General features: G+C 36.0%; 5 protein-coding genes across 5 annotated transcripts; 3 read left to right on the top strand and 2 right to left on the bottom strand.

The window, feature by feature from the left end:
• Positions 1 to 29,766: 29,766 nt before the first annotated feature.
• On the top strand, positions 29,767 to 37,808 carry LOC109827453 (glutathione synthetase, chloroplastic). Its single transcript, XM_020394461.1, has 13 exons — positions 29,767 to 29,955; positions 30,957 to 31,126; positions 32,906 to 32,981; positions 33,131 to 33,261; positions 33,499 to 33,621; positions 33,719 to 33,799; positions 35,520 to 35,600; positions 35,707 to 35,776; positions 35,870 to 35,991; positions 36,434 to 36,573; positions 36,660 to 36,852; positions 37,307 to 37,449; positions 37,541 to 37,808. Exons 1-12 carry the CDS (start codon positions 29,836 to 29,838, stop codon positions 37,428 to 37,430), a joined length of 1,431 nt encoding a protein of 476 aa, XP_020250050.1. The 5' UTR covers positions 29,767 to 29,835; the 3' UTR covers positions 37,431 to 37,449; positions 37,541 to 37,808.
• Positions 37,809 to 38,732: 924 nt separating this feature from the next.
• LOC109827452 (exosome complex component RRP4 homolog) lies at positions 38,733 to 44,568 on the top strand. The gene is made up of 7 exons (XM_020394460.1): positions 38,733 to 38,950; positions 39,593 to 39,694; positions 39,856 to 39,901; positions 40,138 to 40,227; positions 40,733 to 40,798; positions 42,955 to 43,023; positions 43,959 to 44,568. The coding sequence occupies exons 1-7, from the start codon at positions 38,796 to 38,798 to the stop codon at positions 44,358 to 44,360; spliced, it is 930 nt and encodes a 309-aa protein (XP_020250049.1). The 5' UTR covers positions 38,733 to 38,795; the 3' UTR covers positions 44,361 to 44,568.
• Positions 44,569 to 47,422: 2,854 nt separating this feature from the next.
• On the bottom strand, positions 47,423 to 48,062 carry LOC109827455 (glutathione S-transferase T3-like). Its single transcript, XM_020394463.1, has 2 exons — positions 47,835 to 48,062; positions 47,423 to 47,755 (listed from the first exon to the last, which is right to left on the bottom strand). Exons 1-2 carry the CDS (start codon positions 48,060 to 48,062, stop codon positions 47,423 to 47,425), a joined length of 561 nt encoding a protein of 186 aa, XP_020250052.1.
• A 936-nt stretch (positions 48,063 to 48,998) lies between these two features.
• LOC109827454 lies at positions 48,999 to 50,376 on the top strand. The gene is made up of 3 exons (XM_020394462.1): positions 48,999 to 49,430; positions 49,635 to 49,965; positions 50,066 to 50,376. Exons 1-3 carry the CDS (start codon positions 48,999 to 49,001, stop codon positions 50,374 to 50,376), a joined length of 1,074 nt encoding a protein of 357 aa, XP_020250051.1.
• Positions 50,377 to 55,044: 4,668 nt separating this feature from the next.
• Positions 55,045 to 59,842, bottom strand: LOC109827456 (auxin-binding protein 4). Its single transcript, XM_020394464.1, has 5 exons — positions 59,700 to 59,842; positions 58,729 to 58,835; positions 57,920 to 58,120; positions 56,700 to 56,767; positions 55,045 to 55,295 (listed from the first exon to the last, which is right to left on the bottom strand). Exons 1-5 carry the CDS (start codon positions 59,794 to 59,796, stop codon positions 55,193 to 55,195), a joined length of 576 nt encoding a protein of 191 aa, XP_020250053.1. The 5' UTR covers positions 59,797 to 59,842; the 3' UTR covers positions 55,045 to 55,192.
• Between the last annotated feature and the right edge of the window lie 12,247 nt (positions 59,843 to 72,089).

Here is a 72,089-nt window from a genome sequence, read left to right as displayed (position 1 = left end):
ACTAGAAAGGGAAAGAAATCAGCGAAGAATATGCGGCGATATGTGGAAGAGCTACTGCAATCTCTTGTTGAATCAAGGAAGAAGAAGGATATTGGAGATTTTGTGTTACTGCAGATACTTTATCAATGTTCATTGATGTGGTGCCCTAGCAGTGTCCAAGGCATCCCAAGGCTCTTGTTCAAATATGTTGATTCAATTGAAAGAGTGAGGAATGTGGCCTGGGGGAAATACATCTATGATCAGACGAAGAAAGGAATTAAGATAGCCAGGGAAGGTCTGCACAGGTCAGGAATAAGCTATGTACCTGGATGCATGCCTTTGATCCCTGTAAGTTGGATTAATCTGTGCATGTGAACGCTTGCTTGTTTTCTGTCAACTTACGTCAAGAAACCATTAAGGCTTACTGGTTCATGTTAACTATTCTAAGGATCTTGTTAACTATATTTCGGTTCATGTTAACTTTAGTGTTTCCAGTATTAAAGTTGGTGTTGTCAGTGTTAACTATATTGCAAGATGAGTTGTGTTAACTATATTCATGTTTAAAAGATTAGTATTGCATACTAACATGTATTAATTGCTTGCAGCTATGGTATTATGAAATGACGGGGATTAAAAGATATGCCTTGAGCAATAGATCCAAACCACCCCTCACTAACTGGGTGAAGATTGGTGAGAAGTATGGATCTTTTAGAAATAGAACAATAGTTGCCAAGGCTGCAAAAGCTAGCATCCAGGTTGTACAAAAACCAATAGCTGAAATTGGCCCATCCGATGAGAAATATCCAATCAGAAGGCCATTGATGAGGCTTAGAAGGGAAGGGATTGTACCACAATTTCCAGTCGTACATAGGGAGGCCAAGAAAGCAGCAGTAAGGAAGAGGAAGATTGAAGAAGAAAAGAAGGTTGAAAAGAAGGAAGAAGAGAAGGAACATGAGAAGAGATGGTCAATAGGTTTGGTAAGTTCTAAGGTGCTAAATATTATCACAAGAATACATAACATGTTAGCAACAATAGATAACATGTTTTCTACAACAGTTAACATGTTACCAACAATAGATAACATGTTTTCTACAAGTGTTAACATGTATGCACAAGAGTTAACATGTTAGCAACAAGAGTTAACATGTTTTCTACAAGAGTTAACATGTTCTCAACAAGAGTTAACATATTATCACAAGAGTTAACATGTTAGCTACAAGAGTTAACATGTTACCAGAGAGAGTTAACATGTTAGCAGCAAGAGTTAACATGTTACCTATAGATGATTGAAGAACCTTTAATTATCTGTGTCAATTGTGGACCACTTACTGTTAACCTTTATAAACTTGATTTTAACTTTTTGTTATTTCTAAATTATAGATAATGTCAAAAGCCATTGATGAGGCTTTCGAAAGGGAAGATGAGATTGAAACGTTACCAGTTGAGGAGCAACTGCAATTTTGGAGAAATGCTGCTAAAGTAAACCAGAGACTTTGCCGTACACTGAGGGTCTCGAAGAAATTGTATTGTCAAACTTTCATGGACGAGATTCGTAGACTTAACGAAAAGGTTAAGGGGTTGGACGAATCTTGTGACATAGTAGATCCCTTGATTTTAAAGAACAATGTGAAGAAGCTTATTGCACAGCAGCTGAAAGGAAACCCTACAGTGGAAGAAGAAGAAGAGGACAAGCATGAAATCGATGGAGAGGACAACTATGGAGAGAGAGACGACGTCACCATGAATGAAGGTGTCGAGGAAATGGGCAAGAACGAAGAGAGAGACGAAGTGATCAAGGATGAGGAGGACAAGCAGATGGTTGAGGATGAAGAGGGCTCGAATGGAGAGAGAGACGATGTTACCAAGAATGAAGTTGTCGAGGAAATGGGCAAGAGCGAAGAGAGAGACGAGGTGATCAAGGATGGGGAGGACAAGCAGATGGTGCAGGAGGAGGAAGGTGTGGTTGAGAAAGTTCCACTCAGCGAAGGATTGAAGAGGCCGAGGAAGCCGGTGAGCAAAAAATATGTGGGTTATAGGAGTAGAGCTCCAAGCAAAAGAGCAACCAAGAAAGGTAAACTGATTAGGACACCATTTACTGAGGATAAGAAACGGAGGGCTAAGGGATTAAAGTTGACAGAAGGTGAGCACAAAGATGAACCCATTGTTGTTGGTGACACTCCAAAGAAAATAACAGTTTACCATGATGATAGTGTTGGCAAGTGGGATGTGCTAAAAAGCACGTATTTAACAGATGTGGACCGTGCTGCCTTAAAAGAGGTGAATGAGGGTATCCCTGATGTAGTCACGTTTAGCTTACGAGTGTTAGATAGCGTTGAGGCTTTTGTACATAACTACAGAATGCCAAAAAATGTTGCAGAGAAACTCTCAGCTGAGGAGAACAAATGGCTCGAGCAGTACTGCAAGGAGAAAATGTTGCAGAGAAACTCTCAGCTGAGGAGAACAAATGGCTCGAGCAGTACTGCAAGGAGAAATGTAGCCCATAAGTGCTGATTTTAAAATGTAAAGTTTTCACGTTTAAATTTAAGCAACAAGGGTTAACATGTTAACCACGAGTGTTAACATGTTAACAACAAGAGGTAACATGTTAGCAACAATAGTTAACATGTTATCCACAAGACTTAACAGGTTAGCGACAAGAGTTAACATGTTATACACAAGAGTTAACAGGTTAGCCGCGAGAGTTAACATGTTATCCACAAGAGTTAACACGTTAGCAACAAGTGTTTACATGTTATCCACGATAGTTAACATGTTATCTACGACAGTTAACATGTTAAGTAATTTAATGCTAACTCTTTAATATTAACTGTGAAACTCTGTTTTTTTGCTTGTTATGTTTGTGTGTTTAGATGTTAGCTTTCATGTTTTAAATTTTAACCCTCCGTAACTTATTGCTTGTCAAGGTACGTATATATCATAACTACTGATAACAGCGCAATTACATAACCCGAACTACTGTATATGATCCACGGGGGAAGACTCGATGACAAAGTAACAAAGGCATTCTTAGATAGATTACGGCTATGGCTGCAGTTGCCAGAGAACGCTGAATTAAACAAGCAGTACGGGCTGCAGTTGCCAGAGAACGCTGAATTAAACAAGCAGTACGGGATTGTATCTACATATTTCTGCGTAAGGCCAATCCTCATATAATTAGTTAGGATTGTATCTACATATTTCTGCGTAAGGCCAATCCTCATATAATTAGTTAACAGATAAGCTCTTATATTGAACATGTTAACCAGAATAGTTAACATGTTATCCACAAAAGTTAATATTTTTCCACAAAAGTTAACATGTTATCTATAAGAGTTAACATATAGCCACAAGAGTTCACATGTTAACTACAAGGGTTAACATATTAGCAACAAGAGTTAACATGTTCTCAACAAAAGTTAACATGTTTCCACAAAAGTTAACATGTTCTCCACAAGAGTTAACATGTTTTCAGCAAGAGTTAACATGTTCTCCACAAGAGTTAACATGTTTTTCACAAAAATTAACATGTTCTCCACAAGAGTTAACATGTTTTCCACAAAATTTAACATGTTCTCCACAAGAGTTAACATGTTCTCCACAAGAGTTAACATGTTTTCAAAAAAAGTTAACTATATAAACTTGAACCATGTTCACATATTAAAGACCGCTCTTTCTTAATGTGTTAATTTTGTGTAACAACATTCACTCTATGGAGACCAGGCTCATCTGCGGCTATATGAACTATATGAACTTTATATACAACAACATATTGCCACTGGCCGATCAATACTCATATTGCCAATTATTCGTCATGACCATTGGCATTGTGTCGAAGTTAGATTGAATGAAAATTTAGCGTTGCACTATAGTTCGGTAACTCCCTTTGCTTACCTTGAGCCCGTTAACAAAATTATAAACTTCATGGACCATATGAAGGTCGTATTCGATCTTGAAAAGGTGTGTAGGGCATTTAAATATAAGGAAATCCCATGCGAGTCTCAAAAGGGAAGGTACATTAACATATGAACCTTATTTTATTAAAGAATTTTCGTCTCCAAAACTGACCTGTAATATGTATTTATGTTTTTTTATTTGTAGCTATGATTGTGGGATATACGTATACCTTTATGTACGGGCTATCCTACAACAAGGTGATGTTCTGCATGTTACGCCCGCCGATGATTCGTCTACGGTAGTGCGTGCAAGGTTTGCTGCGGAACTAATAAAAGAAGGCTGGGAATTCAGAAATAGGAATTCATAATTTTCAGCTTGTATGGTGTATTAACAGCTAATGAACTAGTGCCCGGAGAAAGTTAACATGTTAGATGCGTAAGTTAACAATTACATCATGTCATCTTTGTAGGCTGTCTAAAAATCACAATGGATAGTTAATTCTCCATCGAACACTGATGATGGAAGTTACAATCTGACGACTTCCAGAAGGCTACAATTCGAAGATTTTCACATGTCAAAGAGTTAAAGCAAAGATTACAAAACGACAGTCTTTAGCAATACTCTGACAGAAAGGATTACAAATCGACGATCTCTTCAAACCAAGACGTGGAAGTCCTCCCCGCGTACCATCATCAAGACACTACACCGATTCAATCACCTACGCCGCTTCAACAGCTATAAACACGAATGCAGCTTCTTATGTGAGATGATTGATCTTGATGGCTGCGACAACAACATGACTAATATTATATTAGCAACCATTAGAGGTGCTGATGAGCAGTGTAATGATATTCGACACACTCAGTGGAGATCATGACCTGCAGTTGATAGAGCGTTATTGAGATGCCTCAATTGTCACAAATGGCTTGAATAAGACCTTCTTTACTGGTCTTTGGTGTCATCCATATATAAAGACAGAGAAATCTAAATACTACAACAATCAACAGCTAGAACGCAGCTCCAATCGCTGCCAAGCACAGCTCGAACGCAGCTCCAATCGCTGCCAAGCACAGCTCGAACGCAGCTCCAATCGCTGCCAAGCACAGCTCGAACGCAGCTCCATCGCTGCCCAACGCAGCTCCATCGCTGCCCAACGCAGCTCACAGCTCGGACGCAGCTCCATCGTTGCTCAACGCAGCTTATCAATCGCTGCCCAACGCAGCTCCAATCGCTGCCAAGCACAGCTCCAACGCAGCTCTACAACCGCTGCCGACGCAACTCATCCATCACTGCCCAACGCAGCCCGTCAGTCGCTGCCAAACGCAGCTCAATCACCGCCAGAACGCAGGTCAAGGTTCTGACTCATTCAAACGTGATCGTAACAACTTCGAAGCTGTTCTTCACCCACGATTTGAGGAGTGGCTTTAGTGGGTTGTTACACCCGACTAATGGGGTAACTAAACCCCCATTTAGGCGCGGATTATGGGGGCAGTTACACCCCTAATCCCCCTATAAATAGCAACAAACTCAACAGAGTAAGGGATCTCCTTTTTGGATTGGGGGAGATCGTATTTTTGATAATCAGATCAAGAGAGATTTCTTTTCATTAATCGGAGGGGGATCTTTCGATCAAATCTTCCAGAATCAGAAAAAGGAGGATTGACTCCTTACACAGTCTGGGAAATCAACAAACGGAGGATCTCTAAACCATCGATATTTGGCTTATCAACCGAATTATTTTCGGTTCCAACAACTCTATCATTAGAGTTTGTTACTTGTTCTGAATCACAAAACTCGACAAGAGTTATCAACCGGCCAAGACAGTTGTTCCAGTGAGTATAGATATTCGGATCGTCAACGAGAAGCAAACTCGACGCAAGCATTCGAGGGAGGCATCTCATCGCTACCGTGAAGAACCCAGAATTAAACAAAGGGGAGAATCCAGATCATTCTCTTCTCTTTTGTAACTAGGAATCCAAATTGTAATCGAGAGTTGAGAGAGTTGTAATCATTCTTTTTCTAAGCAGTTAGAGAGAATAAAATCAAACGCAATTCTTTCCTTATATTCTTTTTATTACAAAATTTCCCACAAACAAAAGATGGCGACTCCGCTGGGGACTAGCTTCTCTGACGAAGAGGTGGTGGCGCAATCCGACGTTCACCTCACTGGAACAACCGTGGAAACCTTGGTCGTGGAATTTGACCAAGCCAAATACGAGGAGGCTCTCTCTTCCGGATCGCTCAGCCCTAAGGCTAGGCGAGATGCTTGTAAGAGCTCTAAAGAAGTCTTAACTGCTGTTGAGACGCCAAAGAAAGTCCTCTCCTTTGGCCAAAGCCTCAAGCTCGCTCTGCAAACCGAAGATCACACGCCTATGTCGACACAGCGTGTACTTGGTTGTAAAAGGCCTATGACAGAGATAGGCACAATCAACGCCGGTGTTGCTGATACTAAGGCTTTGAAACAAGCCAAGAAAAACGCTGCTCGACGACGAAGAAGGTCCATCCGACGAGCACACCTCCGAGAAAATCAATCCCGAGTCCAACGCAAGGATTGCGTCCCCGAAGATCTGCCTAAGCATTGCGAACGCACACTTCGAGGTAATGAATCCAATTACAAACCTCGGGTGATTCAACTTAAACGCGACCCTCAGTGGTGCGTTGTCCAATCAAAGCACAGCCCTGCTAAGGGAAAACAAGCACCTCAAGAGTGCGTCCAAACAAAACAAGACCCTAAAGGGTCTGTTCCTTCAACTAAACGCAGGCCAAGGCCTAGTGTTTATAAATCAAAACGCGACCCTCACGCTTCGACGCCCGAATGCAATAGGGTCCGTCAGGTTCAACAAGAACCAATTTCACCCACTCAAGAACAGGGAGTTTCATCCCCGATGAAGAACTGTCCTCGGGTCTCAGATTTGCGAGAGTTGCTTTCCAGAGAAAAGCCAACGCAACGAGCAGCCCATCCATGTCATTGCGAACGGCTTATTTCAACAGTCCTTTCCGAATGTCACTGTTGTATTCCTGAACCTCGCAGATCTGTATTCGACAGATTGACTGACGTCGCAAGACCTACCAAACGACGACGTCAAAAGAAGAAAGTTTCTGAAGCTGAATACCCTCAGGTTACCATCAACATGACCAGTAGAGGAAAAGCCCCGTGTCCCAGTTCCGATGAATCAGAAAGAAGCCATTCCCCGACCGTTCGAGAAATTTGCGACGAGTTCGAAGGGGTATATCGACATACCCGGTCACGGACTGGCCCCCAATCCAAAAAGGAGATCCCTTACTCTGTTGAGTTTGTTGCTATTTATAGGGGGATTAGGGGTGTAACTGCCCCCATAATCCGCGCCTAAATGGGGGTTTAGTTACCCCATTAGTCGGGTGTAACAACCCACTAAAGCCACTCCTCAAATCGTGGGTGAAGAACAGCTTCGAAGTTGTTACGATCACGTTTGAATGAGTCAGAACCTTGACCTGCGTTCTGGCGGTGATTGAGCTGCGTTTGGCAGCGACTGACGGGCTGCGTTGGGCAGTGATGGATGAGTTGCGTCGGCAGCGGTTGATAAGCTGCGTTGGGCAGCGGTTGATAAGCTGCGTTGGGCAGCGGTTGATAAGCTGCGTTGGGCAGCGGTTGATAAGCTGCGTTGGGCAGCGGTTGATAAGCTGCGTTGGGCAGCGGTTGATAAGCTGCGTTGGGCAGCGGTTGATAAGCTGCGTTGGGCAGCGGTTGATAAGCTGCGTTGGGCAGCGGTTGATAAGCTGCGTTCGGGCTGTGCTTGGTAACGATTGGAGTTGCGTTCGAGCTGTTGATTAGATTTCTCTGTCTTTATATATGGATGACACCAAAGACCAGTAAAGAAGGTCTTATTCAGGCCATTTGTGACAATTGAGGCATCTCAATAACGCTCTATCAACTGCAGGTCATGATCTCCACTGAGTGTGTCGAATATCATTACACTGCTCATCAGCACCTCTAATGGTTGCTAACATGATATCAGTCATGTTGTTGTCGCAGCCATCAAGATCAATCATCTCACATAAGAAGCTGCATTCGTGTTTATAACTGTTGAAGCGGCGTAGGTGATTGAATCGGTGTAGTGTCTTGATGATGATACGCGGGGAGGACTTCCACGTCTTGGTTTGAAGAGATCGTCGATTTGTAATCCTTTCTGTCAGAGTATTGCTAGAGACTGTCATTTTGTAATCTTTGCTTTAACTCTTTGACATGTGAAAATCTTCGAATTGTAGCCTTCTGGAAGTCGTCAAATTGTAACTTCCATCATCAGTGTTCGATGGAGACTCAACTATCCATTGTGATTTTTTAGACAGCCTACAAAACTCAACGCGAGTTTCGAGGGAGACATCTCATCGACACCAAGAAGAACCCAGTTTTAAACAAAGGGGAGGATCTCCATCAATCCTCTTCTATTTTGTAAATCAGGATTCCGATTGAGAATATTTATAATTTCTTTTTCTAAGCCTGTTAGAGAGAGATTACTTTGAGAGAATTGTAAACCATTCTTTATCTAAATCAGTTAGAGAGAATAAAATTAAATACATTTCTCGCAATTATTCTTCCAATTTTCCCACAAACACATATACAAAATATTAAGGCATTTTTCAGAGATTAAAAATATTCCTAAAGTCATTGCTACACATCACTACACAATCAAGGCTTATAGGAATTGTATTGTTGATTCAAGAAAAGTTCTCTCTGGTGTGAGAGTTGTGATCTCTTGGTGAAGAGATTGCATGCAATTTGCATGGTCTTGCTAATTGGTCAGGTTTTATTTTGTAATAGTTTTCAAAATCATAGTGAAACTCTCAAGCGGGATTTGATTGGGGACTGGATGTACACCAAGGAGGTGAAACTAGTATAAAAGCTTGTGTTTATGATTGTAAATTTCTGTGATTATTGATATCTTTCTTACAATTTATAATCTACTTTGCATAAATTTTAAAAAATACTATTCACCCCCCCTCCTAGTGTTTTAGTGTGTATTAGATCAAATTCTACAAAACTGTAAGCTTGTGATCTGGACAATGCGTCTTGCAAAATCGTATAGTCATTTGCCGCACCTTCCCACCTAACATATGCGAAAATTTTATTTAGAGTGCAAGCGGCTAAAGCATTTCGCATTACACCTTTATGCCCTCTAAAGCGTGCAACTAGGTTGGAGGGTAACTTTACGTCAATGTGTGTTCCATCTATTATACCAATGCAATCCTATGAAAATAGTACATTGTGATAAATATTAGTTTCTTATATTTATTAAATCGACCAATTCACTAACGATAACAATTTGTTTCTCTCTTACCTTTAAGTAAGGAAAATAGTTTGGATTGTTGGCAATCTCCGGTAGAATCTCATTAGGTGTTTGCTTCATGTATCGACTGCGAAGACCATTCATAGCATATAGACCTTTATTGAAGTACCTACTAACCGTTTCACCCAATCTTATGAATTCGGTCTTTATAACTCTATTTTTTTATTTTATGACCCACTATGTCCAGGAACATAGCTAGTTATTCTTCAACATGAAGGTGCCTTATGTCCTTTAAAGAACCATTATTTTGCAAAATATCCGCAAGTTTGAAAAATGCATCAGGCCCCATTCTAATGTAAGACCTACAACTATCACTATATCCTTCATAGACACGCTTGAAGTGGGCGTTTCTACAAAAAAATTCCTCATCTTATCCTCTATTGGAGCATTACAACTTGATTTGTGCCTAGCACGCAATCTCAATAAATAACCTATTATTATAACCATGGAAGATATAGACGTATTAGCAGACATCTTCTTTATTTGTTCTTTATCTACACCATCCATCTACATTAATTACAAAGAAAATATAGTTAAAAACATTTATGCAATAATAGAACATAGTCATGCAAATGGTTGAACTCATGATGATGATGTTTGCATATAGAATTTTGTAGCTATTACCAAAGAATATTATTTATAACACTATAATAACATAAAAAACAACTATCCAAGGATATATGCTAGAATTATCAAGCATATGAAAGATATTTTGCCAATATTTTCTCATCTAACAATTAATAGACTCATTTTCAGTCCTATTCATGCCACAATAGTAGTAAAATAAATATCTAAACAAGAATAAAATTCGACCGTAATAGATCGAAAAATCCAAACCCACAAAACCACCATAATTTTCTTTATAGTCAATTGCTCAAATGATTGATGATTTCAACATGCTAATTAAGCTACAACAGTGACAAAATCGAGAGCTAAGCAAGATCTGATAATCAACTAAAAAATCAAATGAAATAATTGAAAAATAAACCGAATAATCTCGGATAATAAAGGGGGTTTAGGGGTTTATTTTTATACCTCAATAGCTCAGAAGACCAACGACGGAATCTCGAATGAGCCGCAAGAACGCCGACGAACTAGAGCAAAGCCCTAGATCTTCGAGCTCGCTAGCGATTGGCAGGAATAATCGAGGACGCGAGCCCTAGATCTTGCGGGAACGAAGCTTAGAATGCCGATGAACTCGAGCGGAAGAATGAGTTAGGGGGCGGGAACGAAGGAGGAAGCCCTAGAAAATTTTCAAGATCTAGTGTAATGATCGTAAATTTTAATACTGGTTTAAATAATTTTTCTGGTATTTAAATATTAAATATTATTTTTAATAAAAAGAGTATTTGTATTTTCCCTAATTTTCTAGAATATTCTATAATTTCAAAATCCAATTTTATATTTATTTTAATGGTTTTGATAATTATAAATTTAGTTATTACGGTGAAAACTTTTTAAATTAATATTTTGTTATTTATTTGTGTTATTATTATTATTTGTATTATTAATTATCTTGTATTAATATTTTTATCTTGCACCCCTTATCCCCTACCGCTATTTGTAGTTGTCCGGTGATCAGCACGGCAGTAAATTTATTATCTGGCTTTTTCTCTGTGTTTTTCCCTCTCACGTCTCTCTCTCCTCCCTACCCCACTCCCCTAAATCCCTCCCCCATGTTTCACGCAACTCCCCTCCCTCGTGTCTCGCTCCCACATCTCTCTCTCTCTCCTATATTATTGATCAGCCTCATCTCTCTCTCTCTCTGCTCTCTTCTCATCTCTCTCTCTATATATATATATGATATCATATATATATATGTATATATTACTATATAATATTATATATATAATATAAAATATATATATATATATATATATATTATATATAATCTATGTTTTTCATCTCTCTCTCACATTCGCCAGCTTCCCCCCCCTGCTCTCTCTTCTTTCTCGTCTGCTAATCTGCTCTCCTTGTTTGTTGATGCTCTCCCTCTACATTCCAGCTTCCTCTCTCGTCCTCATCTCTCCCTCATCTTCTCATCTCCTCTCTCTCCTCGTTCTCCCCTTCTCTCTAAACTCCCCATCTATCGCTCGACACCAAGCTCCGCCACACCCCACAGGAGCCCTCCAGCTGCCGTCAACCGCCGCTATCCTCCTACCTCTCCGCCTGCAACGTCGCGAAATGGAGAGCCACCAAGCTCCACCTCCGCCATCACCGCTCCTTCCAGCCTGAGCTCTCACACCAAGCCGAGTCAGCGCTAGCTTCTCCAAGCCGATCTCCGCCCAGCTCCGACGCCAATAGCGCACCCGCCGCCGCTGCTCAGGCCCCTACATCCAGCCATCCCAACCTTCCGACAACCCCGCAGCGCCGGCTCCGCTGCCACCACCCGCTGCTAGCTCCGCCCCCATGCGCTGGCCTTACCCACATCAACCCCGACCGAACCCCTGAATCGCGCCACCCAGCATCGATCCCAAAAAAATAGGAAACAGAATTCTGTACCCACAATATAGTCGTGGGCTATCGGCGGTCGCGTGGAAATTCTCGCGGTCGACCGCGAGGCACTACAGAATCTCAGAAAACTTCCAGAGACTTTGGCGGTCGACCGTGGGAAAATTTGAGCTGACGGTCGACCGTGGTGGTCGACCGTGAAAGTCTCTGCTGCCTACTCAGAAAAGAACACAAGCGCGGTCGACCGTGACGGTCGACCGTGAACTGATACAAGAAATCAGGTTTTGAAAATTGTTTTCTGATCTTAAAACACTATTTAAAAATATCAAATAAATTCTAAAAATTGTAAAGCTTTGGGGAATGATTGTAGACATGATAATAAACATGCTACAATAACTGGTTTCTAAAAAGGACTTCCCAAATGAAAAATATCATCATTTTATAAAATAGGCAAAAACATGAAAATGTAAACATGTGAATTTTGACATTTTGACTAAACCATGTTTTAAAACTTTGCACAATGATTATGTAGACTTAATAAAATATGTATATGATTATTGTTAAGTCCAAAAACTAAGAATACAATATTTTTACAAATACAATAGAAAATGAAACATATGAGTATGTATATGAAAATATATTTGTTTCATATCTACGTAGTTAAACTAAATCATAATAATAAATATGAAATATGTAATTTCATATTTGTAAACATAAAAACCCAAAACCATGCATGTATATATATAACTATATATATACATAGAAACCAAATACGTGTGTGTATATGATATTGAGCTTAAGGTACTTAACACACATAATATAAAACCTAAACTAAGTTACCCAATCTAGATCTTGATCTTCAATAAGCTCGACTTGGTACACTTGCGGATGAAGCTTGAACTTGATCTTTAACTTTGAATTGCATAAGCGCTTCACCGACATTCCGCCAACCTCCATTGGATATGATCGTTGAAGCTCTATTCCATCCATCCTCCAATACGTTGTTTGCCTAGAATAAATACGAAAATACAAACACTAGACAAACAATATTAGATGTAAATTATTTGCTAAATCACCATCAAAATAAGAAGGTCAACAATCTCCCCCTTTTTGATGATGACAAATAATTTACAAAAAGGAATATATGCATGAAGGAAATGAACATATACAAGATAATACACATGCATATAAACAAGGAATTGTATACTCACAATATTTCTCCCCCTTTAACAACATCAAAAAGGGGACAAAAGAATGAAGAGAGCGAAAGCTCCCCCTATCAATATGCATAGGTGAGTATAAAAAAAGTATAGGAATTGCTCCCCCTATCAAAATGCCTTAATGAATATATGCAATGAATGCTAAGGCATACATATGTGAGCAAGCATAGATGGAAAGTATGCTAAACACAACTCACATACATAAAGACAATGAGAACATATATAAATATATCAAAGTGAACATAGTATAAAGACAATGAGAACATATATAAATATATCAAAGTGAACATAGTGTCTCATTTCTTAAGCATAAAAATCATAGTGTATAAACATAGATTTATGAAATCAAAAGAAGAGGAACATGAGAAACATGCAAAAAGTTTTCAAATGAAAACAAATTAATTAATGAGATCATAAATCAAGATTTAAGTCAAAAAACGGTGTTTGGTCAAAAAAGAAAGTTTTCTTTGTATAACTTGATCAAACCACTCATAGAATATATTATAAGGCACAAATAAATGATCCATAAGTACAAACATATAAATATCATCATATAAGTGAAATATAATGAATTCAAAGCAACAAATCAAAACAAAATCTTTAACAAAAGAATTTTAAGAGAGGCAACAATATATCAAGCTCTTAAGCTTGTTCCAACCCATATAATCATTCTAGTATCCGGTAAACATGATTTGGGAATAAACACCCAATAAACCCGGAGGGTATATAACTATAAACCTCTCATTTAAAATCAAAACTAATAATCATGAAAACAAAAGATTTGATCAAAGAAAAATTGTTTTCATAACTAAAAGATTTTAAAAACATAATTTTCAAAACCAAGAGATTTTAAAATATTTGAAGAAAAAACACTAAAATACTTGGTTTTAAAAATCAAATTTGTTTTGGTACCCAAGAATTCTTGGTACCAAAAGATTTAGGGACATGACCCCTATCTTTTAAGCTCAAAGCCCTAGGGTTATGAACCCTCTTGGACATATGTGGTGCACTAACACGGTCAAAGCAATAATCACTCAATTGACCCTTCCGATTACAATTTGTGCAATAAAAGAGATCCATTTATTTTTGTGGACCATTAGCTCGTGCACGGGAATCATTTGCAAATAAAGATTTTCTTTTAAAATTATTTTGCAAATGAGAAACATTCTTAAACAATGGAACATATTGCAACTTAGAAGCTTTTTGTATATCAAAATAAAATTTAGCAAGATGTCCAAACCTACCACAAACATCACATTTAAAAGCATGTGGTCTACTAGAAGCATTTGACAAATGAGATTTCTTTTTCAAATCAAAACAATATTCGGCCAAATGATCAAAACGACCATAATGATCACATCTATACACATGAGCATGTTTATGATGAATAATGGGTGCATGTGTGTGTACATGTGATGAAGAAGCTACATGAGATGCACAAAGAGCATTGACATTTTTATGTTTGTGTGCATCATAGCAAAATTTAGCTAGATGGCCTTTACGGCCGCAAATAGGGCACTTGTAAACTTTGCTATATATGTGTGCATGATGAGTAGATGATGACTTAGACTTGGCACACATATCCATAAGCCTCTTATGATTATCAAAGCATATTTTCAAAGTTGAATCTAAAGATGAAATACTATTTTTCATAAGATTCAAATCTTCATTTTTAGGCACATATGCATTTTTAGAAGTAGAACATAAATAGTCATTTATAAAAGAAACAGTATTATTTTGTATGTTCTTTACTTCTAACATGGCATTATCTCTTTCATGAGTTAAACTAGCAACGTTTGAAGTTAAAGAAACATGATCCAATTTTAATTTTTCATTGTTTTCTTTAAGGATCACATTTTCATTAGAAATAGTTTCAAACTTAGATGCTAACAACTCATGATCGGATGCTTGCTTTTTAAATCAATAAAATCATTTTGCAATTTGTTAAAGGCATGCAATAATTTTTTACTAGCACAAGCAAGTTCATCATTAGGTAAATCATTAATAGATTCGAACTCGCAAACCTCACTAGGGCTATCGCCTAGTGCTCGTGTGCATGAAGCTCCTTTAGAACTTGAAGCGGGATCCTCCAAGGCTTGTCAAATTGCCTCCAAGTCTCCTTGATGCGCTTCTATGAATTTTCATAATGTATAAGTGCTATCAAAAGAATCAAGCTTGTTAGATATAAATGAATCAAATGCATTTAATAAAAATTCTAACATAAGCTTGTTCATAATAAACATCTTTTTATCATGTTTGCTCCACTTGGATTTCTCCAACGTGGGCACAATATAAGCACAATCAATGATTTCCCATAAATTGATATTTTTAGATTGAACAAATATTTTGAATCTAAAGCACCATTGAGCATAGGGGAAAACATTGGATTTAGGAGTAACACTAGAATCATAGCCTAAACAAGATGCATCATTCTTATCCATAATTTGTAAAAAAATATGCAAGTAAGATACAAATGCAATCAAAACAAGATTAGCACAAAAAGATAACTTGGATCTTTAACTCAAGGTGATTAGACCTTAAATCAAAGAGCACCAAGCTCTGATACCAATTGTTAGACAGGGTCTTATGCTAATCTAATCTGATTTTATACCAATTAAAACTAATTAACAAATATATTCTTGTAAGATAGATATACAAGAGTTATAAGCAAGAATAAGCAATATGAATAAAGAGATATATCCTATATGATGAAAATATATGCAAGGATATATAAACTAGCACAAGATGATATATCCTACCAAAGAAATATACAATATGATATATGCAAGGATATGTAAACTAACACAAGGGTAACTAATATGAACTAGATAGTGGAAGATAAAAATAATGAGCTATGAACAATGGCGACAAGAAATATAAACATAAGATTAAGTGTGCCAAAGCAAACTCAAACACACGATATGATCACGGAGTTCGGACCTTCCGTCCTACGTCTCCGCTCCCCACTTCCGGGGAGAAATCCACTATCACAATCCGGTTTGGAAGCCGGAACTTTTCTACAAACTCGGTTTTCTAGCTAACCGAAAATTCTACAACTCACACTCTTGTAAACCCACTCTACACCCTCACAAGTGTTGGACCTAGCCGTGTCTCCCTCAAGTGCTCGGTTACAACCTCTCCCTAGGTTCGTCAACCACGCCACTCCTCTTGGGATGATCCCCGACTCTCGCCACACACTCCTCTCGGTGTACAAGTGTATTACAAAGTGATCTCACAAGATAGGCTCAATACAAAGTGTTTGTTCTCTACAATGGATGAGAACGAATTATAAGCTCACTCTCTAAGTTACACAATCCCACAACCCAATTATACTATAAATGTAAATACAATAAGCTCAATGGTTGTGTGTGTGTAAAAAGAGAAACAATTCAAAATAATTAAACTCAAATAAAATCTAGCATATAGAAATTATGAATAAAACAATAAATAGCTAGAAATAGAGTTTAGGAATTCTTCTCTGAAAATCAAGTTGGAGAGGAGGATTAAAATGAAGTTCAAACACTGTAGATGACCTTCTCCACTTGTAAAACAATCTTCACAAACAAAACAGTCTTTGAACCCAACAAAAAAACCCTTTTCAAAACTCTTTTAAACTTTAAAACTCTTCAATGGGTTACTAAAATAGAAGGGGGTAGGGGTTTATATAGGAAGAGAAACCAACAGCCAAAACCCCAAACAAAACAACAAAAATCCCAGAAAAATAAGAAACCGATTCTGTACCCAATATAGCCATTGGGCTATCGGTGGTCGACCGTGAAATTCTCGCGGTCGACCGCGAGGCACTACAGAATCTCAGAAAACTTCCAAAGACTTTGGCGGTCGACCGTGGGAAAATTTGAGCTGACGGTCGACCGTGAAAATCTCTACTGCCTACTCAGAAAAGAACACAAGCGCGGTCGACCGTGGCGGTCGATCGTGAACTGATACAAGAAATCAGGTTTTGAAAGTTGTTTTCTGATCTTAAAACACTATTTAAAAATATCAAATAAATTCTAAAAAATATAAAACTTTGGGAAATGATTATAGACATGATAATAAACATGCTACAATGACTGGTTTCTAAAAAGGACTTTTCAAATAAAAAATATCATCATTTTACAAAATAAGCAAAAACATGAAAATGTAAACATGTGAATTTTGACATTTTGGCTAAACCATGTTTTGAAACTTTACACAATGATTATGTAGACTTAATGAAATATATATGTGATTATTGTTAAGTCCAAAAACTAAGAATACAATATTTTTACAAATACAATAGAAAATAAAACATATGAGTATGTATATGAAAATATATTTGTTTCATATCTAAGTAGTTAAACCAAATCATAATAATAAATATAAAATATGTAATTTCATATTTGTAAACATGAAAACCCAAAACCATGCATGTATATATATAACTATATATATACATAGAAACCAAATACGTGTGTGTATATGATATTGAGCTTAAGGTACTTAACACACATAATATAAAACCTAAACTAAGTTACCCAAGCTAGATCTTGATCTTCAATAAGCTCGACTTGGTACACTTGCGGATGAAGCTTGAACTTAATCTTTAACTTTGAATTGCATAAGCTTCACTCCACAATTCTGCCAACCTCCATTGGATATGATCGTTGAAGCTCTATTCCATCCATCCTCCAACACGTTGTTTGCCTAGAATAAATACGAAAACACAAACACTAGATAAATAACATTAGATGTAAATTGTTTGCTAAATCACCATCAAAACAAGAAGGCCAACACCCTCTTGTTCAAACCTGAATTTAGATCTATTTTAAATTATATGCATATATTTGACTGTATTGTGATTAGTTGTAGCGTGTATTTTATGATATATATATCTACGTAGGTTTGTTTGATGATTAATATTAAATAAATAATAAAAATAAGTTAAATAGTATTTTTAGAATAATTAAGATAAATTAAAAGAATTTATTTCAGCAACATAATTATTTTTGGATAATTATATTAATTAAAAAGAATTTATTTTGAGAACGAATTTATTTTAGGAAAATAATAATAATTTAAAAGGAATTATCTTAAAAAAAGAATCATTTTAAATAAATTAAAAAAAAATATTTTGGAAGAGGGAATATTAAAAAGAATATTTAAAGAATGTTTAGAATTATTTAAAAGGAGTTTATTTTGAAAAATGAAAATATTTTTGGATAATTATAACAACAAATAAAGAATTTATTTTGGAAAAAGGAATTACTTTGAAGTAAATAAATTTATTATTTCAGAAGATTATTTTAGAACAATTTTATGATTCAAATTCTTAGACTTGATTATTTGATATGATATGATATTATTGTACATGATTAGTTACATTGATTGTTCCTTGTTGTGATTGAGAACTATTAGTGGTCATGACCGTAGTAGCATTGCGTGACCTAGAGACATGTGTTGTGTTGACCTAGCAAAACAAGAAGAGTTGGGATGGGAAAGTCATGGTTCATGTGATCGGATAAGGCTGTTGATGTATCTTCTAGGTTCGTACAAGTGGTCGGTGTCACCACTGGGGTTGGTTTGTAGGGATAAAGTGAAGTGTGTACATTACTTTGGTCAGTGGGAATTTATTTCGTCACCTAAGTTCTGTTTGAAGTTCGGACCAGGCAGAAAACGGATTGCGTGTAGTCCTCTAGGCCACATGTGTAGAGGGATTGGATGCACGTAGAGGATTTGTGAACAGTCAGTTATACGATGACAGGAACGTTGACTCTATGTGAGATATGTACCAGTGACCTGTTATAGAATGACTAGTTACATGACATCGTTACTCGGATGATTATGAGTTGCTGTGAGATACGGACCAGTTATATTTCTTTTCACACATAGATCAGAATTAATATTTAATTATCTACAATTTGAGACATATAGTATATACATGAGGGTTTCATTGTTTGGATTATTTCGCTCGACGTACTACGTCTCGAGTTGTATATTTTTAAGTATTAATTCCATCTAGTGTATGATCCTGTACTTGGATGATTATTCTGATCGCTAGCTGCATGAACTCATTACCCGATTGATTTTGGATTATTATGATTATTCTACTCCAGTAGTAAATTATATTTAGGTTATTAGTATTTTAGTTGCATGTTTCCATTGTTATTACTTGTTCTTGCATTGGTCGTTCGATCGTTTCTATTCTTCCTTGTAGGATCTTGCCGTGTGCCATGTACGCTGACGTACTCCTATTCTCTCGGGTTGTACGTCAGATCTAGAAGACGGACAGCTTCAGTTCGGAGTCGTACAGTAGCTAGAAGATCCTCCGCAGGAGTGCTTTATAGACCGAGCAGAAGAAGCCGAAGCATAATCATTTTTTTATCACCTGTTGATCATTAGTTTACTTTTATAGCACTTTCCATTTTCGCCTGATCGTTGTGTTTTATATTTTCTAGCTTTCAGATCGTTTTGTATAAGGGCATGTTTGGCCTGAATATTATGTCTGGATGATTATTCATTTGTGATATGTACTATTTTATTCTGAGTTGTTCATTATATTCTTGCTATCTATGATCAGGGACCTGTGACTTCGCATTGTATTTATTTCTAGATGCTCAGCGTATTAGGTTGAGGAGAAATGATTATTTTTATTTAATCTCTTTAATCTAATACGTCGCGAGCTTGTTCACATTCCGATTCCCGAGTATTTTGGGAAGCGGGGCGTGACAGGTTTTTCTGGTGGCCCACGCAGGTCACGGTCTCGAGTTCTCACTAGTAAGAATATAATGGATAATTTAGACGCATATCATGATTTCATCAGTGAGACTATTCTTGAGCCCTTATCCTATTTTCTTGATAGATCTCGTTTCGTCCCTATCTTATCACTCTTTGACTCCGGAGTTTTTCACAGTTCTTGTTGCATCGCTTCGCGACTACTCTCTCTTCCTATAAATCATCTTTCCTTATACCGGTCATTACTATATGTGTTATTATTTATATGACTATGTTTTCCTTGGTTTGGCTTATATATATGTGTTGATTGTATTAATTTCTGCATTATTTATTACATTATTTTATGTATCACACACAGTGTTATATTGTATGTTTTTATTAAAAATATATCATTACTTATATATTTTCAATTGTTTAAATCATATCATTAATCGTTTCTCATTGCTCTAGATTTCATATATACATCATATAACACATCTGATATTCAGATTATTTTCTTGTGTTTAACTATAATTTTTGCATAGTTATATTGTGTATGTGCACGCTTTTCTGTCATACCATCTATCATTTACTTATGTTCTAGATTATTGTATAGTGTTCATATTTCGTGATATACTTTAATAGATTCATGATTTTAATATTCTACATATGCAGTATATTCTTATCCTTTACATTTTTAGTATATAGTTTTTTATTAGTTAGTTTTGTCTTGGTAAATTGTTTTAGTATGTTCACTTTGGTTTCGTTAGTTCTAAGAGCCATGTATTTCTATTTTGATATTTAAGTAATTATTCCTATTGTTAGGTTTGAAATTTGAGTTACTAATTATATATGTTTTTGTTACATTATCTCATATCATTAATTATTATTCTTTTATAATTAATATAAAAAATAATTTTAAATAGCGTTCGTGGCAATGCATGGTAATTACTCATGGGTTGCCTATAGTACATTGCACATTTGTTGTTAATTGCTTCGTTTTCAATGTGTGTTATTTTATTTTTTGTAACAATATACATTGTATACATATGTTATTTTTAGTATTTATTTTATGGTATTTTAGATTTTATTTCCTTTGATTGTATTATTGGTTGTTCATTCTCTGTTCATTATTTTGTTTACTTGTGTTGTGTTTTATCTTTTCATCCTTTATACTTACAATTCCCTTTTTCATTATAGTGTATTCACGTATGTTAATATATTTACGACGTATACTTTTATTGATTTATATTCAATTATTATTTCTAGTAAAAACATGTGTTTAATCGTGTTTTGTTACATGTATTATCAGTATTTATGTTCACGTGATCATCAATCATTCATCGTACGTTTATCTATAATATATCGGCGTTTTATTTTATAAATTTATGCCTTCTTATGTTTTCATTTGTTATAGATCTAGTTTATCTTCCATAATCCATATTTTATGTATTATACATATTTACTTATGAATATTTATGCTTATTGTATTTATGTGATTTTGACTACTATGTAATATACTGCTACATCTTAATTAATTTTATACAATAATGATTATTATTGTTATATCTTATTTACATTTATTATTTTACCTTATGAATATTACCAATATTTCTGATTTATTATATTATTATCGAATACATGTATAATTATGTTCTCCTTATTATGTTTTATATAATATGTTTATTTTGAATCATTTGTTTACTATTACGTCTATTTTATCATATAATATTTTGTGACTATTTCTATCATAATTTATCTTGTTAGCATGATTAATCCTGTGAGTATTCAGACTTTTATGTGCTTATTATTATGCATATGTTTTCACTTTAACGCTTATTATACATGATGATTATATTTGCTATACACATCATATGTTTCTGAATCTTGTTTAACTTTTACTTTGATATCTTTTGTCTTTATGCTTTAATTTTATTTGTGCTTCTTTGAACCTATCTATGATTTTGTATTATTTACTTTATGATATATAATTGTTGTATGCTAATAATAATTATATATCATTTCATTCTGTTATTGATTATTATTATAATTTGCCTTTGTTTGTTTGTCTATATGTATGGATGTGTTTTTATCTATGTTTATTTCTTTTACCTAATACTATTTTCAATTGTGATTATGTATGTTATGTATACCTTATTATATTCTTTATTGTCCTTTTGCCTGATTTATTCTGCATTCTTATCTTATATCTTGTGCTTATCTAGTAATATTGCGTGCTTCATTTGTTTATGACTCTTTGAATATTGATATTTATTTATTTGTATATATGTAATTTTGTACTTTCGCTGTTTATTATCATCATGTTCTATCTATACTGTTTGCTATTTTTTTTATTATATCTACGCTTCTTTACATGCGTTTATGTTTTTGTCTGCTTTAAACATGTGTTGCTATAATACTATCTTTAAAATTTTTAACATAATTGTAATTTCTTATTTTTGATACTTGTGTTTTATATGTCTTATTTGATCGAATGTGATTTGCTGATTGCATTCATGTGTTTTGTTTGTAACTATACTTTTTGTTTATCTTGAATATCTATTCTACTAACTGATTGTATGATATTTCTATTATGATTTGATTTTTTTTATTTTCTTATCTCTTTATGTTGTCTATTATGTTTGTCTAACTATATGTATGTTTGAATCTTTGCTATTTTGTTTTGCTTATATACTCTTCAATGTTTCTTTAGTTTTGCTTGTATATGATTCATCTATTATTTGTATTATTTTTTATATTTTTGTGTTTTATTATGTTTATCATCTGCTTACATATGAGTGATTTATACTATTAGAAATCTTTTTTTCTTTTATCTTCTTTATGTTCTCTTTTAATTATTTACATTGTTGAGTTGATATGCTTTATCATATATTCTAGTGATCGATAATTGTTTGAATTATGTATTTATATTTCATATCATATTTTTGTATGCTATATATTCATTATATTTTACCAATTCTGTGTTATTAATTATATTTTAATACCTTGATGTGTTGTCTTATGATAGTATATCAATAATATCATGTTGATATATGTTCCATACTTTTTGAATAATTCGTGTATTACGCATATGTATTCATGTTATTATGATACATATATTTATATTTTCTATGTATTCTTTTAAGATAATTATCACCTTTTTGTGTCTCGTGTGTACTGAATACTAGCATATTTTATAGCTGCATATATTATGACATAAATTTTTTCATACACTACTAAGGGTTCTATTATGTATAAATCTTGAATTGCTTGATATCACCTTATACTAGCATACGAATATTTTTTTCCATCCATATGAATGCTGAATCTCAGCTATCGCTCTTATATCTTATCTTACGTCATTATTGTTTTACATTCTCCTCTACATATGGATATAGTTCCATATCTCTGTCCTTGGGTTTTTGTACATTACTTTTATTTTAATTCCGAGGACGAAATTTGTTTTAATAGGGGTATGATGTAATGATCGTAAATTTTAATACTGGTTTAAATAAATTTTTTGGTATTTAAATATTAAATATTATTTTTTTTAAAAAGAGTATTTGTATTTTCCCCAAATTTCTAGAATATTCTATGATTTCAAAATCCAATTTTATATTTATTTTAATGGTTTTGATAATTATAAATTTAGTTGTTACAATGAAAACTTATTAAATTAATATTTTATTATTTATTTGTGTTATTATTATTATTTGTATTATTAATTATCTTGTATTAATATTTTTAGCTTGCACCCTTTATCCCCTACCGCTATTTGTAGTTGTCAGGTGATTAGCACGGTAGTCAATTGTTATCTGGCTTTTTTCCTGTGTTTTTCCCACTCACAGTCTCTCTCTCCTCCCTACCCACTCCCCTAATTCCCTCTCCCATGTTTCACGCAACTCCCCTCCCTCGTGTCCCGCTCCCACATCTCTCTCTCCTCTATTATTCATCAGCTCTCTCTCTCTCTCTCTCTTTATCTCTCTCGTTCTCATCTCTCTCTCTCTCTCTCATTCCAGCTTCCTCTCTCTCTCTCTCTCTCTCTCTCTCTCTCTCTCTCTTTGTTCTCCTTCTCTATCAATTCCCCATCTCCTCCGCTCGACACCAAGCTTCGCCACACCCCTACGCTCTCAGCTCTGTCAACCCCCCGCTGTCCTCCTCCTCTCCGCCTTCAAGACCGCACACCGAACTCCAAGAAAAGCCTCCACCTCAGAGAAAATCAAAAATCTCAAATATACCAACTGCAGCTGTAAGCGAGCTCAGGCACCAGATCCGACGCTATAGACCCCCGCGCCACTATCGCGCCTACACCGCCATCAACCTTCGCACAAAACCCCAGCCGCCCTCTGAGCTCCACCACCCGTTGCTAGCTCCGCCACCATGCCGCTTGCCATACTCCCTCAACCTCGACGAACCCCTGAATTGCGTTACCAACATCAACGCCCAACCGCCAAGCTCCTCAACTGAGCCTCCCTCCCCGAGCATCCTCGGTAGCACCGACCAATGCCCGACCACCCTTAGTACCTCCAACTCCACCTCTCTTCAACTCCTCCCGCGCTCGTCTACACCTGAGGCTGCGCCACTGCTCGTCGTGCCCCGCTGCTCGCCACCAACTCAGTCGCTGTCATCGTGGATATCTCCCCAAGCTCGAGCACCCCCGCTGCAGCCCCATCTCTCTGTCGTCGCCCCGCCCGTTGCTGCTCGTCGTTGCCTCCTCGAGCTGCTGCGTGCGTCATCAAAACAACAAGTAGCGTCGCTGCCACCTCATCCATGGGCCCGTAACCTCGCACGGTAACGACATATCGTTCGACAATACCCCGAGGTAAGATCCCTCTTGCTCAAATCTGAATTTAGATCTATTTTAAATTATATGCATATATTTGACTGTATTGTGATTAGTTGTAGCGTGTATTTTGTGATATAATTATCTGCGTGGGTTTGTTTGATGATTAATATTAAATAAATAATAAAAATATGTTAAATAGTATTTTCAGAATAATTAAGATAAATTAAAAAATTTATTTCAGCAATAGAATTATATTAATTAAAAAGAATTTATTTTGAGAACAAAATTATTTTAAAAAATAATAATAATTTAAAAGGAATTATCTTAGAAAAAGAATCATTTTTAAATAAATTAAAAGAAATTATTTTGGAAGAGGGAATATTAAAAAGAATATTTAAAGAATGTTTAGAATTATTTAAAAGGAGTTTATTTTGAAAAATGAAAATATTTTTGGATAATTATAACAACAAATAAAGAATTTATTTTGGAAAAAGGAATTACTTTGAAGTAAATAAATTTATTATTTCAGAAGATTATTTTAGAACAATTTTATGATTCAAATTCTTAGACTTGATTATCTGATATGATATGATATTATTGTACATGATTAGTTACATTGATTGTTCCTTGTTGTGATTGAGAACTATTAGTGGTCATGACCGTAGTAGCCTTGCGTGACCTAGAGACATGTGTTGTGTTGACCTAGCAAAATAAGAAGAGTTGGGATAGGAAAGTCATGGTTCATGTGATCGGATAAAGCTGTTGATGTATCTTCTAGGCTCGCACCAATGGTCGGTGTCGCCATTGGGGTTTTGTAGGGCTAAAGTGAAGTGTGTACATCACTTTGGTCAGTGGGAATTTATTTCATCACACGAGTTCTGTTTGAAGTTCGGACCAGGCAGAAAACGGATTGCGTGTAGTCCTTTAGGCCGTATGTGTAGCGGGATTGGATGCACGTAGAGGATTTGTGAACAGTCAGTTATCCGATGACAGGAACGTTGAATCTATGTGAGATATGTACCAGTGACCTGTTATAGAATGGCTAGTTACATGACATCGTTAATCGGATGATTATGAGTTGCTGTGCGATACAGACCAGTTATATTTCTTTTCACACATAGATCGGGATTAATATTTAATTATCTACAATTTGAGACATATGGTATATAGATGAGGGTTTCCTTATTTGGATTATTTCGTTCGACGTACTACGTCTCGAGTTGTAGATTTTTAAGTATTAATTCCATCTAGTGTATGACCCTGTACTTGGATGATTATTCTGATCGCTAGGTACATGACCTCGTTACCGGATTGATTTTGATTATTCTGATTATTCTACTCTAGTAGTAAATTATATTTAGATTATTAGTATTTTAGTTGCATGTTTCCATTGTTATTACTTGTTCTTGCATTGGTCGTTCGACCGTTTCTATTCTTCCTTGTGGGATCTTGCCGTGTGCCATGCATGCTGACGTACTCTTATTCTCTCGGGTTGTACGTCTGATCTAGAAGACGGACAGCTTCAGTTCAGAGTCGTACAGTAGCCAGAAGATCCTCCGCAGGAGTGATTTGTAGACCGAGCTGAAGAAGTCGAAGCATAATCATTTCTTTTATCAGCTGTTGATCATTAGTTTACTTTTATAGCACTTTCCATTTCCGCCTGATCGTTGTGTTTTATATTTTCTAGCTTTCAGATTGTTTTGTATGAGGGCATATTTGGCCTGAATATTATGTCTGGATAATTATTCATTTGTGATATGTATTATTTTATTCTGGGTTGTTCATTATATTCTTGCCATCTGTGATTGGGGACCTTGTTTGCGTCAGGAACAAGTTATGTTATAGAATTCGTTATAACTGTTTATCGATTATAATGAATACAAAAGAGTGAGCTTCGTACTTTGTAAAACTACTCTTTACAACAAAAATCAAATTACAAGCTCCTTAGAAACAAACGCATAATCGTTAATTGGACCGCTGCTTGCGCGAGATCTTTGCCTGTGCCGGGGGTGCGTTAGCTCATGGACCACCGAATCACGAATTCTGATTAAATCGTGAAGGCTTTGGGATTCTTCCTTCGTTTAGAAGTAAGAATAGTTTTAGTGAATGTCTTATCGAAGTAAGACGAACACTCTTCTTAAGATCAAGTCAAAGCTTAGATCTTAAGGAACTTCCTAATTGTTGGAAGGAGATGAACTCTTAAAATTCTCCCAAAGTCTCTCTGCTCTCTATCCTTGGATCTGCTCCAAAAATGCTCAGCCACCCTCCTCCTTTTTTTTGTATCCGCTTCTCCCGCCTTTAAATGACATGACTCTTGCGGTTATGGGCGTGATTCTCACTTGCAACTGCCCCCCCCCCACGTTCATAGGTGATCCCTAGCAGTTAATAAGTCGTGTGGATCGTACGAAACTCAAGAAAACTGTTAAAAAACACATCTTTAGCTTCTCAATGTGTGAGACAGTCTCGCATTTCCGAGACAGTTGTAACTGTCTCGCATTCCGAGACAGTTGCAACTGTCTCGCACTTCCGAGATAGTTTGTACTATCTCGGGTATTTTAGCTCTAACTTTCTTGTCCGATCTCAGAATAAGGTGATCTAAGATACGTTGGAAAACTGGTGAAGATATCTACAACTTTTATATTTTAAGATTTTTCATATTCTGTGTGAATCATGGTCGAAATCTCAGTTCTTGTCTTATAGTTTCCGAGACAGTTGCATGTGTCTCGGAAACTGTGTTGTATTTTGTCTCTAATTCCCACGTACGATCTCGGAATGAGGTGATCTAAGATGCATTAGAAATATCCCGAAGAGCTCTAAAACCTCCCATAGGCTTGCATTTTCGAGACAGTTGTAACTGTCTCGCATACTGAGACAGTTGCAACTGTCTTGCACTTTCGAGACAGTTTGTGCTGTCTCGGGTATTTTGGCTCTAACTCTCTCATTCGATCTCGGAATAAGGTGATCCAAGATACATTGGAAAGCTTGCGAAGAGCTCTATAACCTCCCATAGGTTTATATTTCCGAGATACTTGTAACCATCTCACATTCCGAGACAGTTGCAACTGTCTTACACTTCCAGTTTGTGCTGTCTCAGGTATTTTGGCTCTAATTCCCTCGTCCGATCTCGGAATGAGGTGATACAAGATGCGCTGGAAAGATGACGAAGTGATCTACAATTTTTGTGTTTTGATATTCTTCAGATTTGAATCGCATCATGGCTAAAATATGTGAGACGTATTATAGTTTCTGAGACAGTTGCATGTATCTCGGAAACTTATGTGATGTCTGCATTGTTGTTTTGCTTCTAACTCCCTTGTCCGATCTCGGAATGAGGTGATCTAAGATGCGTTGGAAAGCTCACGAAGAGATCTACAACCTCTAATAGGGGAGACACTTATGAAGTGGGCGAGACATACATGGTACTTCGCCCTTTTGTGGGCGAAGCACAACTCCCGGTTGAGTTGTTCCTTTATCGTTTAGACATGGTACTTCGCCCTTTTGTGGGCGAAGCACAACTCCCGGTTGAGTTGTTCCTTTATCGTTTAGCGTGTTTCACAGACTCGACTCCCGGTTGAGTTGTTCCTTTATCGTTTAGCGTGTTTCACAGACTCGTACGCTTCGCCGACTTACTTCATATGCTTTTTAACTTCTTTACAGTATCAGATAATCTCCTTTGACTTTGATAATTCTCATTGACTCGAATAATAACATTCATCGTCTTTTCTTCATCTAGAGCTATGTGCGAAACCTATAGGCAATTGTTTATGCCTACAGACCTATGACTTCGCATTGTATTATTTCTAGACGCTTAGCGTATTAGGTTGAGGAGAAATATTTATTTTTGTTTAATCTCCTTAATCTAATACGTCGCGGGCTTGTTCACGTTCTGATTCCCGGGTATTTTGGGAATGGGACGTGACATCTAGCGGCTAAAAATCGACCCAAATAAGCCGAAAGAACGGTGACGAACTAGACCGAAGCCCTAGATCTTTGAGCTCACTAGCGATTGGCAGGAATAATCGAGGACGAGAGCTCGAGGTAAGGAAAACTCGAGCGGGAGAATGAGTTTGGGGCGGGAACGAAGGAGGAAGGCTCAGAAATTTTCTGAGTTATAGCGACCATGAGAAAATTGAAATGAGGGCGAAAATGTGGTGAGGGAGGTTGTTTAATATTTTAATAATAGGGTGTCAGATTTCTGGGTGTTTTCAGCTCATTTTGAGTGAAAAATAATTTCTGTAAAATTGTACTGTTTTCTTTACTTTATAGAAAATTTTTCTGTAAATTCAATATTGAACCAAACACAGTTTATGGAAATTGTGAGAAAAGTTTTATTTACGAAACTGCCATTGTCAGAACTTTTCTATAAAACACCCTAACCAAACACCCCCTAAAACTTTAGGGCATTTAAGTGCAATATTTATGAATTTTAGGGTATTTAAGTGCAAGATTTTATAATTTGAAGTATTAAAGCGCAACAATGGTAAAACTATAAAGCACTTAAGTGCAATTCAGCCAACTAATTTTGAAATAACTTAGGGTGTGCTTGGTAATAAATGTGTTTTTTGTTATGTTTTTGTAAAAAAACACCATGCCATGGTGTTTCTTTTTCAAATATGTTTTGAAATACCATTTTGGTCAAACTAGTTTGACCATTTATATAACGGCAGTGGGCGGGCGGCGGCGGCGACGGTCGGATGGCCGACGGGCGGTGGGTGAATGACGACTGTCGGCTACCGACGGGTAGCTTCGAGTGGTGCGGTGGGCGGCGGGCGGCGGCGGCGGGTGGCTAAGTGGTCGGCCGACGGGCGCGGGCAGGCGGTGGCGACCAACGGCGACGGCGGTGGCGCGGCGACGGGTGAGGGTGGCCCGGCTGGTGGCGACGGCGGGTGGCGACGCCGACCAATGGGCGGCAGCGACGGCGGCCGGGACGACGGGCGGGCGTGGTCGCGGGTGGCGGCGGGTGGTGGCTGTGGCCGGTTAGCGGCGACGGGAGCTGGCAGCGACGGACGAGCCGGGCTTGCGGTGACTTAGATGAAAAAACGGAATCTTAAAACACCTTTTTGGTGTTTTGGGAAAAGTGTTTAATTTTTAGATTTTGTAAAGGGACAAGTCAAAAAAAGACCTTGATTGCCAAACACATTTCTTTATTTTTGTTGAAAAAACAAAAACGATAAAAACGTCATGGTTGCCAAACGCTCGCTTAAGAATTGAAGAATGGAGAATTGGAGAGACTTGATGGCAATTTGATGATTTGAAAAACTAATTGAAAATATTAAAGACCTGACTAACATTAAAAAAAAACGGAGATTCTCTTCGCGGCGCGCACTGCGTTCTCTATTCAAGAACAGCTGCTATTCACTTAAAAAAAAGAAAAAAGAAAAAAGAGAAAAGAAAAATCCTCAAAAAAAGAACGTCTTCTCAATCTCTCTCGCTCAATTGCAATAATTCTGGAGAAATCACAGAAACCCAGAAGGAGATTTCAGCGGAGATGACCGTCGATGGGACCCACCATGCTGCTTTGGCTTCGGGCTTGGTGGACGAGCTGGTTGGTGAGGCTCTGGTGTGGAGCTCTCTCCATGGGCTTGTGGTTGGGGATAGGATTATTCAGGTCATTTCTCTTACTTTGGTTGAAAACCCAGTACAAAAAATTTGATTTTTAAGCTTTTGGTCTGGAAAAGATATCAACTTTGTGCTTTAATAACCTGCAGCTATAGATCATTGGTAACAATGAAGCTTTTCTTTGCTGTAGTTTAGTTTAAGTGGTAGTTAAAAATTTGCAAATTGTAGTGCGCAGTGTAGTTGTCGCTGCAGTTTGCTGATTTGTGCTGTGTCTGTTGATGCGAAATGAAGTTAAGTCAAATTCTATAGTTTATGTGGGTTTTATTTCCACAATTTTAGAATTAAGTAAGATTCTACATGACTTTAAATTTTAGGCAAGAAGCAATTATGGACGAATTTACTAGACATATGCAAGGCGAAGTCTCAAAAAGTGTGTTATTTATATAGTATTAGATTAGATTATTGAATGCCTAATTTCCTAAAAGTAGAAATCTGAAAGAACACTCTCGAATCTAATATAAAGGATTAGCAGACCAAAAAAATGAAATGTAAATCTAGTTAAATTGTGAAAACATAATGAGTGTATCGTACATACTGATGAATAAGAAGTACCTAGGAGTAATATATATATTTTTTGATATTTAGGATCAATCATTTGTCGAGAGTCAAGAGGGTAAACTTATGGATGATGTAGTTCATAAATCATGACAAATGAAAAGAAAGATTTTGTATGTAGTCTTATGCAATCCAAAATACCTTTTGAATAGAAAATTTCTATGGGATAACTTTAGGACCAACGTTGCTTTTATGGATCAAAATGTCGTGCAATGAAGAACAGCATGTTTGAAAAATGAACGTAGCAGAAATGAGAATGGTGTGATGGATGTGTGGTAGGTATATGCAAAGAAATGAACCATATTTTGAATACATTTATTTTATCTATTTCTGTTGACCTCCTAGATTTTAAAGTTTCTCTTGACATCAAATGTATCTTTTTATTCACAATTCTTACTTGCACTATACAAGTTAATGCTGAATTAAAACTTGCAGAGATCTGGAACAGTCCCTGGGGTCGGAATGGTCCATGCTCCAATTGCGCTCTTGCCCATGCCTTTTCCTGAAGACTATTGGAGGCAGGCGTGTGAGCTAGCTCCCATTTTCAATGAGCTTGTGGATCGTGTTAGCTTGGATGGAAAATTTTTGCAAGACTCGTTATCCAGGTTGCCCTTCTACATCAATCTTAGTCATCCTCTTAAATCAGGCAATTGAAGAACATGGATGATTTGTTGTACATGGTCATAATTCTTATTAAGATAATGCTGGGCCTGAGCATGTATTTGAAACTTATATAATACCCACTAATGTCTCGCTAATTATATAGTTGTGGGTTTTATTTCTATGCATACTGACTATTGTAAAAAAAACCATATGCATAGTCTTTGCAGCTAAAATCCGTGAATAACTGAGATTTGCAGAATACTGCTTAAACCAGCTCTTATGGTTTTGACTGACAATGGTATTCTAATTTTAGTTTTAGCATGTTTCACCATCCTACTAGTTTGACAACTATTTTATTTTTATTTTTAAAGTTATATTTGATTTCTTTGAATGGGTTCAAACGAGACATTAGGTATTTTTAGGCGTTCTTTTTCCCCGTAAATCTGATTCTTCATTTGTATATTAATTCTTGCTGTATAACTACTATAATGGTACATTTGACCCCAATACCACAAAAGTGCAATTATCTTATTGTTATATTTGACTGTGATTAAGTATTCAACAAAGTTTAGCTTCATGACTTAAAGTTCCTTGGATTTTCGTCAGTTGTATGAGTTTAAACAATTTCCTTTTCAACCGTTAGTAGTTGTTTATTTTCACCGATCTATTTCAATAATCAAAGGATTTAACCATTCTAAAAGCATGGTTCAGTAGCATTAAGAAAACCTAATTTGCTCCAACATATGTAGGGTATTGTCCAAACCAGATATTCCGAGAATATGTATCTTTCCATATTTATAGTTATTAGTAGCTTAGGGTCCAATGCCTTATATTCTGTTTTGTATATGTACATTCTGATAATATGCATATTTTGGTCCTATTTGTTAAAATCTCGCGAATATTTTTTTGCCCGTATTTGATATGAGTTAGCGATTCATTTTTTAATCAAATCTGACACTTAGTTTCACATCTCCATAATATGCATTCAGATTTATGGTATCTAGAAGAAAAACAACTATGAATGTTGTAATATTTGTATCCATCTCGATCATGCTCCTACTACTTTTAAAAACTGGTTTCTGTTTTATGTTGCATAAGTACGTGTACAGTTTTTGTAGATACTATGCCTCACATCATCTCCATCATCTTCTGTCTGCTTCCATGGTTTATGTTTACAGCATCCATATTTGTTGCTGTCATGTATTTTCCTGTGTTGTGTTTTGCTTGCAATAGCTTCTGTTCCTTTTTATATGTTTATTGATATAATAAGACAAAGTTATCTTTATGTAAAAGAAAAAGATTCATGCGTATTTTCTTATTGTTTGAGTTAATTGTATGTTATTTGTAAACATATTGATATGTCTGGTGTTGTAGCTCCAGCCTATGTTCTTAAAATACAGTGAATTGCTCATAGACTTCATAGCCATTTTTCAAATTTCTTAACGCTACCCTCCCCTAGTTTAGAGTTCTATTCACTGTTTCAGCAAACATTACCATAGTTCAATAGGTAATGCAACCATACTCAAACCAACAATTATATGTTAGACTGTAAAAAAAGCTTTGTTAGGTTGTTATTTTATGGACCGTGGATGAGTGCACAAAATCTTTTTGAGCCAAAATTAAGATTTATCTTTATATACTTTCCCATTGTATTTTTATGTAACTCAGCTCTGTACTTAATAGATCAGGGATTCTCAGTTACCCTTTAGGCATCAAACTCTGATTACAGCCAAGTGCCATGGGAAATTCTCTACTTAACCTTTTGTTTTCTTATATTGCAGAACAAAGAAGGTTGATGCTTTTACTGGAAGACTCTTAGATATTCATTCAGAGATGCTGCAAATCAATAAAAAGGAGGTGACCATTTGAATATGGTTTTAAATTTGCTATTCACCTTTGTTGTCATAATTGTAGTTTGCAATTGGCCAATCAAATGTTCTTTATCTTGGAAAAATAACATTTTTTTCTGCTGAGACTTTATTGATTTCATTTCAATACCTTATCAGGATATCCGTTTAGGTTTGCACCGGTCAGATTATATGCTGGATGCAGAAACAAACCTACTTTTGCAAATAGAGCTCAACACCATCTCATCTTCATTCTCTGGCCTTAGTTGTCTCGTGAGCGAGCTTCACAGGTTTCCTCTTTATTTAATATTGTTTTAATTGTATTATGCTACACTTTTTTTATTTAGTCTTTGATGCAATACTGGGGTAAAACAAGCATCTTATGAAGAGGGCAATATAAATTTTACTTTGAGAGGAAAAATATAAAATGCCTTTAGATGATCCGCTGTTCCTAGGCTGTAAAGATTTTATGTCTCCTTTTCATACAGAGATTTATGAGACCTATGCACCTGTAAAATACAATGCAGGAACTTACTCGATCGCTACGGGAATCATTTGGGTCTAGATTCAAGAAAAGTTCCTGGAAATAAAGCTCTCAGTCAATCTGCTGAAGCATTAGCTAAAGCATGGAAAGAGTATTGTAACAGCAGGTTTGTAACAGCAGGTTGTAGGGTTCTTTTGTTTTGTGTTTTATTTTTATGGGAAAAATAGCCTCTTGCTGACTTTCTTTTTGTGTGGTTTTTTCAGTGCTGTAGTTTTGTTTGTTGTTCAACCTGAAGAGCGCAATATGTATGACCAGCATTGGCTTTCTTCTAAATTGAAGGAAATATATCCTATACATTGAAAGTTTATTCTTACTTTAGGGTCATCATTGCCAGAAATCTCCATGCTTAATTTGTCTTGTATTTCCAAAAAGATTTTTCTTTAAACAGGAACTTTGGCAAGAATCCCACTGTTAAACACAAATTTTTTTCCTTGTAGTATATGATTTTAGGCCCAATACCAGGTGATATGGCACCAGAAGTTTCTTTATAATGAGTACAAGAAAAAAAATTTGCTCCATCTTTTGATACTTGTTTTTCTTGAATAGATGTACATCTATTCATGCATGACTTAATGCCATTTGCACATATGTATGTGCGCACATTCATATCATCATTGCTCAATGTAAACATATTTTTAATTTCTAATTCTAACTTGTCCTTGTTATTTGAAATATTTCAAAAATTAGTTTTTACGGGTGGAATTTTAAAAAATTATTTTCCTTGGGAAACTGTTAGGATCTAGATGCAAGCCTAGAGGGGTGTTTCTTTTGGTTGGGGGGGGGGGGGTTGGTTTGAATAGGGTTGCACACTCTTTTCGAGAAATAATAACAAACATAGAATTACGTCGTGGAAAATAAATAAAGTGCAAACAAACATAACCATAAACATATGAGATTTTTATTCTGGTTCGGATAAATCCTGCGTCCACTCTTCCTCCTTGTCAGGAGGGGCTTCCACGCTATATGAGAAATTTCCTGGATTACAAGCCTGTAGTAGATGACACAGGACTGCACTCTAGACTAACCCTAATCTAGTCGTCTCCACCAAACAATGTCACACACTTGACACTACCCTAGCTTCCAACTAGTAACCCTAAATCAATTAACCCTGTCTTGAGTGTGCTGTAGAAACTCCAATCACACAATCGTAAAACAAAATTGTTTACAAGAAAAATATCGTTTAAGCACAAATTAAACAGATCTTACAACCCCTTTGAATTGAAACTTGTTCTTCGAACGGTTGAATTGTGGATCCTAAAGAATGATGTTAGTGATGAATCTAGGGCTAGTTGCACTCCACGAAGAATCTGATCTGTAGACAGCTTCGAGGATGTGCATGAAATCCGAGAGGCAATGGCGGCGAGCAAGAGCATCTCAAACCCTAAGAGATGATCTCTCTTTTTCTCTCTCTCAAATGTTCTCCTAATCTCTGCAATTCTCTCATGATCATCTGTAGGAAATCAGCCATATGGTAGCTTTTATAGGTTCCTTGAATAATGACTGAGATTGCTTAAAAAAAATAGATCGAACCAATCAAAACCCGTCGACTAGCAGACTGGTTTGCACGGACCAGCCATCTGATATTAGTTCAGCCGCTTGCTCAGATTTCCAGCTCACACTGTAATGTATTTTCTGAAAATTGGTTTCTGTCAAAGCAAATTCTGCCGCCTGCCTCTCCTCTCCAGCCGCCTGGTTCAAGTTCAGCGGCCTGGATTTTTCTTCAGCCGCCTCTGTAATGATTTTCTCTGTCAGTTTGATTTCGGCTGCCTGTAATCTGTGACCAGCAGGCTGGTTTTGTTGCTGACTGTTTCAACATTGTCTCACTAAAAAACTCATATCTTGAGCTATAAACCTCTGAATCGGGTTCCATTTGACACTTATGAATGTTTGTTCTTGATCAAATTGAGTCTGTTGTGTGACCATAGTCTCAACAGAAACCACTTCATCTTCCGAAGTTTATTGATTTTAATGTGCCATTCCAGATTTTTCTTAACATAATTCCACATACGCCATAACAAGCATTCGCAGAACTTTGGCTGAGATAGACGCAGAAGGGGAGGCCCTACCCGACGGTTCATTGATCATGTAAGAAATATTTTAGAGTTATTTATTTGAATTTATAATACTTTGAGAGAGAAAAACCTTATCTTGCACATTAAGAAACTATGACTTAAGAAATTTATATATGCAGAGGTGGCCAAGCAGTTGCAGTAGTCTATTTCAGAGCTGGCTATTCACCTAGAGATTATCCTTCAGAATCAGTATGTAGTATTCTATCTTCTTTTTTCACAGGCATCTTTATATCCATCTCCTTTAGCTTCGAATATATTATCATCCTTTAATTCAATCAACAGGAGTGGAGTGCCAGATTTTTGATAGAAAAATCCAATGCAGTCAAGTGCCCATCTATATCCTATCATTTGGTAGGCACCAAGAAGATTCAACAAGAATTAGCAAAGCCCAATGTACTGGAAAGGTGATAATATTTCATTTATGTTGTTCCTGAAGTAGGGTTTTGTGTTAATATTTCATCTTATAATTGCAGATATAATGAAAAGGGCTTTATGCAGTTCTTCAACTTCTGAGAAAAAGAGATGAAGAATATGTGATATCTAGTGATTTTAATTTTTCAATAATATAACCATATAAACTTTATGCAAGCACAAATTAAGTTCCAACAAATTATGTTGGAACTAATTCATTCTGCTGTTAATTGTATGTCACTTGTAGATGCTAACTAGTGGTTACAATCTGTACAATTAATAACTACTATCCAGTAAACATCTTCGTAAATGCATTTTTATATAGGTAGAGATACTGACGAGCCAATACAAAATCCAACCAACTTCACTGTGCTATTTCTTTATAAATGCTGTTCCTGCAGTTATTCTTATCGAAATTCTATACTCGAATTTAAGGTTTCTTGAGAATGAGGATGACATTGCAAAGCTGAGGAAGTGCTTTGCTGGTTTGTGGAGTTTAGACAACGCAGAAGGTGTGAATAGAGCTATCGAAAGACCTGAACTTTTTGTTCTCAAACCTCAACGAGAAGGAGGAGGTTAGATTTTTTAAACAAACCCCTTTGAAGTTTTCCTTATTTTCTTTATGCAAGCTCTCTTTATTAGTGACTTTATTCATGTTCAGGGAATAATATTTATGGTGAAGATGTAAGGAAAACATTAGTTAAGCTGCAACAAGAAGGAAGTGAGGAATTGGCAGCATACATTTTGATGCAGAGAATATTTCCTGCAAGCTCACTTGCTTATCTAGTACGAGATGGTATATATCACCATGATCAAGTCATCTCTGAGCTTGGAATATACGGAACCTATTTAAGGTCTGTGACACCTTAACTAATTTATTTTGGGTAATTTCACAAAACCGCCTAAACCTAGAGTCTTTTGCACAAAACCATCTTGAACCTTATACAAACCACCCTGAACTTGTCTCACTTAAAGTACTAGCATGTGACTAACTGTTGGACAATTTTACTCCTATCTGAATAATTTCTATATTTCCCTTTTTGGGTAAGAGGAGGTATCAAAAAGGTGTTTAGACTTTTTACTCTACCCATTAATGTGGCGTATTGAATTTCTTATAGTTTGGGAGGGTATACGTATAGTTTTGAAAGTTTTAAGAGTTGTGTTTCCATGATTTATAGAGTTCAAGGGATTTGTTCCAAACCCCTCCAAAGTTCAAGGGGGTTTTGTGAAATGTGTACCCCTTTTAAAGAAATTACTTGTTAGTATCTACTCTGACACTGAAGGCATGAGTGTGAATTTTTTTTGTAGGAACAAAGATGAGGTAGTAATGAATGAGCAATCTGGTTATCTGATGAGGACTAAGGTTTCTTCATCAAATGAAGGTGGAGTCGCAGCTGGATTCGCGGTTTTGGACAGTGTTTATTTGACATGAAGAAAATTATCTATTCTAGGTGAAGTTACTTTGCTTTATCTGTTGACTGCATTTGATCAGTATTTAAAGCAAGCATGCCGTTGCTTTTTGTATGTTTTCACTTCTCGCAGATTATTGTGAAATGATTTATGCTCCATGTTTCGCTGAAGAAGAAATAATGGCGGCAGAGATTTTGTTACACCCAACTACCAAGGCATGGAACATGGCCAAAAAATGGTTCTCTGTTGATATTCTGAATCATTGACAAATTTCAAAAACTACTGCTTGTATGATTACATTTCAAATAAATTTTGTTTCAGTAATTGACCTACTGGCTTGTGTTCTACTATTAAAACCATTTAAATGTTAATCATAGTGGAAAATGATTTTATTGGTTTCTTTTTTCTTTCTTTACAACTACTGGTAGAAAAGGAGTCTCCAACAAATGAGTTTCTGTGGAACTTCTCTAGTGTTCAAATTTCACTTCTACATGAAAGTTACTCTGCGTTTAGATTCAAATTGGGTGAAACTTTGGGGTATCAGAACTCAAAATGGATGAAACTTTGGGCTACCGCGGTGCAATTAAGCCAAAATTCGACAAGGTTAATTTTGATGCCATAAGATGCATGATTAAAACACGTTGAGATTGTGTGAGATTTTAATTGTAAGTAATTGTTTGGTAACCTATCATATCCAACAATGCAATTATTTGGTAATTCATATTTTTGATTTGGATACCTAGTATCTCCATCCTTGATACTACTATAAAAAAAAGTAGCTCCTGGGCTAATTTGAAAACTTTTTGTACGAGGTCCACATACTTGGCGGACTTGGGTCTTGGGTCCAATGATTTACTGCCCAGAGTCCGGATGAAGTGGTTCAACTCGGCTGTGCCCGCTTGAGATGTTAATTTCACAAAATCCCCTGTACTTTGGGGAATGCTATGCATAACCCTACAAAACTTTATTTATCTCATATGACCCCCTTCCCCCCGAAAGTTTAGGGGTCTCACTACCCTGAATTTTAACATTTTCTACCTAATCCCTACCTGTAATTTACAAAAATAAATCTTAAAATTTTTCATTTGTCATTTATAGGCAAAATATATCCTCTTTAAAATTTTTGATTTGTTTATGTATTTGTAAATTACATGTAAAGGACTTAGCAAGAAAGCTCAAACTTTAAGCGGGGTTTTGTGAGACACCCCAAAGTTGGGTGGGTTGGGGGGTTATATAAGATAAACAAATATCAGGATGTTAAGTCAAAACCCCATAACTTGGGGGAGTTAGGTGAAATTAACCCAAAACAAGCAGATGATTTGCTAGGGTTTAGGTTCGCCCTTCCCCTTCTTCACCCCAAAACCCTAGAAAGAGATAGAGGTCAAAAATGAAAGAAATCCCGCTGCAGCTATCACTAAGCCAAACACAGAGATCGAGACTGCGAGCTGCTCTCGAGAAACTTCAGGATCTCGCTTCGAAATCCACAGCCTCTGTCACCGTCGCCGACACGATCCCCGTCAACCACGAAGATGGCATCCTCAAGTATAATCGATTTTTTTCCTTTTCTTTTTCTTTCAAAATTTCTTGTTTTTATTTGATTTGTCAATGACCCATTTCGATTTCCCCCTTATTGTGGCCTAATATATGTGTAACTTGGTTCGTTTTCGTCTAAACTAGACAGTTTATTCTTGTTTTCTACTTTTTAATCAATTTGATTATTGCCCATTTCATATTTGGCTGAAAAATTGGATTTTGGGTTGCAGATGAGTTTCACAATCTGGTTTTGTCTTATTTATTTGTTTTTTTACTTGAAATTTACTAGTTAGTTTCCTCCTTTCAACTGGGTATTCAGACATTATGATGTTTTTCTTGTTAAGTTTGACCTCTATTCAGACGTTTCCTAGTTTTTGAATCGAGCAATTTGGTATTAGAAAACTGGAAATTTTATATCAAGCATTTGTAATAATAATCTGGTTCTTATTGCATTTAAAATTTCATTTTTTTTTGTAATAAATTTGTCTATTTAGTTTTTGAAGTTTTTTGTTGCTTTGAGCTGCTTTGCTGTTGGTTTGTTTATTGCCTAGTGGTCTGCCAAAATATTACTTGCTCGTTTATTATGATTTTAAGATGTATAATTTTCTTCTCACCATCGAGTTATAATTAAAGATGATTTTATATTGGCAGGGGCCATGGGACGTCAGAGTTCAATGAAGAAGTGGTGGCTACAGTTTGTGGTGTGGTTGAGCGAGTGAACAAACTTGTTTATGTTCGTACGCTTAGAGCTAGGTTCTCATACTATGCCCATCCTCTTCAGATTACATGAAGTTGCAGCATGTTTTTTACGGTCCTTTATAGTAGTCATACTGGATGATTGCTTTGCATTTGCTGTTGAAAATTGGTAAATGAGGTGATGGTCTTATTTTGATGTGAAATTCTTTTGCTTGCAGGTACATACCAGAGGTTGGAGATATTATTGTTGGCCGTGTCCTTGAGGTTTGCGTCTCATTCTATTATATTCATATAATTATTATACTATCTAGCACCATAGGTGTTAACGTATAAAAAGTAAGAAATCTGATTGTTAGATAGTTAATTGAATACAGGGGTCAAACAAAACAGGTTTTAGTTAATAATGTTAGGATAATAAGCTATTTCATTGCTTGTATTTTATTTCTATTTCTCATTTTCTATGATATCACCAACGTGGCTTGTATCACTTCTGTTAATAGATTGCTCCAAAACGCTGGAGATTGGAAATAAATTTCAGTCAGGATGCAGTATTGATGCTTTCATCTATGAACTTGCCAGATGGTATTCAGGTACCCACTTGTTTCATTAAATGAATCATTTTGTTACTTGCACATTTGTGGCACATCCCTGAAGTCGTATATCAAGCTAATTCCACTTCCTATGACATGAGATTATTTGCCTTAACCCAAAATCTATTTTACCTTCTTGTGATCCACGACTCAGACCTATTTCTATGTTCGTCAGCCAAAATTTATTTTCCATGAACCTAATTCCACTTCCTATGACATGAGATTATTTGCCTTAACCCAAACTCAGTCCAATGTGTCACAACCACTCAACTTGACTCTACTCAGATTGAGTTGCACCTTCGCTTTGTATAAGCTCCATTGTTATGTGATTGTGACACATAGTAACATGCTAACAATTGCGACAATTTGACTTCAATAAGAATTATTAGCATGTTCCTGACCTATGCATTCTTGCGTGTTGTTGGTTGTTATTTAACAATTTCACTTCTATAAATTTCTCTGGTCTATTCTACCTTCTTTGTAAGTTTACTTTTTGTATTGCTAGAGACGCAGAACTGCTGTTGATGAACTCAACATGCGTAGCATCTTTGAAGAAAATGATGTTGTTTGTGTAAGTATTCTTCTTCCATGCATTATATACCTTTGTTTCTTTTAGTATTGCATAAAGCTTTTTTTGCTACACAAAACTTTTTTCATTTACGTCAAGAAATAAGACATGCTGACTTGGATTGTTTACCATGTTGTGAAGTAATTTGATGCTGAGATGTAGGTTAAAGACTTGATAGAGAAAGTACTGAAAGTGCTGATTGTGGCAATAATAATCTGTTGAATAGCTCTTTCATTTTAAGTTAATTTAATAATTTATAATCTGTTTTTTTACTCGTCTGTAAATCAGTTCCTTTAACAATGCGAGTTTGGCCCTTCTTGCCCTGTACTTCTGTTGGGCAGTGCGTATGCTCAGTACTCATATACTTTTAACATCTGTACCAGTGAATTCAGCTACGCATCTTATCTACATGTCATATTTAATTGGTGGTTCTTATAAACCCAGATTGCCTTGTGCATAAATGTAGTGCCAGAAAAAAGATTTTAATGTGCGTTGCCAATTGCTTGCATTGATCTGAAATATCTTAAATTCTGACATGCTAACTATTTGCTTAAACTTACGGATTATACTTTTAGGGCAGTTCATTCCCTGTTTCATTCTCTATAGTGCTCTTTGAAGTCAATCCAAGTCTTTCTCATTAATTTATCATCAAATATGCAGCATGGGTCCACTTGATAAAGCCTGAAAGAATCCAGTTGGATATGTGTTACTATTTCATGTTTAACGAAATTCCTGAATTGCCCAAACTTTTCAAATTTACCTCGTTGAATATATCATAAAACGTAACTAACCATCAGGTGTCACTTATCCAATCTGTATAAAACTATTTATGAATCCGGATTATGAAATTTTTCTAGGCAAGGCATAAATGGGAGAAGGCAATGGATATTCATGTCAATTTCTCTATATAATAGCCAAAGTGTAAGAGTTCCATATAATAACCAAAACATAAGAGTTGTATTAGTTTTCTTACCATCTGTGATTCATGATCAATATAAGCCAGCATGCATGGCTTAACCCAAGTCCTACGAAAAATGACTCTGGGATTGGAGTTTTTCTAAGCTAAGTTCAAATAAAGCATATCCATGTCTGGACTTGAAATATTTAATTGAAACTTGTTCAAACATGATAGCTTTTTGCCATTTATTTTTGTTACTTCCCTTTTATTCTATAAAGCTTGCTCCTCAAATCCACAGCAACTAGATTATCATAGTGCCAGAGCATAACTGAGCTAACTTCGGTTTACTGAAAGAAAGCTCATGTAGGTATTGCCCTGGGCCAAGATACCATACTTAACTGCCAGTTTCAGACTCACTTCAACTACAGTTTTCACTCTCTTTGCTCTAAATAGAGCCAACATTGCATGCATAGAATTCAATTTGGTAGTGTAACAGGCCAGCTCTAACGCCTTTTTGTATATCTGAGCTTCTTCTCTCTACTTAATTAGGTAGTATGAATTCAGTTACACCTCTATACTAGCAAGGTAACAGCGGTCAAAACTAGCATTCTTAAGACGAGTCCATAATTATTTTTGTGAGCACCGAAACTTAATAGTGGCTATATTTTGACTCCAGCCTATGTCTCTAAATGATGTTCATGAGATATAAATGTTGGAACCAGACTTAAACAGGGCATGATTTTGATTGTGCAAAAATTGGTTTCACACTATTTTGCAGTTCACATTCAACCTAGCAGTTTACAATATATTGTGATGGGTACACCATTCGGTTTGAAAACTTATGGAGGGGGAAAGCGTACTTGTCATTATTTACAGTTACTTTGTGTCCATAGAATGGAAGTTTATTTCTTAGTTGTTGATTCATGGGACTTCATATGCAGAAATACTTTTATCTATGCAATCGTTTTACCTTTTACATATTGTGAGTATTTATGAATTATAACAACATCTAATATTTTGTAATTTCGGTGGAGAGCCTTAGACGATGTTTATGGAGATTTTATTATAATTATTCAAGTAACTTTTGAATAATATGAATGTCACAACTTGTCATGTCTTGTATGAAAATTTTTCTCTAATCATGTGTGTATCCATCAGTTAGGCATCATGTTAGGCTGTTTCTTTTACCTCTGGTTAGGAATAGTTGTTAATTAGGACTTCCACTAAGAAGTGCAACTTTTTAACTCCATTTGTCTCGTAGGCTGAAGTTCGTGGATTTCAGCATGATGGGAGTTTGCAGCTACAAGCAAGAAGTCAAAAGTATGGAAAGGTATATTAATCTATGTGATGCATCTTTCTTTCACCAGCCTTAAAATGGCTTGCATTTACATTTTTGAAACTTGACTTCAGTTTCTTGATCGACACTCGTCAGATATCACTTTACTCAAAGCTTAAATTTGTTGATTGTGGGTGAATAATGTACATGAAGCTGAATTGAAACTTAATTTCCCCCTCATTTGAGCATTTGAACCATTTTGAAGGCCACGAACATAACATAACTTCCTCGGAGAAGAGACAAATGAGAGAAATAAAGATAATAAATTGCAAAATTACAGGGCATTTTGTAGATATCGGTAATTGCAGGTAGGAACATGTATGATCTGATGACAAACTTGTTACCATCTCAAGCTTCTTATGTATGTTTCAGTTATTTAGATGTACAGGTCCTTCACTTAGACCAAGAGGCAAATAGAATCCACTAGAAACTAAAATATCATGCTTATTGATTTAAATAAACGGTAAATTGCACTTTAAACCCCTCATCTATACCTTCAGTTGCACTAAACCCCATCAAATCATTTACTAGCACTTAGCGCCCCTGAAATGACATTTTTAGAAAGATAAATTACAAGCAATACCTTCTTCCTGCTGTTATTTTTTTTGGTTTTGATTTTTTGTTTGGTGGTGGTGGTGGTGGTGGTGGTTTTTTTTTTGGGGTGGGGTGGGGGGTTGGGGGTGGGGGGTTGGACGGGGGGCTTTTAACTGTTAATAAATGAGTTGCGGGGGTTGTAGTGCAACTGATGGTATATATGAGAGGGGGCTATGTGCAATTTACCTTAAATACACAAATGCAAAGCAAAACGCTTTAACGCAGGTTCATAAATTGCAATTTCACTTCCAAGCCAAAGTAGCAAAAAATATAAGGGTTTCAAATGTTTTCTTCCTGCTTTTCCTTCACATAATCACAATTTTTTATCTTTGCAGTTAGAAAGAGGTCAACTGCTCTCAGTCCCATCATACTTAGTTAAAAGACGCAAACAACATTTCCACCATCTTGAAAAATATGGTGTCGATCTCATTCTAGGCTGCAACGGTTTCATTTGGGTCGGTGAACACGTAGAACCTAAAGACAACGAGATGGTGGAAGATCATCAGAAACAAGAAGAATTTACACCATTGGAAACAAGGCAGCATATTTGCAGGATTGCCAATTCGATTCGTTTGCTTTCTGCTTTGGGATTCAATCTTTCTGCTGATAAAATTGTGGAGACCGCTGAGGCTAGTATGTTTTCAAATATCGCGATAAAAGATATTCTTGGAGCTGAGTTTTGTGTTGAGACTGCAGAGACTGAACTTAAGAGAAGAGTTTCGAAGAGGAGAAGCTGATTGCTTGCGAATTTATGTGATAAGTTTTCATTTTGTTAGTCAAAGGAGGGATATCTTGCGTGCATTTTTGAGTTGCGGAATGTTTGAAAGCCCTTAAGCTGCTTCAATCTATGTTCAATGGTAGTTGAAATGAACAAAATTTTCTTGTAATGCTGAAAGCATATATCTTTTTTCCATTTGTTTTTGGGTAACATTTCTTTTTGACCTTCTCAGCAGTGAAAAACAGCATGCAAATTAATCTTTTTTTGAGATTAAAAATCTAATTTGAGTATATTTTAGAGAAGGTTTAGTGTAATCAATTAAAAGTAAAGAGTGTAAGCAGAGATGTAGGAAAGTGCAAGTAGAGCATCAAATGTATCTCAAAAAATTCATGTCCATTATTTTTAATCAAATTGTGCTTAGTAGACTAATATGATTATTTTTTGCCCACATAGCGCTGTTTCTTTTTATCTGTAGTCTATTTTGTGGGAGGAAAAGTTGCAGATCCAAAAAGGAAATTTAAAAAATAAAACAAGCTCATCATAGATATGACTTATCAAATCCAAATTGGAAAATCATTTCTACCTCTATTTCTCTGTGTACTAAGTTCATGTACGTTTTACATTAATTGTTGTTTAAACCAGACAATGAACTTGTATTGGTATTACATTTTCCAAAACAAAATTGTAAATAGCTGAACAATAGCTTTGAAGTTGCTTTCCAATAACAAATATTGCACGCAACAGTGCCTGTAATTTATTTTTGTGACGAACCCCACAACCCTTTAATACACATTAGAGAAGACATGCTACCGTCTAAGATCCGACTGAGGCCATGTGAATTAAAGATGGATAGATTTTTAAAAATGACCACTTCTTTTTAAAATTTATTAGAAAGGAGAATTTTTTAAAAAAAAAGACTATTTTTAAATTTTAATTACCAAAATTGATTTTTTTTCATTTAATTAACAACATCGACCTCTTTTTGACCACGTCTACGTGTCTGAACAAAAAGAGATTTTAAAGTATTACTTGTTTGGGTTGCACCTCCATTTACATGAACCGCATCGCGAATTCTGACATAAAATTATTTTACAGTTATACTTGGAAACCCTTATTTTTCTTTAAAGTATAACTTGTCTAGGAAAAAAACCAAATATGAACAAAATAAAGAAGCCCCCATTTCAAACAGGAAGCTACGGGATGTAAATATTTATGTTGGGCAAGTGATAGCATCCTTTAAATGTTTGGCAGTTTCTGAGAAATGATCTCTATACTATTGATCTGTAATGAAAAGATCCAAATCCACCCTGTTTATGCTTTGGCAATGTTTCGACTTTAAGGGTACATTCTCTCTCTACTCGTTTTTTGAGAAAAACCGCAGATTTTACTACTTATTTCAGGATTAATTACATTTCAGTATGATGTAATTACACGGGTGAGTCTACAGTCACACGGATGATCCTGAGATTGCTAATTGTTATTACACAGGCACGGCGGTGGCTTGTTATCTATGCTCTAGGGGTACGTGTGTAATTACAAGTAGTAATCTCAAGATCATTAGGGGCTGTTTGTTTGCAAAAATGGGAAGGGGAAAGCCTGACAAATCTGACAAAAACTGTCAGTTTTGGCAGGCTTTCTTGCAAAAACGCCTCTAGAAAGCCTGTCAAAACTGTCAGTTTTTGTCAGATTTGACAGCTTTCCTTTAACTTTCTTCTTAAAAAAAATAAAACAAACGGGCCCTTAGTATAGATACACAAACTCCAAGATCAGTTGCGTAATTATATCGCATTTCAGGGAACCGGAATATAATTCCATCGGCACTACTATGCCTTAGTTTGACCTTTAACTTTGGCTCTGCTTTATTGCTGAGCAGTACTCATGTGCAATTTTCTCTGATTTATCCATTGAACTTTCCAATAGAAGTTTACTACACAAATATAACGGGTTCGTAACAGAATTAGACAAGAAAGTTTGACCATCTCGGTCGCGTATCATTGACTCATCAAATCACCAAATCATCTTCATAAACAAAGCTCATCGAAGACAACGGAAGCCTCAATGGAGCGCTCCTGAAAACAATAAACTTTTTTTTATTAATCATGTTGAGTTCGGATGATTCAAATCAGTTGAGAAGCAGGATTGAGTTTAGACTCTAATTAGGATTAGTTATACTATCCTAATTGGATTGAATTGAAAAAATTAATTGAATTGAGAAATCTAATTAGGATTCAAGTTAGAGTTCTAAGACCATCTCCAACGCAGCGGCAAAATGCAGCAAAAAGTGCATTTGCCGTTGCGTTTGATCTCCAACCTAGCCGCAATTGTTGCAGCATTTTAGCGGTGATGAACAATGCGACGTCATATTTGGCGTCGCACTGTTCATCACCGCATTACTATTTTTTTATTTTTTTATTTTTCAGTTTTATTTAACCTTTTAATTTTATGTATTTACAAGTTGACCCCAATTGTTTTATTAAATTTATAAAACAATCCCAATAATATTTAAATTTTATAATTTTACCTTAATTGTATAATTTGGACAAAATAAATTATTTTTAAAAATAGAAATAATGTTAAATTTTAAAAGTCATTATTATTAATTATAATATTAAAGTCTAGACATTATAAGTAAAGTCCCATGAAATATAAATTAAAAATATAAAGAGAAATCCTAATACATAATTCAAATATAAATTACATATCTGAAATACATTGCATATAAAAATTAACACACATAATATAAAACTTTATTAAAATAAAACATAAAATACAAACTAAACATATAACATTACATAAGATGGACAAGCAACTCTCAATAATCTGGTAGATCGGATCCAGAGTGTCCAATATCATTGAAATAATTGCCAAAATTAGAAGCAGACCCTTGTTCTTGTTGATTTTTTGTATTATTTTAATCTGTTGAGCTTGAACGTACTCACGTACGTTTGGATCAGCAATGGAATTCAAATCTTTCATTATAATTTTTCATTCATCTCTATCTTTTTTCATGGCTATCTTTTCTCGTTCGATATCAAATGCTACTTGCCTATCCAAGCTCGCCTTATCTAACCTATCTATAAGTCAGTTGTTATTTGTATCGATGGAGTTCACTACACTTGACTCATGATCATCATTTTTCCTTTTTAATTTGGGATTTTTTACCCCAATAGGTCGTTCAGGTGGAGTAAATGATGACAGTCCAGGAGATGTTGATATAGGAGAATCCGGAGTGGGATTATCTGATTGTAACGAGTTGAAGTCCACACTTTGGGGTTGTCTTCGACCAACTTGTCTTGCTGTGGGGACATCATCTTTAAATTTTTCAAAATTTTTAACCATATTCCAGACATGATCAAATTTGAAACCTTTTTTGTACTTTGGTTCTTGCATAAATAACATCTTTGCTCGAACTAACTGCAAATTATAGTGAACATCAAGTTATGTATTTCAAAAATAATAATAAATTTTGAAAGATAATTAATAGAATACTTACAATATCTTCATCTGAAGTGCCACTTGGATTCAAATTCTCTACTTGTCTCAAGCACACATTCAACTTCCTTACTTCATTACTTATGATTTCCATTCGAGAACGAACTGATCGGCTCGTACGCACCTCAAAATGCTGATCTCGAAGTTTATTGTATCTGTCCTCCACACGAGACCAAAATGCATCTCGAGACTGGTTTCTACCGATAATAGGGTCTTGAGAAATATCCATGAATACTTGACAAAGGAGCACATCTTCAGTAACTGTGTATCCAGATGACCGAACATATATTTTTTTTTGTAAAAAGCGGTTGGTTTGGAGATTAGAAATACTTTGAAGAAATACTTTGAATTGGGTGGTTTGAAGTAGAATTCGTGAATGTTATTTATAGCCAATCCAAAGTTTTTTTGTTTGAATTTGAATTTGAATTTAAATTTGTCGGTGGTCAACATTTGAAATTGAATCGTTGTGTACAAACTGATCAGCTTTACACATTGTCCAACGTTGTCAGTGGGAATCATTTTCTAAAATCAGCTCAGCTTTACACATTGTCTAATGTATACAGCTAAGCATTCATTGAATTTGAATCAGCTCAGCTTTACACATTGCCCAACGTATATAGCTAAGCATTCATTGAATTTGAATCAGCTCAGCTTTACACATTGTCCAATGTATACACAACTAAGCATTCATTGAATTGTGTAAAAGCTATATATGAGTGAGAATCGTTTTCTAAAATCAGCTCAGCTTTACACATTGTCCAACGTATACAACTAAGCATTCATTGAATTGTGTGAAATATCTATATGAGTGGGAATCATTTTCTAAAATTAGCTCAGCTTTACACATTATCCAACGTACACAGCTAAGCATTCCTTGAATTATGTGAAAACTTTATATGAGTGGGAATTATTTTTTGAAATCAGCTCAACTTTACACATTGTCTAACGTATACAGCTAAGCAAATTTGAATTTTGTGACAAATTGATAACAGCTGTAAAGCATTTTCTGAAATTAGCTTAGCTTTACATATTGTTCAACGTATACAGCTAAGCAAAGTTTTATAAATAGCATACTAGATTAGGTACCTCTACACAATTATTCGTTAGTGTTAAAATTATTATTTTTCATTTCTGCATACTCAGTCATTCTTTTCTTACTTTAAAAATGAATTTCGATGCTGGAGGTCCATCATATTTATCATCATCTTCATCTTCGGATGATGATAACTTTCTGTCCAATATTATTACAGAGATTGATGAAACCGAAGAAGTAATTCGTGAGTACATCAACAACAACATGATCCTCGCTAACAATTTACGTCAACAAAACTACCAACCGATCCATGGTGGCTTGATACCCGGTCATGCAGTCATCAACCACGATCGAGAAACTGCGCATCAGAATTTGTTCATAGATTACTTTATCGATAATCCACGTTTCGGAGAAGATATGTTTCGTCGTCGATATCGAATGTTAAGAAGTTTGTTCCTTCGTATTGTGGATCCAGTGAAAGATCATGACTACTACTTCCACAATGAAGTGATGGACTTGGTAGAATGTGACTATCACCATTACAGAAAGCAACAACTATTTTTCGTATGTTGGCATACGGTCTACCAGCTGATGCTACAGACGAATACGTTAAAATAGGTGAGTCAACAGCAATTGAAAGTATGACAAAATTTTGTCGTGCTATGATGGAGATATTCGCAGAGCGGTATCTATGAACACCTAACGCTAATGATATTGCTAGGCTACTCTATATTGGTAAAAAAAAACATGGTTTTTCAGAAATGTTAGGAAGTCTTGATTGTATGCATTAGAAATGGAAAAATTGTCCAACGGCATGGTTTGGGCAATACGCATGACGTAAATGGGTCACCAACTATTATCCTTGAAGCTGTAGCAGATTATGATCTTTGGATATGTCACGCATATTTTGGTATGCCAGAAACCAATAATAATATCAGTGTGCTAAAGTCATCTAATCTTTTCTCTAATCTAGCTCAAGGTATTGATCCTCCCGCTCACTATGTTATTCAAGGAAAAGAGTATAATATGAGTTATTATTTAGCTAATGGTATATATCCAAAATGGGCTACTATTGTACAAACAATCCAACATCCACAAGGTAGGATGAAAAAAATATTTTGCCATGAAACAGGAAGCATGTAGAAAAGATGTAGAATGTGCGTTCGGTGTTCTCCAATCTTGATTTGCAATTGTGGCAGGATCAACATGTTTTTGGAAAAAATATGTATTACATGACATAATGACAGCATGCATTATTATGCGCAATATGATAGTCGATGATGAACGTGATCTTTATGCACCAATTCAAGAAGTGAGGGAAGCACCAACACCAGAAGTTGATATTATACTTTATGCACCAATTCAAGAAGTGAGGGAAGCACCAACACCAGAAGTTGATATTATAGCAGATGAAACTATAAGATTTAATCAATTTATTGCACGTTATAAACAAATCAAGGATAAAGATGCCCATATTATATTTCGTAATGCATTGATAGATCATCTATAGGAGGAATACACTAATTCAGATAGTTAAGTGCATATTAAATTTGTAATTTTTACATTGTTGTTAATGTTTAATTATTTTCTTTATTTTATTTTCTGTTGTGTTCTTAAATGTAATATTTTTGCAATATCAATAATAAATATAGATTATTTTAGCAATCAAGTTATTTTAATTAATAAAATAATATTTAATTATTTTATTAGTTTAATTTTTTAAGTAATAAATTATTTTGTTTGAAAAATATGTGAAAAAATAAAATTTGATATGTGGGGTTAATTGTTGAAATAGTTAAAAATATAGGGAATAAAAAATAATAATATAAAAGTAGATAAAAAGGAATATCCTAAGAATATTCTTTTTTGGTATAAATAATGGTGCAGTTGGTTGAAGATGAATTACTGTTTGATGTGACTTTTGCACCATTTTGCTACAAAATTTACACCATTTTGGTGCGATGGGTTGGAGATGCCCTAATAAGATTGAACAAAATCAATCTCTATATATATTGTATCAATCCGGGGGTTTAAAAATAATAAGAAAAAAATATCTATATTCCACCATTGTTAAGGGTGTGTAGTTTCAACCTCTTGTAATCTCTTCTTAAAAAAAAAGATCTTCCTCCTTCTCCCCGTGGACATACACGGATCATCTTGATCGCGTAGAACCACGTTAAATCTTGTTGCTTGTTGTTTGTCTTGATTGCTTGGTAGATTTGAGGTTTCTTAATTGTTTAAGTTTTATCTTCCGCAGCTTGCATACTCCAATAATTGGTATCAGAGCTACTATGGCGACCAAGACGACAATGACCAAGTTCGAGATGGAGAAATTTGACGACAAGTCGAATTTTCTCTTGTGGAAGATGCGCGTCACGACCTTACTCGTGAAGGAAGGGGTCCACCGATCCTTAAACGGTTTTGCAAAGAAGCCATCCACTTTGGAAGAAGATGAGTGGAAAGACACGGATGTCCGCGCAAATGCTACAATTGTCCTGTGCTTGTCAGATGAGATGCTCTATAACGTTATGAACGAGAGCATGACTGCGGTTATGTGGTGTAAGTTGGAAAGCTTGTATATGACGAAGAATTTGTCAAATAAACTCTTCAAGAAGAAGCAGCTTTATGAACTTCGGATGAAGGAAGGTGCATCTATTCTGCAACACTTGAACATCTTCAATAGGATTATTGGTGATTTGTTGGCTCTTGAGGTGAAGCTAGAAGAAGAAAACCAAGATCTTCTGTTATTGTGTTCGCTTCCACCCCGTTGCAATCACTTAGCGATTACTATCATGTATGGGAAGGAGATTTTAGAGTTGGAGGATGTCATCTCGGTGCTTCAGAATAATAAACACATCAGGAACACGGACATCAAGGAGGAATCTTCAGGTCTAGTGGCCAATGTAAAGAAAGGGAAGTCGAAGGGTAAGGAGCCGGTCAAGGCTGAAGAAAATTCTAGTTCTGTCGTCTGTTTTTGGTGCAAACGACTAGGTCACTTCAAGAAGGATTGCAATTACTCCACGGCAAGGGCGTGCTTTCAGGAATAACTCAATACAAAATTGATTTTTGTAAGTATTGTGTCATGGAGAAGCAACATAGAGTATCTTTCTCTACTTTGTAGCATAAGTCCAAGGAGTTGCTAGATCTTATCCACACTGATGTGTGGGGGCCCTCATCAAAGGCATCCATTGGGGGTGCGAGGTATTATGTTACATTCATTGATGATTTCTCCAGGAAGCCTTGGGTTTATTTCGTGAGACAGAAGTCTAAGGTTTTTTAAAAGTTCAAGGAGTGAAAGTCATTGGTGGAAAATCAGAAGGGGCTGAAATTGAAAGTCTTGAAGTTAGATAATGAGGTGAGTATACCTCCGGGTAATTCAAAGAGTACTTGACTGATGAAGGCATCCGGTATCAGTTAAGTGTGCCAGGACGATCAGAAAAAAATGGAGTAGCTGAACGCATGAATCAGACACTGATGGAAAGAGCCCGCGGTCTCTTGCTACAAGCAGACATGTCCGAAGATTTTTGGGCGGAAGCGGTAAATCATGTGTGTTATTTGATTAACAGGTCACCATCTATAGCCGTTGATCTTCAGATCCCAGAGGAGATATAATGAGGAGAATCAGTGGATTATACGATTTTACACATATTTGGTTGTCCAGCGTATAGCCTTGTAGACAGTCAGAAAAGAAACAAGCTAGAGTCCAAGTCGAGACAGCGTATCTTCATAGGATTCACTTTTGAAGTCAAAGGGTACCGGTTATGGGATCTTGAGACTCACAATACCTTTACCAGTAGAGATGTGGTCTTTGATGAAGACGTTATCATGCAGGCAGATCCGAAGACAGAAGACAAGGCGCAAGGTGGATCTTCAGATGCTTCTACAGATTCTTAGGTACAAGAAGTGGAGTTTTCGGAAAGCCCTGCAAGCCCTAGTGTGCCTACTGATGATACTCTAACCGACGATGGAGACAGAGCTACTATACAGGAGGAGCAGCCAATAGCGTTGAGACGCTCGAGCCATACAGTGGCGTCACCTACTAGATATGGTTGGGAAGACGATGATCGCGTATCTTTTATTTTATTCACAGAAGTTGGACACCCATGTAGCTACAGAGAGGTCGTTGAAGCAGATGATCGTGACAGGTGGATTACAGTCATGGAGCATGAGATGAAGTCTTTGGAGAAGAATCAGACGTGTGTTCTGGTTAATCTTCCAAGAGGCTCAAAGGCGATTGGTTGCAAGTGGATCTTTCGGAAGAAAGATTGTGAGCAATTCAATGCAAGATTGGTCGTCAATGGATATGCTCAGAAGGAAGGAGTGGACTACAATGAGATTTATTCTCCCGTAGTCAAACATACGTCCATTCGTTTGTTGTTGGCTATTGTTGCACAGTATGATTTGGAGTTGGAGCAATTGTACGTTAAAACAACATTTCTACATGGAGAATTAGAGGAGCAAATTTACATGAAGCAGCCTGAGGGATATCTCCGTGAAGGTGAAGAAGACAAGGTTTGTCTTCTTAAGAGGTCTCTGTACAGGCTCAAACAATCTTCGAGGTAGTGGTACAAGTGCTTCGACTCATTCATGATCAATGCCGGCTTTAATCGATCTGCAAAGGAAAGGGCACAAATCGAGGAAGTCAAGCAGTTGCTGAAGATGGAGTTTGACATGAAGGATATAGGAGCAGCCAGGAAGATCATAGGTATGGAGATCCCACAAGACAGAGTTTTTGGCAAACTTTGGCTGTCCCAAGAAAATTATATTCTCAATGTGTTGAAAATGTTCAACATGGATGAAGCATGATCGGTTTCTACTCCTTTAGTCGGTCACTTCAAATTATCCTCAGAGTAGTGTCCACAAACAGTTAAGGAGCAGGAAAAGATGTCTCTGATACCATATGCGAGTGTCGTGGGATCGCTGATGTATGCTACGGTTTGCACTAGGCCTGACTTAGCCGATGTAGTAAGTTCAGTAAGTCGATTCATGTCAAATTCAGGAAATCAGCATTGGAAGGTGGTGAAGTGGATTCTACTTTATCTACGAGGGACTGCAAAGGTGGGCCTATTGTTTTAGTCTTTGGAGGATAAGGGGTTCAAGAAACTACAGAGCTACGTCGATGCAGATTACGCAGTCGACCTTAATTAGCGGAGGTCAACGACGGGGTGTGTATTCACAGTTTCTAACCGTGCCATTAGTTAGAAGGCTGAGTTATAGGAAACTGTGGCTCTTTCAATGACTGAGACGGAGTACATAGCTGCAGTTGAGGCATCGAAGGAAGCTCTGTGGTTGCAGGGTTTAGTCAGAATGTTTGACATCATGCAGGATTCAGTACCTATTCATTGTGACAGTCAGAGCGCGATTCATCTTGCGAAGGATCAGAGGTATCACAAGTGGACGAAGCACATTGACATCAGGTATCACAAGATCCGAGAGTGGATTGACAGGGAAAAAGTGATCGAATTGGTGAAGATCAGTACAAAGAAGAATCCGACGGATATGATGACAATTGCCTTTCCTGTAGAGAAGTTCAAAGCATCTGTGGACTTTATCCACGTTCTTTAGAAGTAACTTTGGAGAAATACTCTTGGGAGAGAGTTGTATAAAGTGGGAGTTGATTTTGAAAAATCTTCGCGAAGGATTGATTCAACGTGATGTGAGTCAAGATGGAGATTGTTGAGTTCGTGATGACTCAAATCAGTTGAGAAGCATGATTGAATTTGGACTCTAATTAGGATTAATTTACTATCCTAATTAGAATTGGATTGAAGGAATTAATTGAATTGGAAAATCCAATTAGGATTCAAGTTAGAGTTCTAATAGGATTGAGCAAAATCAATCTCTATATATATCGTATCAATCCATGGGTTTAAAAAAAAGAAGAAAAAAAGAGAGAGAGAGAGATCCATATTTCACTATTGTTAGGGGTATGTAGTTTTAACATTTTGTAATCTCTTCTCAAAAGAAATAAGATCTTCTCCCTTCTCCCCGTGGACGTACACGGATCATCTTAATCACGTGGAACCACGTTAAATCTTGTTGTTTGCTGTTTGTTTTGATTGCTTGGTAGATTTGAGGTTACTTGATTATTTAAGTTTTGATCTTCCGTGGCTTGCTTACTCCAACAAATCAATCCCAGGATAATCCCATTTGGCAATATAGAAAACCCAGGGCACGCTAGCTAAATTGCCGAAGAAAATTAAGGGGAAAAGGTGTCAAAGAGTACTATCGCATATTTAGATGTAAAAGGCAAGCTCTACATAAAGGCAATCAACTTCGACACAATTTTCCAATGTCAATCACAAAAATCTACATAAGTATGCGCATCAGAGCTCGTCCTTGGGCGCATTGTAACATTCCTCGTCCCAATAGTATGGAAATTTCAACTTGGCTGCAGTATGAGGCACATTCCAGTCATCATAGATGAACCTGCATAACAAAAGTAACAAAAATACCCTTTTGAGTTGTAATTGTTATTTAGACAAAGATAAAAATATAGGGTCTCATTTATTCTTCAATTTTTAAAGCCTCCGCTATCTCTGTTCAGCAGCAATTTGTTCTTGAGAAAGCAGTGTAAAAAGCACAGTAATTTGTATACCACAAGAGGCATGACATTATGAACATAAGATTAAGGAGCATCAGGCTTTCAATGTGTCAAAATGAGTCGAGAATATTTGTATACAACAAGAGCAAAATATATGTTCGTTGATCGTAACTTAATTCATACCACCTGCGGAGCGTGGGGACTATCAAAGGGAGCTCGGCAAGGACACCGCCCTACTCAAGCTTCGTTGTATATTTAAGTTTTTAAATGGATACAATACAGAAGTGATTTAAGTATATATACAAGTTAGAAGTGATAAAATGGAGCTTTAATTTTTGAGAGAGGTGCAGACATAGTAATGAATGATGGAAACACTGTGTTTAATGTGTGTGACTTAGGACATAATCCCATACTCTTCTCTCATTTATTGGAGATATTCAAACAAGTAAGGCCAATGCAATTTAGTATCTCATATTAGAAGATTATTTTTCTTTAAATGAGGAAATGATTGTGAGAAATTAGGAAGATTTCTAAGATTTATTCTTTTCTTTTTGGGTGTGTGTGATAAATAGACTATTTTCTCATACTACTTTCCCACTACGTTCAAAGAAGAATGTGCGAGGTCCTTCCTTTTAAACTTTTAATTGACCATTCGTCAAAGCGTTGACACTTCTCTATCTATGTAGTGTAAGAATAGTTTGAAATAGTGTAGTCTAATTAGTAATTTTGGTTTTTTTAAAAGGAAGAATTTTGATACACGTCAAACTAGGTGAAATTTTAGTTATAGAATATCCACACATTATGCACATTTGGTTGGGGATTTTAGATTTATCTCAGAAAAATCTTTACATTATTAATATAATTAATGATATACTTGCTTTATTTTTTTAAGAGGGAAAATAAAAGTGCCCCCCAAACTTCAACTCCTGCCTACCCTACAGTGCTAATGCAGTGAAAAAGCCAAGACGGTTTTTTACACCTAAAACAACCAATTTTCTATAGCCAAAAAAAAAAAACGTACCAAGGGATTAAGGGTTTTTGATCAATCTCATACAAAATTTAACACAAATAAGGTTATCTTTGGTTACATAGTATGTAACTACGGAAGTTTGACAACCAAATCACATTATTAATTATGATTTAATGAGGTGTGTCATAGTAGAGACGAGAGACTACAATATGACAAAAAGTAGATCAGAAAAATACTTAAACATATGTGTTTTGCATTAATTAGTGAAAGATATATTAATATTATCAAACACGAGAATACATATAAGAGGAATACTAACGCTTTGACTGGTGGGCGGGATATTACGACCAGCATTTGCAAGTCCTCATGTTCATCTCTGTTCCAAACCTGCATGAATAAAATTCACAATACATACGAATCCCAAATTCACAAATACATACGAATCCAAAGATGTGTTTTAAATATTATCCAAACCCAATAAACAACTTAATATACTTATATATATATTATATCATATATATATATCTATTATATATATATCATATATATATATATATATAAATATATATATATATAGCATTGACAGAGGTAAGCAGTAAGCAACAGTAATTCCCCCAGGGATGTCGAATTAAGGACATACAAAACAAAATTAACCTAGAATTCACAATAATATGTACTAATATTTAAACCATATAATACATGTTAATTAAATAAATACTATCTCATCCCACTTTTCTTTAGAAACATGTGTTTTCTCCCTCAGTATGGAATGGTGGAATAAACAAATATGCAATGATGTATCTCCATGGACTACAAAGCACCGATATATGAAAAAATCAGAAGAAAAGTCAGAAATATGCTATATCAACAAAAACAATGCACTTTTGGACCAAATTGTTTGACCTCGTGTATATCTGGAATTCACAACTTAAAAATCACAATAATGCAGTTGATTACCATAAATTTTAAGCTATATAAGACAAAATCTGAATCTCGATAGAGAACAAACTGAGTGAAATATGAAGGACCTCTGATTAGTGACGTATGAAGTAGGTTCCAGGATGCCATGAGGGAATCAAAGAATTTAAGGCATCAAGGTAGAGAAATTCAAAAACCATAAACGACATATTCAAACATTAACCAAACATAGATCCTAAAATTCAAATATTCAGCTAACAAACATCCAGCAGCTTCATATAATGTGCACATATTCTTTTCCTAACATGATTAACATCTTGGACATATGAAGGATTTTCAAGCTTACCCACCACAGAATTGTAATGGCTGCTGCATCATCGAATCTTCCTGTCCTACATACTTTCTTGTGAAATTGCATGCATTTTATGGACTAATATTTCCACGTGGAATGAACCATCATATCGTATAAATTTCAGTCCAAATCAGCATATTAACAATTTCATGAAGGAATACAGTTAATAGCTGAAAAGCCTTCTTTTTGGCTAGCATTTTGCCTCAGATCATAATATATTAACAAAACTATATACGCATCTTATAGGCTTTTAAGGTAGATTAAAGTACCTGATGAGGATCATTCACAGGGATAGAAAATGTGCTATTTGCATAAATCCCAAACTCTTGTGGTGTTCCTGGTTGCTTCATAGAGCTCGAGCCGAGTAAAAGAGTACCTTTACCCTTTAAGACCACAAAAACTTCTTCACATGAATGTCGATGAATTGGTGTCCTTGTCCCTGGTGCAAATGTCTGGAGCCAAATCTCAACCTAGCAAGAAACATAAATTAGATAATCAAATGTCCAACTAAATAGTATTTTCATGCTGACAAAATAGCTAAAAATGTAAGGGTTCTAATACCATGTTAACATGATAATCATAGCCCAAAACGTTAGAGAGGTATGATCCCTTCTCTCTTTATTATGCTATGTTTGGGAGTTCAATAAGGGAAGGGAAGGAAAGGTAAGATAGGGAAAGGAAAGGTGAGGAAGGGGAGGGAAAAAATAAAATATCTCGTTTGGAGGTTTTGTAAGGGGAATGGAGGTGAAGTTAAATTATTTTGTTTGAGAGTTCTAATTATGGAAAGGGAAGGGAAGTAAATGAATCTTAACTATTAATTCATTATATGATAGAGGGTCAAGATGTCTCTTTCGTTATGAAATTTTACTTTCTTTCTCTTCCCCTCCTCTACCCCCCAATTTGGAGGGAAACAAAATTGAACGTTTTTTCCCTCCCTTTCCTTCCCTTAGCCCTCTTAAAAAAACTCCCAAACAGAGTAACTCTCTTTTTCCCTTCTCCTACCCCACATTACCTTCCATCCAAACATTTATCTTAATGGCCTGAAATAGCAGAAATATCCTTTGTACGGACAACACACCTCTTTCATTCCATGTAAAAGAGCTCCTGCAACAGTGATATGAGCTAAGCCTCCTCTCCCAAAGTCACTTTGAGTTGCTTCACTTATGTTTCTCACCAATGACGAACCTAGAACAGAAAAACCATTAAATTTATAGCTGGTTAAATCTACAACAAGTACTAAGGAATTGCTAGTTTTATTAATGTCTAATGAATATAATTATATATAATCATTAAAAGACAGTTACTTGCAACATGAATTGAAACTATTAAAGCAATTTTCTTGCTTGATATTCAGACATGTCTCCATTCTAAGAAAGTGACGGTTGCAAAATGATCAATAAAATAAAGTAAAATTAATGTGATCTTGTTTAGAATATTCAGTATGGGAGGGAAATCATTGATTTGTAAGTAATCACAGCAACATTGTGAGATTTTACTTCAACCAGCCTATACCTCCCTTGATCTAAGGACTTGAACTGCACAATTTTGCAGAAAATGTACAATTTAAAAGGATTGTAATACATATATACAGGACCTTACCATAATTAATTGATAATCATGGACACAGAAAACAATATTTTGATACCTTGTGCACTCATGAATTACTAAAGGAGGATTGATGTCAGATGCACAGTTGGTTAGCGGTACGCTTATGAGTAATATATCTTTTTCTTACAATTCACCAATGATAAACTATTATTTGTTGAGGAATCAGTGAAGCACATCAAAATCCATGTCATAATTTACCAAAAAAAATTAAGAAAAAAACAAAGAAACGTAGCAGCGAACTTCAGAACCCAAAATCCAATAAACTGATTTGAAATAAGACAAACCCATCAAAACCCACTTGAAGCTGGATCAGACTAAGCATTTAAATACACCCAAAATGAATTTCGTGCAATTCTTTTGAGGATTAAAGAGCTAACAAACGATACCCAACAAAAAGTACAGTACTAAACTTGCTTAAACTAAAACGCTCAGCAATTTGACCTTGCTTGGAGCAGAGAGAAGAAGCATCCGCGGTGATGGAGAGAAGAGAGAGGAGGAGGAAGGACAGCGCGTGAGCCGCACGTGAGAGCGCACCCATTTCTCTAGAGCTTTCAGCGCTTTGGATGGCTCCGGAGCAACATGAAGGCAACTTATTAATGGGCCTAGATAATGAAACAAGCCCAATACAATAAGGGCCTGTTTGGTTCGCTCACCTTATTACTGGTAAACACTTTTTCATACCGGAAATTTCTTTTTTAGGTTTCGGAGGTTCGTTTGGAAAAGTATTTTTAATGTCTGCATTTTTGGTTTATCATGAAATCAAGAGGTGAAATGCGTTCAACCTTTTTCCCTAGTTTGGATGGGGGAAAAAAGAAAACCAAGCGTTCATACGGGAACCGCCAGGCGCCAGCCTCAGTATTCTTTTTCTTTGTTGCCTTCTTCAATGTGCACCTGTTTAGAACCTGATTCGGAAGTTGAGCCATGATCATTAGTGGGAGAAAGTTACAATCCACTAATATTAGGGCTTTAAAATCGTTAAAATAGAGTATGAGAACTAAGCATGTTCATAAATTACCCCGGTTGGTGATGCATTTGGAAATAATTGTCATTATAATATGGCATGTTGGAAAAAGCATGAGGTGACTGTCCAAAGTAGGAAGGCTAAAATGGAAAAACTCACTACTAGCTGGAGGCATAGTCTGAGGAGGTTGAGATAAATGAGGTTGAGATGGAACTACATCCTTATCTTTATTTTTATCTTTCCCACTTAAGGAGGTATTATCAGCCATCACTAGTTTAATTGAGAGAGTTAGATACAATATAATTAGTAAGATAAGCAAAACATGAATACAATAACAAAAAATTCAATATATATAACAGAATTAACATTATTGAGTCCTAAATTAATGATCATGAAAAGCAAGCATAATAAATGGAAAAAACAAAACATAGAGTTAAGACTTAAGAATAAATGAATGATTAAGATAAGATCGACAAATATGAAAGTTAAGTCTCTGTGGTCACATCATCATTATACTTATCACAGTAGTCAACCCACATCGCCCAAGCAATGTCATCCTTAAGAGTCTTCCACTCATTTCTTGATTGTGTTTATTCTCTTTGGGTTTAAGTTTGTGAAAAAAAATCACTAAATTATTATCAGATTCATTTTCCACCTTACTATCAATATCTTCATTAAAATCGGACTCATTGAGTAGGTCATTACTTGGATCGACAGTTACAATAAAATTATGAAGGACTGTGCAAACCTAAACAACATCTACTTGTGTAGAGAATGGGTAACATGGCTTAGGACACAATATCTTTAGTCAATTCTTCAATGTGCCAAAAGTAAATTCAATCTTAGACCTTAAAGAAAAATGCCCTAGATTAAACAACTCATTTTTATTCTTAGGTAATTTACGGGTATATTCTTTTAAATGATATTGAACACTTCGATATAGAGAGATGAAACCTGACATGGTGGGGTACCACAACATCACACATATAGTATTTGCCTACAATTTGTTTAATAAAATTTGTAAATAAGTCAAGTTTGCATATTAATATCCAAATTTTTTAAGGTTAAAATTTTAAACAACTACTATCATAGACTTTCAATTCTTGTGGTTGTGGTCTAGATAATACATCTTGGAGAATCCTAAAATCATTTGCAAACCCCTCCCAACCTACTAACACATATGTGAATAGTTTGTTTAAGGTACAAGCTGCAATCACTGTGTAACAGCTTTGCGGTCTCGAAATCGTGCAACAAGATTAATCACTAGTATTGCACCAACATGAATCTCATCTATCATATCAATACAATCTTATAATATGTGTATCAAATTTCTAAGTTAACATTTATTTTCATTGAGTATACATATAACTGTACTTAAAATGTAAATATACCTTAAAATAAGGTAGAATAGCAGATTGTTAATGATTTTTTGCGGAACATCATTGAGGGCTTGTCTCATGTAGCGTCCATGTAGGTAAATAATTGCTTCTAATATGTTATTAAAATATCTAGTGACTGTCTCTCCTAATCTAATAAAATGAGACTTCACAATACGATTTTTAGATTAATGACCCAAAATGTTCAATATAATGATAAGCTGCTCTTCTACAGTTATATTTCTTAAGTCTTTTAGTAGCCCATTTTCTCTGATGAGCTTTGCCAGTTTGACAACCCACTTCACATTCTAATATAGTTTACATAACTATGACTGAAGTCATTATATATATATGCTCTATGTGTTCAATTCTACTTTTCTCTTGCTTTCTGTTTTCCTCACTTGGTCCACTATGTATTGATCTACTCCTAGACTGCATTCTACTCATGAATGTAAATACTATAACAAAAATATATTGTATAGCCTCTTGGCAAATGTTAACAAGACTTTCTCCATCCGCAAATTTCCTATTACCATCCATCTACATCCATCTACAGTACAGGCATAAAATTAAAATAATTAACATGATTCATCTACATCCATCTACATTCAAGTTTTAAGATCCAGCAGCCCCTTAGCATCCAATGATTTCTCAAGATGACAAATAGAATAATGATTTCCCTGTGTATACAATAGTTCACCACAATATACACAATATTCAGCATGCAAATGTGCAATAAAGAGAAGGGGAACACCGTAATTAACCACTGCAACTAAGTGTGTGCTACACCTAAAATTTCATAAAAGAGGTGTTTGCGAGATAAACAAGGTTACCCAGAAATATTATTAATGAAAACCAGATTTTAAGGATTATGACATGGAACCATTCTCATAATTTTCTTCTTCTGAATGGTATCGCAATACATAAGATAAGCTTACTCAGAAATAATATCAACAATAACCAAATTAGATAATGGTATTAGCATGAATCTTAAGGAAATTTGATGATTGTATGAGTTTTTAGATGTATGTTTGTATGTCACCTTCAACAACGACATTTGCATAATAACATTCAGAGATATTAATTGTAAGTCACCTTAGACAAGTATATACTTAGAAGTGATATTTTAGCACAAGTGGGCTTTTGAAGGTGATTTTTAGCATCAAGCACTTAATTATACCTTCCGCATTATCTTAATGTATCATTAAACTCGTGTAAACATGAACTAATACTTATCATTAAGAACAAAAAGATGCAACTAGTTATTATTTGGGTCTATAGTATCATTCTCTAATACATCCTAGGAAGTGTCTGATTCAAAGCGTAAAATGTCAACATAGTCACATGAGGAACTCTAAATTCATCTAGTCAAAATCTGTTGTACACCGCGGAACCAAACAAAACACCGAGAGAGAAGGCAACTCAAATCAAACAATAACGGCACAAACTCAAACACAAAAGTTTAACGTGGTTCGGTAAATTGCCTACATCCACGGGGCAAGAAGGGATGAGTTTCCACTATAGAGAAAGAGAGTACAAAGTAGAGGGGATGAGTTTCCACTATAGAGAAAGAGAGTACAAAGTAGAGATTACAAGATCACTCAACTAACCTCTCAAACAAGAGAGTACAAAGTAGAGATTACAAGATCACTCAACTAACCTCTCAAACAAATCTCTCAAATCTCACAAACAAAACCCTCAAACAATTGATCAGAAAGATCTCTCTTTTATGTGCTCAAAATCACCTTTTATGTGCTCAAAATCACCTTCAAGCTACCCCAAAATCCAATTCTAGCAATTGGAACTATTCGATAACCCTAAACAAAACGTATTTCTATTTATATCAAATAGAAAACCCAATCAGAACAGGAAACCAAGCCCAGGCCCAAAACCGCATCGCGATCGACTACCGTGCCAGTCGTGGTCGATCGGCCAATCGACAGAGAACAAAAAACCACTACAGGGTCTCGCGGTTGACTGCAAAAAGTCCAGATACTTTTGCAGGTTGCGTGCACGTTCGCGGTCGACCGCTACGCCACTCACGGTCGACCGGCCCGAACTCAAAACTGCCCTCCGCTATTTCTTGAACTTCGTTGTTTCCTCTTTAATTCTCCACCTCGGTGAAGTTTTCCCAAAACCGAGCTGATACCAACCAAACCAAATGTCTCACTTGTTGCGTCCAGTACGAAGTAAAACGAAATCACAACAACGGACTCAATCCACAACAAGTCGAGACCCAAATGAGAATGTGAACAAACTCCAAAAAACGTCGGTATCAACCCATCAAATTGGCTGCATCATAAAATGACTGCCTATATATCCTCTTGCACAAGGAATCAAGCCTTCACGTAGTTCACCCAAACGGTCTCCAAAGTCCCTCAATCAAATAGAAAAGTTTGTAACTCTTCACCAATATCACCAACGGTTTTGTAACTGATAGCGCTCCCAATGGTCCCAAATTGAAACAAATTAAGCACCTCCACCTGAGGTGAACCAATGGCCGTATCCAAATCATATCCACCAGCTGCATTCAAATCAACTAACTCATCATCTGCACCTAAATCCAAATGATCCCCTAACTGTGTCACCTCAGCTGGAATCCCAAACGATGTAGAATGATCTGGAGTAATCTCCATCTAATGTGGAGTAGCATCACTCTCCACCCGCTGTGATACATCTAAACTTTGTATAAAACTCTCCACCTGCTGAGAGTTAATTAGCTTCCTCATCGAAGCCTCAACCGAAATGACACTACCAGACCAAACATCCAATGGAGTTTTACCTCCAATCGCAGCAGTTGACAACCTATGACCAAGATGACCCAAATATGTCGAAGCCTCAATACCAGAATTAGTGCTCGACATCAAACGCCAGTCCTCCTCCAGCAAGGAACAGCTCATCAAATCTGCCATCTCATCTTGTTGTCCCAAGATTTTCTTTCCACCAAAGTGTCTCAAAATGTCGTGAGCTCAGCTCAAATGTAGAAACAAGTCCCTCTTGTACCTCCCACCAAAATCAGAATGAAGTACCTTAACCTTTCTGCCAATCTCACACTTCTTTAATCTGTTGGAGACTACTAGGATTTTATCTAAAGGGGATTTGATTGTAACCCAAACACGTCTAGAACAGCTACCAACAAAGGAGACCAAATATCTATTACCTCCCAATAATACCTCCTTGGAAGGCCCCCAAACATCCGTGTGAACTCCACCTAAAAGACCCTTACTACGGTGAATAGAGGTGCTAAACTTCACCTCGGTCTTCTTGCTCACATCAAAGTGTTCACTGGACTTCAAATTGCAAGTCTGTGCACCCATCTTCAAATCAATACTAGAATGACTAAGCCCCAAATATCACAGTCTAGTCGAATCAACAGAAGTCGCCAGCTCTCCACCTGTCACCGAACTTCTAAATAAATAGTATAGGTTATTCCTCCTGACGTCTTTCATCACAATCAAAGAGTGTTCCACGATCTTGAGAACCATGTTCTCAACACGAACCTTCAGACCCTCTCTAACCAAAGCTCCAATTGAGATCAAGTTCTTCCTCAATGAAGGAACATATCTTACACCATATAACTCCCTAACAGTCCCGTCAAACATCTTGGTGCGAATTCTTCCTATCCTAAGGATCTGACATGCACGGTTGTCTCCCATGTATACCACACCACTATCTAGCTTTTCAAAACTGGAGAACCACTCCCTTCTACGGCACACATGATAGGTCACACCACTATCTAATATCCACTCGGATTCCTCCGAATAGCTACATGTAGAACTAATAGAAAGCGAATAAATAGAAGCATCAAAAATATTACCATCCGATATAATGATGTTTGTTTCTGATGATGGTTGCTTCTCTTTTCCCTTCTGCTTATTCTTCATCCATTCGTCGAGCTTTGGACAATCTTTTTTCCAATGACCAGTCTCATTGCACTAAACACACTGATCTTTTCTAACTGTAGGATGCCATATTCTAGACTATGACTTCTAATTCTTTCGGTTTGGATTCTTCTCTCTTGCGACTAACACCTCTGCTACTGTCTCAATTGAAGTTTCCTTATCCTTCTTTCGAAGCTGGTAATTCACAAGTGCAACGGTGACCTCACTATATGAAAGGGACGCCTTCCTATTAATTAGGGTAAGAACAAAGGTCTCTTATTCCTTATCTGGCAAGGAACTCAATAACAATAAGCTTTGTCCTCATTCTCTATCATAACATTTACATTCGCCAAATCCGCAAGAAGCTTCGTGTAGTGGTTTTATGTGATCACCAATGGATGTTCCTTTCTTCAATTAGAAGCGATAAAGCCTCCTCTTTAAATACAAGCGATTCTCCACACTCTTGGTTAAATACTTATTCTCAAGGATCTCCCAAATCTTCTTAGCCGAAGTCTCATTGATCATATCATACTTTAAATCAGTCAAACAAGAGTTACACCACACGTCGTTTTGTTTATCTTCTTCCGAACCTTCTCATCAATATCATTTCGTTTTCCATCCAATTCCAAAGTATCTTCCAAATTTTACGCGTTCAGCGCATCCAAAACCTCACATCTCCATAATCCAAAATTGTTCGTGCCATTAAACTTCTTAACATCTATTTTGGTAGAGTGAATATTCAAATTTTGAATGGTCTTCACACCAGAAGCACCACCCTCAACACCCGAAGTACCTTTTTTCCCAGTCATCTTCCTCAACATACCAACAACCAATGTTGAGAAAAGATAGAATTTTTTTTACCAAAAAGATCTCATCTTTAACTCCAAAACGAAGCCCTAGCCGAACTTCCAAAGTGATCTACTCCTGCAAAATAGCCCAAGCAGAGCCCGAGCTTTGATACCACTTGTTGTGCGTGCGGAACCAAACCAAACACCGAGAGAGAAGGCAACTCAAATCAAACAATAACGTCACAAACTCAAACACAAAAATTTAACATGGTTCAGAAAATTACCTACGTCCACGAGGTAAGAAGGGATGAGTTTCCACTATAGAGAAAGAGAGTACAAAGTAGAGATTATAAGATCACTCAACTAACCTCTCAGGGATGAGTTTCCACTATAGAGAAAGAGAGTACAAAGTAGAGATTATAAGATCACTCAACTAACCTCTCAAACAAATCTCTCAAATCTCACAAACTAAACCCTCAAACAATTGCTCAGAAAGATCTCTCTTTTTTGTGCTCAAAATCACCTTTAAGCTACCCCAAAATTCAATTCTGGCAATTGGAACTATTCGATAACCTTAAACAAAACGTATTTCTATTTATATCAAACAAAAAACTCAATCAGAATAGGAAACTAAGCCCAGACCCAAAACTGCATCACGGTCGATCGTCGTGCTAGTCGCGGTCGACCGACCAATCGACAGAGAACAAAAAACCACTACAGGGTCTCGCGGTCAACCGCCGTGCCACTCACGATCGTCTGCAAAAAGTCCAGAGACTTTTTCAGGCTACGTGCATGTTCTCGGTCGACCGCTGCGCCACTCACGATCAATCTACCCAAACTCAAAACTATCCTCCGTTATTTCCCGAACTTCGCTGTTTCCTCTTCAAAATCAATTCACAACTCAGTGGTAATGAATAGATTGAGCTAGTGGAGAATTAAGATAATTTTGTTTAAGTTTTTATTTATTATCTAAATTAAGGTCCTGTTATCATATGCAACAATTTAACTGAATCAGTAACATAATACATCAAAAAGTAAAGGGAAAATTGTGTCAAGGCCCCAATTTTAAGAACCCATGTGATCAGTCCTTTCAATCTTTTTCACATGTGTTTTAGCCCCCAAAACCCCAAAAATGTGATCCGGTCCTTATTCCCTGCCAACTAAGCATAGAGAGAGAAAAAAAAAAAAATCCCATAATGCCCTTATTCCCTCCACTCTCTTCTCTCCAGATCTAATCTCCATGGCTCCTCCTTCCTTCTCTCTTCTCATCTCCTCATCTTTCCTAACTCATTTGCTTCCTCCTCTCTCCCTCTTTCTCCTTTTTCCCTCAGACATCGACATCCCCCTCCGCTACCATCGACTTTGGGTGCACGCTCTGGCCATGTTGTCTCTTTCTTCGGCCTCTCCCTCTGCCACCTTGGGTGCAAGTTCCACAAGACCTATAAGCTATCAATTTTTTAAAGAAATTTATAATTTCTTTTTGAACATCATGAATAGATAAAAAATTAATGAAATAGTGGCTAAATGTAATTGGCAATTTTTGATGTTAAGTTCAAGTTCAAGGTGGAATGATAAGTCTAATGAGTTGGAAGCGAAGTCCAATAGCTTGTATGTTAAGTCTATTGGGTAGAATAATAAGTCCAAAGGCTTATATGTTAACTCTATTGGGTTAAATAATAAGTCTAAATGTGGAATATTAAGTGTAATGGATTATATGTTAAAGTCTAATTTATTGAATGTTGAGTGTAATTTGTTACATGTTAAGTCTAATGTGTTGTACGCTAAGTCTGATTAGTGTGATTTTAATTCTAATTAGATGAATGTCAAGTCAAATAAGTTGAATGTTAAGTCTAATTATAGGAATGCTAAGTCTAATAAGTTGAATCTTAAGTCTAAGTCTAATGAATGTTAAGTCTCGTTTGTTAACTCAAATTGGTTCGATGTTAAATCTATTGGGTTGAATAATAAATCCAATGGCTTGTATGTTAAGTCTATTGGGTTGAATAATAAGTCTAAATATGGAATGTTAAGTGTAATATATTATATGTTAAGTCTAATTTATTGAATATTAAATATAATTTGTTACAAGTTAAGTCTGACAATAGTATAGTCGAAGCGCGATTGTCACTGATTTCCTCTCATTTTGGAAGGAAATTGGGAGAAAGGTGATAAGCTAAATTGGAGAGGATTTCTGCCACTGAAAGCCTAAGAGAGGAAGTGAACCAAAGCGGGACAAAAAAATCCCTAGAAAGTGTCTAGCTCAAGTGGAACCGTTGTCAGGAGGAGGAAACGGTTTTAATACTTTGTAGCAGCAAATCAAACAACCCTATAGCTTCAAAAAGTAAGAGACTATTTGTATGGTTGCATCCATAATGAGTGCGGATTAACTGACACTTGTGGGCCCCATAACAATTTTTTGTCGAGGAGTGCTAGCCACAGTCAACAGGTATCCTAGCCACCGTTACGAGAGGGATAGGTATGTCAGCCACAACGTGAGTGAACTCCACTTGCGGCTATGGCTAGCATTAGCCTTTCTTGTTAGATTCAATATCCCACACCAAAATTTCTCATTTTTATACTCAATTCAAATGTGGAACATCGAGCCAAAATGGGATTACAAGTTAATTCTCATGTTAGAAATCTTTTGCAATGTGGACGATATAGTAGGAACAATGAAAATTTTGGGCCCCACTTGGTGTTAAAAAAAGAAAAAAATTGTATTAAACCCCCCACATAACTAAAAACATATATAAACAAGGTTTTAAAAAATATAGTAAAAAATAGTTTTCAAAAATTATTATTATATCATATCGAAAGTACAAGAGCAATTATTGATGGGACCCACTAATCTCTTTACAATTTTACCAGTATCTTTTCAAACAAACAAGAATTTTATTAATCTTTATCCAAAACTTTCTAGCACTATCTTACAAAACCAAACAAAAAAAATTAAAATCTTGAAAATTTAAGGATTTATTTAAATTTTATTTATCCAATAGACAAGCAGTCATAAATCCAAATTACTAATCCAAAAGACAAGCAGTCCTGAAATGTTTGTTTCGTTATGAATCATTATTAGAAAAGTAGATTGTGGCCATAGTTGGAAAAGTGAGATTTATTTTTTAATGATAATACTTGCTTTCGGATTCATTTTAACGTGAAACCAAACAATTATTAAGGTAATAGATTCTCTTCTGGTCTTTTTCTTTTTTCTTTTTTCTTTTTTTTTCTAGGGTAAAAGTGTTGGCCTTCTTGTTTTGATGATGTTTAACAAACAATTTACCATTAATGTTGTTTGTCTAGTATTTGTGTTTTCCTATGTATTGTAGACAAACAACGTTGTTGGAGGATGGATGGATTACGCCATAACGACGATATCAAATGGAGGTTGGCGGAATTATGGAGTGAAGCATCGTACAATTCAAGTTCAAGATCCAAGTTTAGCTTCATCCGCAACGTGTACCAAGTTGAGCTACAATGAAGATCAAGATCATTGCTTGGGTATATTTAGTATAGGTTTATATCATGTGTGTTAATTTTATAAGCTCAAACATACACACACATATATATTTGTGATTTTCGTAACTATAAGTGTTTTTATGCAAAATAAGTTTTGGACTATATTTACATCATAAACAACTTTTATTATGTCCATATAAATATTCCATAAGTTTTCAAAACTTGTTTTGAGTCAAAAATAACAATCACATGTTTTTCATATATACGTCTTTTAGTGCTTTTGCAGAATACAGTGTTTTTCACAAATTATAAATGCAAATTGAGAAATTCTTTTTCTAACATATTTGTTTTCATGTTTACAAACATTTCTCAAAGTTTCATCAAGTTTGGAATTGATTTGTTATGTTTAATGGAATTTACAAAATCATAATTTTCATTCGTGCATGTTCGTGCATGTTTTACAAAATAGATGAGTTTTCATAAATGGAAAATGATATTCAAGAAATTATTTCTTTGACATGTTTATCTACATGTTTATAAACTTTCCTCCAGTTTTTACTATTTTTGGAGTTGATTTACTATGCCTAATTGATTTACAAAATCGTATATGTTAACAGTTTTTAATTTCCGGTCGACCGACTATATGACCGTTGCTTTTTTCAACGGCTATTTTCTGAGCGTTTGCTGGGGCTGTTTTGTCTTTTTGTTTGGGGTTTTTGTTGAGATCTTGAGTGGGTATAAATACCCAATTGCTGATCTCTTTTCATGAGTTAAGAAGTTTTTTTAACAAGGGTTTAAACTTGTTTAGTGTTTGTTTAAGTTTGGTTTAAGAAGCTTTTAAGCATTTGAGTGTTTTGGTTTGTGAAGACAATTTCACAAGAGCAAGTGGAGATCATCATTTGGTGTTTGAGCAATCACTCTTCTCCCTCTCTCTTGTCATCTATAGAGAAGTTTCCTTAAACTCAATTCTAGCATTTTATAAGTTTTGTTCTTAATTTCATAAGCTAGATTTTATATTGAGTTTATATTGTTTTTCTCTCTTTGTTCACACACAACCTATTGAGCTTATTGTATTTACATTCATAGTGTAATTTGGGTTGTGGGGAGTTGTAACAAATTGAGAGTGAGCTACATTGTGTTCTCATCTATTGTAGAGAACAAATTTGTTGTATTTACTTTGTGAGTGTTGTAAGGTTTTCGGTGAGCTAGAAACCGAGTGTGTTGTGAAGTTTTCGGTGAACTAGAAAACCGAGTGTGAGGAGTGGACGTTGATCGGTGAACGTTGAAAACCGACATTGTGAGGGTGAGTGTGAACGTTGATCGGTGAGCGTTGAAAACCGACACTGTGAGGTGTAAACGTTATTCGAGTGAGCGTAGAAAACCCGGTTGTGTTAGTGGATTTCTCCCCGGGAGTGGGGAGCGGAGACGTAGGACGGAAGGTCCGAACTCCGTGATCATATCGTGTGTTTGAGTTTGTCATTGGCGTTCTTTTACATTCATGCCTATTGTTTATATCGCCTTTGTCATTTGCTCTTAGTTCATATTATCCACTATCTTGTTTATCTTGTTTATGTTTATATCACCCTTAGTTTATATATCCTTGCATATATATTTCATCATATAGGATATATCACTTTGTGTATATTGCTTATTCTTGCTTATAACTATTGTATATCTATCTTGCAAGAATATAACTTGTTAATTAGTTTTTAATTGGCATTTAATCGGATTAGATTAGCATAAGACCCTAATCACCCCCCCTCTAGGGTCTAACAATTGGTATCAGAGCTTGGTGCTCTTTGATTTAAGGTCTAATCGCCTTGAGTTAAAGATCCAAGTTATATTTTTGTGCTAATCTTGTTTTGATTGCATTTGTATCTTGCTTGCATATTTTTACAAATTATGGATATGAATGATGCATCTTGTTTAGGCTATGATTCTAGTATTGCTCCTAAATTCAATGCTTTCCCTTATGCTCAATGGTGTTTTAGATTCAAAATATTTGTTCAATCTAAAAATATCGATTTATGGGAAATCATTGATTGTGCTTATATTGTGCCCACGTTGGAGAAATCCAAGTGGAGCAAACATGATAAAAAGATGTTTATTATGAACAAGCTTATGTTAGAATTTTTATTAAATGCATTTGATTCATTTATGTCTAACAAGCTTGATTCTTTTGATAGTGCTTACACCTTATGGAAATTTATTGAAGCACATCAAGGGGACTTGGAGGCGATCCAACAAGCTTTGGCGGATCCGGCTTCAAGTTCATGTGGAGCGTCATGCACACGTGCACTAGGCGATAGCCCTAGTGAGGTTTGCGAGTTCGAACCCGATAATGATTTATCTAGTGATGAACTTGC

This window comes from Asparagus officinalis, unplaced genomic scaffold, assembly GCF_001876935.1.
Source record: "Asparagus officinalis unplaced genomic scaffold, Aspof.V1 AsparagusV1_Un222, whole genome shotgun sequence".
Lineage (NCBI taxonomy): Eukaryota > Viridiplantae > Streptophyta > Magnoliopsida > Asparagales > Asparagaceae > Asparagus > Asparagus officinalis.
Note: the sequence above shows the minus strand (reverse complement) of the source record. Positions and strands in the feature narration are given on the sequence as shown.

Excerpts from the sequence above, each read along its gene's own strand:
- LOC109827453 (XM_020394461.1), top strand. The coding sequence starts at position 29,836 with ATGACCGTCGATGGGACCCACCATGCTGCTTTGGCTTCGGGCTTGGTG. Across the intron at positions 29,956-30,956 it reads TTGGGGATAGGATTATTCAG|AGATCTGGAACAGTCCCTGG; the intron begins GTCATTTCTCTT and ends TAAAACTTGCAG. Across the intron at positions 36,574-36,659 it reads ACCTCAACGAGAAGGAGGAG|GGAATAATATTTATGGTGAA; the intron begins GTTAGATTTTTT and ends ATTCATGTTCAG.
- LOC109827452 (XM_020394460.1), top strand. The coding sequence starts at position 38,796 with ATGAAAGAAATCCCGCTGCAGCTATCACTAAGCCAAACACAGAGATCG. Across the intron at positions 38,951-39,592 it reads CACGAAGATGGCATCCTCAA|GGGCCATGGGACGTCAGAGT; the intron begins GTATAATCGATT and ends TTATATTGGCAG. Across the intron at positions 39,902-40,137 it reads TTGTTGGCCGTGTCCTTGAG|ATTGCTCCAAAACGCTGGAG; the intron begins GTTTGCGTCTCA and ends TTCTGTTAATAG.
- LOC109827455 (XM_020394463.1), bottom strand. The coding sequence starts at position 48,062 with ATGGATATTTCTCAAGACCCTATTATCGGTAGAAACCAGTCTCGAGAT. Across the intron at positions 47,756-47,834 it reads GCACTTCAGATGAAGATATT|TTAGTTCGAGCAAAGATGTT; the intron begins GTAAGTATTCTA and ends TATAATTTGCAG.
- LOC109827454 (XM_020394462.1), top strand. The coding sequence starts at position 48,999 with ATGAATTTCGATGCTGGAGGTCCATCATATTTATCATCATCTTCATCT. Across the intron at positions 49,431-49,634 it reads GAAAGCAACAACTATTTTTC|GAAGTCTTGATTGTATGCAT; the intron begins GTATGTTGGCAT and ends CAGAAATGTTAG. Across the intron at positions 49,966-50,065 it reads AACAATCCAACATCCACAAG|GATCAACATGTTTTTGGAAA; the intron begins GTAGGATGAAAA and ends CAATTGTGGCAG.
- LOC109827456 (XM_020394464.1), bottom strand. The coding sequence starts at position 59,796 with ATGGGTGCGCTCTCACGTGCGGCTCACGCGCTGTCCTTCCTCCTCCTC. Across the intron at positions 58,121-58,728 it reads TTTTACATGGAATGAAAGAG|GTTGAGATTTGGCTCCAGAC; the intron begins GTGTGTTGTCCG and ends GTTTCTTGCTAG. Across the intron at positions 55,296-56,699 it reads TCCCGCCCACCAGTCAAAGC|GTTCATCTATGATGACTGGA; the intron begins GTTAGTATTCCT and ends TTTGTTATGCAG.